Source organism: Balaenoptera borealis, assembly GCF_965194805.1.
Source record: "Balaenoptera borealis genome assembly, chromosome: 4".
Classification (NCBI taxonomy): Eukaryota; Metazoa; Chordata; class Mammalia; order Artiodactyla; family Balaenopteridae; genus Balaenoptera; species Balaenoptera borealis.
Genome location: NC_138861.1, coordinates 16,532,350 through 16,604,438, shown reverse-complemented (window position 1 = coordinate 16,604,438; position 72,089 = coordinate 16,532,350). Strand labels below are relative to the sequence as shown.

Genomic DNA, 72,089 nt, shown 5'->3' with positions numbered 1-72,089 from the left:
TCCTATTGGTTCTATTTCTCTGGAGAACCCTAATACCACTGCATATAAAAACTTTCATTCTCTCAAGTAGAAGACTTATCAGGAACTCAGGTTCCTTTTAGGTCTCTGCTTCTCCATCTCTAGCATGTGGTCCTTGTTTTTATACTTCAAGGTGGCTGCTAGATCTCCAACCATCACATCTACTTTTCAAGAAGCAGTATGGAGGGAAAACAAGGAAGAACAAAAAATAGGTGAAGGGCACATGCCAGATATCATCTAAGGAATTTTCCTTGAAATTACACACTTTTCTGTTTACATTCATTGGTCCTTAATTAGTGGCAAGGCCATGTTTAATGAATAGTAGGGAAGGTGGAAAATAGTCTTTCCATTGGGCACATAAATAAAATACAGGATGCAACTACTAAAGAAGAAGAAGAGGAGAATGGATTTTGGTATACATAACTATTAGTTTGTCACCGAATAAATTAAATTAATACTAAAGGCTACTCTGTTACCCGGGCTAAAAATTCCTCATCCCAAATTATGTCCAGTCACCTTTCTAATATACCATACTAGAGATTTTGCAAGAGAATGAAAGAAGACAATAAGAAACTGATAACAAAAGCTCAAACAAATATGAGGACAAAGTAAAAAATCTTTCCCTCAATTTTGGCCAAAGAATGCAGAAGCATTTCAAGAGAGTTTAAGAAGTGGAGTAAGTAAAGTATTTCAGTTTAGCCTCAACAGAATGCTAGTAAATTTTACAGAATTAAGAACTGTTAACCTGAACTAATAGGAGAAACCTCTAGCAAGGTTGAATTGATGAATTTTGGTACTGCACATTTAACACATCAGGGGAGGCGGATGGTGGAAGGCCCCTATGTCTACCATATCCTCTCTCAGAAAGTGGCTCTTGAGAGTTTCATGGCAGTGATAGACACAGTCACCCAATCTTACTTTTTTCTCTTCTTTCTAAGTTGATACATTCCAAAATCTTTTAATGTCCATTTTCTCTCAGCTTTGAGTCCCTAGCACTTGGTGCAGCATTCCGGGTGAGGTTTGTCTAGTAACACAGCTGTCACCATTTCCTGTGAGTCGACAATTTAGTCCTGTGCCCAGTTGCTGCTGCCACTGACTCCCTTTCTGAACTGAAGCTGCTGTTGAAGCTTTTGAAGTCTGGGTCTCCGGCGTTGGGAAGGAACAATTCCACAGTCTTGTGCTTCTGCTGACTTTGCCATTTCTCCATTTTTGATGTCCATGAAGTTTTGGGGAATACTCTATTAGAGCACGGGGAAAACCTGCAGGCCCAGTTATAATGACCAAATCACTTTGAACCACACCCAGTAGTGATCTGAGTAGTTTCCACCTGTTCCTCCAGATTTTCTCTCTTGGTCCTGAATTCAGAATGGAATTTTGGGCAGCTGACCTAATGCTATTTACCTAGACCTCTGTCTAATAACTTAAATCTAGAGACTCCCTAGGGCTCTCCAGCACATAAAGAGCTTACCCACCTTTGAGATTTAAGAAAGCGTAGTTCCTTCCTCTGTTGTTTAAGAGACCCATAACTGGACAGACTCTCTTTCCCACAGAGGTAGCTTTGCCTCACCAGTGCCTGCTCAGGAAAAGCTCTGCTTCTTAACATCTTGAAGCCTGAAGCCATCTATATCATGAAGACACAGCAGTTTTGCTGAGGCTTATGCTCTGTCTGATTCTCTCATCTTTCTCAGGCCTGTGCCTTCACTAAGGTCTCTGTGGCCTCAGTTCTACTTGCCAGGCTACCCGTGCCTGCCCACTAGCTAACCCCTAAGCATCCCTTTACAAGATCCTGTGTCTGGCTTGAAAGCATTTTGTCCAGGCAGCAGAAATTGAAATCTAACTGCACAAATGAAAAACCCAAATCAAAATACTTGTCCATAACCAAAGGCATGGCCACACCAGAAGCCTTGTTACTTTGTTTATATTTGCTTTTATTTTGCTCTCTAAAATTTTGCTTACTGTGAGTTGTTTCTTAAAGGCGGTCTGGCCTAAGAAGGAAATGATGGGTTTTGTAAGGGGGGCTAACAAGTTAAAAGTTTGAAAGAGTATCAGATGGAAGCTAAATATCATTTTTATTATTGGCAGAAGATGCAGTTTCGTAAGCAAAGTTAATGGGTTTGTGGATTGTAATCCACGATTAGGCAGACTTACCCACCAACACCTAGCAATACTGTGAAGTTTCCCCAAGGAGGAGCAGGACTGTAGGCAGCCCATTCCCAAGGGAGGAAGTCTGAACAGGATCCTTGGGTTATATTTTCCAAATTTACAAATCAAAGGAGCCTTTTGTCTTCCATAAGGGAGAATGAGTAAAGGAACGTTCTGAATGCTGAATCAGAGGTCAAGAATGCCACACTTCTTTAATTCCCTTTACTTAGAAGAACACATCAGATATAAAGATCCCTGCCCCTCGCCCAATAATTTTATTTGGCCTAATATTGAATAACCAATAAAATTATTTACTTAAAATTACAGAGAGCTAATATAAATTTTAATAAAGGACTTGATCTATTCTCTCAATCAGTATTTCTCAATGGGGACACTATTTGCATTTTGAGAGGGACAGTATTTCAATGTGCAAAACTGACCTCACACTGTGGATCGTTGAGCATCCAGGTCCTTGAGCACTAAAAGGCAGCAACACTCAGTCCAGCAGACACTAGTACAATAAAAATTGCTTCCATATGCTCTTAGATATTTTCTAAGTGGTGACATCTCCCCCGTCTGCACCTCCACCTGCTGCAGGTGATCCAGAAGAATTCTCAGAGAACACTCCCCTCTGAATTCTGAAATATGAGTAAAAATTGGATTAGCGGAGAAAAGTAGTTGTTTTCCAAGCAGAAGAAACAACGTGTTGGCTGTCCCTGAGGCCCAGAGGAGCATGGCATATCAAAGAACTCAAGGAACAGCTCTGAGCTTGGAGCTGAGACAGTGGGGAAGTGCCGGCAGAGGAGGCTGGTGATGCATGCAGGGACCCACGTCTCTATTAGGTCTTTATTAGTGTCAACCACTTGCAGTGGTTTAATAAGGGGACGGCATGATGAGATTTTTGTTTTAAAGTCAATCATTTTACTGCATGATTCTCATTCGCAGTAAATTCATTCTCAGTTAATACTCACTCTTTGCACTAACTTGAACACCTTTCTAATTCACATGACTTTTGTCTTTTGTGTATATGTATGGCTTTTGGCTTATTTGTGTGTTTTAAGGGATTTTTTTTGCAAACAGATTAAAGGTATTTTATATAAAATGAAAACAAAGCATCTTTTAATTACCCACACCTTCACTCCTCATTGATTTTCACACCATGTTATTGCATATGAGATGAAAATGAATCCAATTGTTCCATACCACACATACTGCACAAGAGCCTCATTCTCACATTACTTAGTCTTTAAAACTTCAGGAAAGAAAGCCTGACAGATCTGCTGATGAAGCTGTTCAGTTAATTAACAAACAGTAAAGTAATAAAGACATGTTTTAATTGTGCATTTCTACACTCCCACCCTGCGGACAGGTTCTTTTTATAAAAGATCTTAAGTGCTGACAAAAAGAGAAAAAAGAAATCATGAAAGACATTATTACTCCAAAAAAGTATGAAGAAATAGACTGGTCATTTCACATTCCTTCATTTAAACATTTAATGATGGAAAATCCATTTTATTTTTAAGACAAGAGATGGTGATTAACCAAGTAACAATATACACCTTTATACAATATGTATGGAAAAGTACTACTTAATGCTGCTTGTAGAATGAAGTCATTATGTTCAATGGAGGGACTACAATTTCAGTATATCTGGTATACCATAGCAAGTTCAAGGTTAATTTTTTCCCTCCATTTAACTAAATTCATTCTAATCGTCTGTAATACTCCTCTTGTAGTTTCAGATTCATCCTTTTACTCTTAAGTGATTAGATAGAATAAAGAATTTCCCAAAGGCTACAAAGCTGTTTCCAAATAAATACCTGACACAGCCTTCAGTATTCATTATATCAGTTTTTAGGAAACCAAACACATAATTTTGCAGTAAATTTAGGGTCTAAACTTAACTTAAAATATTTTAATTCTCAACATATGCTTTCTCCACAGTAATTATACAGCACGTAGAAACTTTGCAAAACATACATTTTGGAATACTCATTTTGAGATGGTTTTATAGTATAAAGGAAATATCTAAAACTGCATCACGTTAAATAGGTGTTTGAAACCAGCAGCATATGAGCTCCATGGAGAATATAAACAATTATCGTTTTATCTGAGGAATGTTTCAATGCAATTCCATATATTGCCTTCCTGAGAATGCTGAAAATATAACATATTCAACAGTTAATTCACTCAATAATATTTATTGAGAGGATGTTATATGGAAGGAGGTGTAATCAGAGAGGGATTGTAGACTGCAAAGACTTTGGATCTTCTTTTTAATAAGCTGGGGTCACTAGAAAGTTTGAGGAGAACAGTGATGAATTAAAAGTTCATTTTAAGAAGTATATTTAAAGTATTGCTTATAGTGAACCTTAAATTTAAAAGGTAAGTTAATAACAATTGGAAAAGAATTAATTATAGTACTTACAGCTTTGCGCTGAAAAATATGCTGAGAGCTATACTTTGTTACTACTTAACAAAGAGGAACTTAGAGGAAAGTAAAGTGATTTTTTAAATCTTTTTTTTCAATAACAGTAACAAACGCCATAGCCTTGACTTCGGAAAACTACATTTTAAATGGGATGGATTTTTTAAAAATAAGTTCTCCCCACATTACTTATTAATTAGAACTACCAATTTGAACACTTCCTATGTGCCAAGAATTATTCTAAGAAGAAGGACTTTTCAGTTTAGAGGGAGAATTTTTTAAAAAAACAGTTTATTCAGATGTAATGTAAAATGGCTTTAAAAGAGGTATTCATCAGAACATGTGGGAGCTTAATATTTTGAGTGGTTTTGTCATGGGAGAATCTTCTCCAAGAGTCAGGCTGATCTTGAAGAAACAACTGTATTGATCCAAATGAAGTGTGTGTGTGTGTGGGGGGGGGGGGGGGGGGGGGATTCAGAAGGGTAGGAATGGGCAGGAGAGAGAAAGTTAATGGAGGTGAGAAAGGAAAAGTGTCTTAGAGTGAGCAATATACACAAGACATGGAGGACAGTATATATAGAATGCAACATTTTACTTATGGCAGTAGAGTTTCAGGAACTGAGTGGCAGGAAAATGAGCTAGAGTTGCAAATTGTATATGAGGAGACTTCTATTATACACCAGGGAATTTAGAATCTTTTAACCTTAAAAGATTTGATGAGCCATATAGTATTAAAAACAAAATGACATGATAATATTTGCATTTTAGGGAGATCATTCTGTCTTTATTATGTCTTTGATAGGACAGCCAAGAAGGTGAAAATCAGTTAGGAGGATACTGAATCAGCCACATAAGAAACGGTATAGACTTTAATTAAGACTGCCTGGTAAAAAGGGATGGAAAATGATGGACATTGCTGAGAACTGTCAAAGAGGCAAAACTGACAAGACAATGTGCCAAAATGGATGTAGGTGATGAGGGCAGGTGATGTCAAACTGGACATCGAGATTTCCAGCTTATTCAAATAGGTGTGTGGTGGTGTCGTTAATTGAGATAGGAAATAAGAAGGGAAGAAAAAGTTTTAAACTATAAGGTCAGCAAAATTAAGGATTTGATTTTAGACAAGCTAAGTTTGACGTGCTGTGAAGCAGTTGGATTACCTAGTAGGCATCATGTCTCAGGAGAAAGATCTGAGCTGGAAATACAGATTTGACTTTTAACAGTATGGGCATGTCAATGAGTTGAACTGGAGACATAAACAAGGGCTAACAGCACGGACATTGACACTAGAGGAAAGATGAGATCACTTACTGAAAGTGTGTTCCATAAGCAAGAGAAGAAAATTTAGGCTAGAAACCTGAAATAACGGGATAGGCAATATTAAAAACGCAGGAAAGGGAAGAGGAATCTTGAAGAGAAGACAAAAAAAAAAAAAAAAGCCATGAGGGAGGAAAAAGGCAGAAGAATATGGAATATGTTGCTCTACAAACTGAAGAAGACAATGTAAATAAGAGGAGGAAAAGGATGAACACAGTCACATGCTATAGGGAGGGCAGGCAGGACAGGGTCAGTTTTTCTTAAGGGAGAATCTTGTATTTACAACTCCATCTTCTCATACAGTTTTGTTCTATCCTATAGAATGCCTAGTACATTATGTATGTATCTAAGTGCTTAGAATGACGATAAGTGTAATATAGCCTGCATTTTTTAAGGCAAATATTTTTGAACACTTTAATTAATGATATGTATTTTGTATATGGGGCATAAATACAGTAACATATTTTCTGACCTTTAAACCTGCATATATATATTTTATATAATATTATATAAAACATATGTAGGTATATACATATATATATATATATTCTGACCCTTGAACCTGGAAAAAATATCTATAGTATATCCATGATGGGCTAGGTTAGTTACATTTATCTTGATAATAGTAATAATAAGCTTTCTTATTAGACATGATTCTCTTCATTGATATACTGACTATGATTTTTTGTATTTACTTCTTATATTCATATATACATGTATTCCTTATTTCATGGTACACATACAGTAATTCTGGAAACTGAATATTCTCTGTTTACTTATTAAGTAAACATTAACTACAAATTGCCAATAGTTTGGTCAGACTTCCCTGCAGATAATCAGGAAGTTATGACTCATCAAACTCACTTATAATAATAACTTAATAATATCAAATAGAATGCCAGCTAGTACTTTCAGTGAAAACTTCATTAACATTTTTAAACTAAGTACTTGCATTATTGCTTTTTTTAAATATTTAAACTTGCAGGACTTATTCCTGTAAGTAAGTATTGTTAATAGGATTGCAAGCAACTGTTTCCCTTTTAGTCTTATTTGGTTCTCAGTATTCTTACTCTTGATTTGGGTGAAGGAGCTACAAAAGACATTTTAAGATGGGGTTGCAATAAAGGTTTGTAATTTCCGATGGTCAAAGGGACTGGTTATAAGAGCAAAACAGGCCGGGTGTAATGAAACAGGCTCTGGATAAGACCAGTGTACCAGGAACTTGTGTCTAGCTGAAGAAGGAGCAGGCAACATTTGTTTTCCCCATGCTATGTTTTAAAAATAATGTACATGAAATACATTCACTAATGGTTACCACCAAGAATAGGAATATTTCTTTGGGGTATAATTCAAATTCATACATAATGTCAAGTATTAGACATGAGGTTTTGTCTTTAATATCACCTTCCATCTTCTGTACTTAGGTTATGCTTGGTTTTCCTCATGGATTGTGGCATTTGGTATTTTAATTAAATAATGCCTTTCTTCATTCTGTTCTAACATGAGAAAAGTTTGACTATATAATTGCAGGTTTCCATTCTATTTTCATTGTTTAGATTAACACTTTATTCTAATTGGGTATCTTGCAGAAAGAATTATAGGAATAAGTTTGAAATGGTTATAATTATAGTGGCATTTAGGTTAAATAGTGGGGAACACATTTTCCAAGTTTAAAAGCACATTCAATTCTTCAAGGGTTGGATTCTTCAGAGTATTGGACTGAAATGGGTGTTGTGCTCTTTGGTTTGCTGTTGTTGCTATACTTTTGTTCAAAAATTTTAAAAGGACTAAATTAGCTGTATTCCAGAAAGAAAAAATTTTAAACATAAATTTAAAATATGCAAAGCCAATATTTGGAGTATAGGTAGCCTCTAAGACACTCACGTCTGATTTCAAAATGCCTGGTACTTATCATGAGCTCATTCCTTTAAAGGGTCCCTTGGCTACTTGGTGAAGGTTAAAGGAGAAAGTGTTTGTCTACTTTAGAAGGTCTGCTGCTGAGTCTAATTGTGAAGTAATGGGGAAAGGTCTCCTTTTTAGTTCCCAGGATGAGGTGTGGAATTGTCTACTGGGGATGTTTAAGTAATGCTAGGAGACTTGCTGTCCCATTATGCCCCTTTCCTAGAATGGAGTTAAGAATGAGAAGCTGTGTTTCATTAGAAAAGGATGAATTTAGGGATTTCTTCCCCAGAGCATTTCAAAGTTCAATGTTTAAGATTTTGCCTTGGGATTTGGCAAAGAACTGGGGTCCTTTTTCAGGCCTTCCTTTATAAAGTACAGGAAATAAGTCCTTGGATATTTCCCACTTTCTTTTTCATTCCACCCTTGTATGCCCTATATCTTCCTGCTTTTCCTAGACCTGCTCAACTCTAGGTATTGAAAAATTTCACTCACTCATACTTTTCAGACTTCAGCCCCTGTCCTTCTCAATTTTCAGAGGCAATCATACTCACGCTTAGGACATTAGAGAGTGGATAGAATTAACAATTAATCTCACAAGCCCAGGCTACTCCAAACCCAGCAAGCTGCAGAGCTTTACTACCCATCCTCCTTTCTCCCATCCTCCCAGTCATGAGGACTTGGCCAGAGGAGTGGGTTTCTTCCCATTCACTGGTTTATATTTCAGTTCTTCTGCTGGGACAAGAAGCTTTCTATGAAGCTTAGGTTTTTTGGCTACAGTTTTCACAACCTAACTCTTGTCCCAGTTTTTCTACAGGGATTATTTCCTATACCTATAGCGAATGCCTGTGGGTCTGCTCTGAACAAGAGTAGAGTTCCTGGAGTAAAAAATGTGCTGGCTGCCTGATTCTTCAGTAAGACGTACTGTTGTTAGGAGATTCCTGTCACAAAATCCTATATCCCAACTGCACAGATTGGATGCCAGGGTTAGGAACATAAGCCTGGATGATCCTTAATCCACTCTGCCTTATCAGCCATTATTTGAATTGGTAGCACCCTCACGCCTATGCCAGTGCTATAGGTGAGGTGGCCCTCTACCACTCACCCTGTGCATTCCTAGATAGTTGCCTACATGTATACCAGACTATCGGCTAAGGTTTCACTGGCTATGCCCTTGTCGCCACCCGAGGTTTTAATAAGAGGTTAGGAACTAGCTAAGAGAGCAAACTAACAGAACACGTGAATGTGGTTACTCCATCAATAGGCAGAAGTCGTACCTACTAAAAATATACATAATTTAAGATTTTGAGCTCTTAAAATAACAGTAAAATAATGCCCTCCTTCCAAATTTGTCTCCATCTTCCCTCCTTTCAGCCCGTAGAGAAGTCCTCACAATCTCCTTCCATCACAAATATGAAGACTTTTCATTTCTTCACACTTCTGCACATATTCTCACTGTTTTTCTCCTATTACTGGGTTCTACTCCATAAACATTGGACATGATAAAGTCTAGAAACTTCTCCAGAGGGTTTACCTTTTAAAAATGGGTATAGGTCCATCTAAGTCAACTTAGCTGATTACAACCCAAGCTACTACGTAAATTCTATTTTCATGTATGCTCACTTCTCATACGGCAGCACGTTTACAAATTCACTGGTGAACAGAACTGAAGAGAACACTGCTTTATATAGTAGAGAAAATATAAATAAAACAAATGTTAATAAGTTCCTTAGAAATATCTATGTGTATATCCCTATCTAAATTTATATATCACTCCATATCTATTTATATCTATCTATCCATCCATCTATCTATACACCCATACAGATAAAGATATACTTCAAAAAATTGGAGCAGCATATGTAGTTACTGCCTATTAGCAGAAATAACAGTCTTACCAGTCAGATGATCACAGCCAAACTCAGAATCCAGAGAATGGTGCAAAGTAATAAGTTACTGATTCCAGATTAGAATCCAAGTTGAATGGGTGCCTAGAAGCAATTTCTCCCGTGGTCTCCATTCCACTTTCTTTGGCAACTCCTCTGCTCTGGCCTCTGTCATAATTCCATCTTGCTGCAATCCCTTGAAATCTAAGCTAGAGTGATAAATTTATGGTTCCAAACTGATATAACATAGTGGATTCCTACATTCTTCAAATTGGAGCAAACACAAGAAAACTAATATACTGAAAACAAAACATCCCAACACAGCAAAAGAAAGTACCACCCAAAACAACAACAACAAAGCTTCTCCTCTGTTCATATTGGTCACCTGCCTCCATAAACATCACATTGACTTGAAACTTATTGTTCTAAAAGGCCTCCTTAGTGGATGGAGGGGAGAGGATGTGGAAAAAGGGTGAATGAGACAGTAGGGCAGAGGATTCTCTTATTTAATTATGCTTCTCTCTCTCATCACTCTATCTCTTTCTTTCTCTATATGTTTACATGTAAACAATACATTGGGCAAGCATGAAATACAGATTATAATAAAGTTGCATTTTATTTTTGTCTTTCACTGTCCTTTTATTTTCAGTGGTGGTAATCTTGCCCTTCCTTCTGATGACAATTTCTGTGTGTCACAGTACCTTTTTGCCCACTTACAGACCATACTATAGTCATGGTTAGTCAAGAACAGAGTATTAATTTGGAAATTATAATGTCCATTTCATGATATGAATAAAAAATTTGACCTTAGTTTACCATTCATCTTCTTCTCTCCAGGCTCTCTGTTAGCCAATATGGTGTCTCTGTGGAAATCAGGAAAAAGTACCCCTTTCTCTTAGCACACCAGAGTCCCCTGCCAGGACTTGGCCAATGCAACACTGGCTGAATTTCAGTTCCACCTCACCTACTCAGTGGATTTAGAGTACACTATGGTCAATGTTGAGGGTAAGCTCTGCATAGTCATATAATCACATAGCTCAGCCCTGCTTCCTTCCCACAGTGGGCAGGTAGAGGCACAGTGTTCATGCTATACACTCTCTTCCCAGTCACCTCTCCCCTCAACAAACTAGCAGCTGTTTCACTTAAGGTCAAAAAAATGTGAAGGAAGGACAAGAGTAAAGGGTAAAACAGTACTTACTTAGCTATGCAACTCTGCACTCTGACCACACCAATGGTTAAAAGCTGGCTCTTCTTGTGAGGGGCTTTCCAAGGGCCTGAATAGGTTTCATGCTGAGCCCCTCTCTCCTGAAGTTCCTTTAATCTTGGCAGATGTTCTGTATTCTGTGTGGTCATTTGAATGCCAGGGCATCTTAGGCCTACACTCTTTTTCTGCTGAGGTCTTCTTGCAGAAAAAGCCCTGAGAGGCAGGACACACAATGTTCTCTCAATGTTTCTTTCTTCCTGGTGGCTCACTCCTGGGCACAGAAATATAAATGCATCTTTTGCCCAGAGAAACTGTAGGACTTCAGACCACCAGATCCCAATGAAGCAGCACCCTCCTCACTTAGCCACCAAGCACTTATTTTTCTTGCCCTCTAAATTTCCCAGGCAAAAGTCAGATCCCAATCCACAGTCCACTCCAACTTTCAGAGTCAGGATTCAGGCTCCAAACCTCTGTGTCTGCCAACTTCAAGGAATACATTTCAAAGTTCTCTAAGCGTCCCTTCCTGAATTCTTCTAGCTAGACTTAGCACTAGAAGGTAGCTACACCTCCACCCCTTACCCCCAAATGTGCAAGATATAGTGGGAAATCACAGAAATGCAATCACTGTCTCCAAATAAATCTCTTTATTGATCACTTCACAAAATCATTCTTATATGATAATGATCTTTTAGATTCTCCAGGTGGATATGGGATTCAAAAGCATGAAAAACTGGCTCTGGCTAATAATGCCTTTGAAATTCTGTACAGGTTGCTCTGTCTCTTTCATTTGGTCTCTCAAATTGGTACTGCTGTCAAAAATGAGGCAGAAAATGTCCCTTTCTTACATACTTGTTAAACACACTTGGCATGTGTGTCAGTCAAGAAAGATAAAAAAATAACTCCCAAAGCTCAGTGTCTTAAAGAAACAAAGGTTTTTACACCTTGCTCTTGTTTCGTGATCTTTGGCTGGGGCTCTACTCTGCGCTGTCGTCATCTTCACTCTGTGGGCTGACAGTTCAGCCACTACCTAGAGCTTTGAGAGCTTCAGTGGCAGAGGGAACAAGGAACACGGTACTGCACACACTAGTCTTATTATCCTGCAAAAAGAAAGTGACGTGAACGCACTTGAATTGAACAGGCAGAGAAGCATAATTCTCCTACAGAGAGGACACAGGTAAGTAGTTAGTTTTATACACTATCACAGCACTTTAGCCACTCTAGTCTTGGAGGGAAACTAAAGAGGAGTTCAGTGGTCTAGTCACTGGTTGTATGACAGAATGGCAAATGGTCACATATGAAACAGGAAAGAAAACTTTACTCATCGATACGGACTAGGGGCTTATATATCTAATGGAGCAGATATTTTAAGTTCCTTTTGCAAAATTTTCCTTGCTTTTATATATTATAAATATACTTGTTTCAGTGGTTATGCTGCCTGAGTACTCAATGAGGTTAGGGAAAAACATATAGGCCAGAGGAAAAAAATAACAATTATTACACACCTACTGTGAGAAAGACATGGTCATAGTCACTTCACATAGTTAATATAGTTAATTCTTCCCAAAAATCTTGTGAAGTAGTAATTGTCATCCCTGTTTACATATGAAGAAATAGATAGAGATTAGGTGATTGCTGAAGATTGTTAAGACAGAGCCAGAATTCAAACCCAGTTCTTAATCCAAAGCCTTTGGTCCTCCCACTAGACCACCAATGGTTATTTTGCTGGGACATACTCTCTTTTTTGGTATTCTAATTGTTCCTAGAGGATTCCTTAGATTGCTCTTCCTAATCAGGATTCAGTAAATCAACTTAAATACAGCAGGGGGATTTTTGTTTTGGTGGGAGTGGTTGTTTTGTCTTTAAACATGGCCCAGTCTACTTTATTAACCAGCTAATGAGCATTTTATAATACTATTCAAAATGCTACTTATTTCCATTTGGAATATGCAGAGCCATCATATATCCTATTTTCTAAGAAAAAAATTATTGAACAGAATAGAAATTAGTAGGAAGCTGGGAAACAGAAGATTCCAGCTGACTCTACCCTCTCTCCTTCATATGCTCTCTTTGAGAATCATATGCCTAAGTGAAGAATAAAATCATGAAATTTTAGAGTCAGAAGGGACCTTGAGCTCATATGGTAAAATCCCCATGTTTGACAGGTGATATAATGAAAGGTTAAAAGTTCAAAGACCATTAGTGGTTAGGGTAGTCATCCTACAATATGGCCATGAATGATCCTCATCTCCTGGTATTTATGCCCTTGTTTAATCCCCTCTCACACTGAATCAAGGCTGAGCTGTATAGCCAGCATTAAATGGTAGATGTTACAGTGTATAATATTCAAATCTGGATCATAAAGGCATTGAAGATTTTGGCTTGATCTCTTAGATCACTTGCTCCAGGTGAATCCAAACACCATGTTGTGAGGACACTCAAGAAGCCCCATAGAAAGGATCCACTTTGTCAGCACCAATTTGCCAGCCATGTGCATGAACCCCTTTAGTAATGAATCCTCCAGTCCCAGTCAAGCCTTCAGATGAATGCCAGCCCAAATGACATCTGACCATACTTCATAAAAGACCTTGAGCCAGAGGTGCCCAAATCAACTATTTGCAAATTCCTAGCCTATATATCCCAACCTTATGAGATAGTAAATGACTGCTGTTGTTTTAAGTCATAAATTTTAGGATGATTTGTTATGCAGCAATAGATAGCTGATATAGAGACTTACTCTAGGACAGGCAGGTCTTTGGAGGGAGATATACAAGTAGATTTCTGGTCATCTCCTCAATTCCACCATGCTGGGATTTGATGTTAGACTATTGTGGGTTTTTGCATGACCAATAGCACCATCTTCACGTACTTATATCTGCTCTGTTTCATCCTCTCTCCAGAATATTTCTCATAGCATAAAATTATCCTATCACTTTTCCTACTAAAAAAAAATAACTATTTTTCCTTTTACCCAACATTCTTCTCCTGCTATCAACCCATTTCTAAGATCTGCTTTATAGGAAAACTCTTCAATAGAATTATCTATATTCATTGTATCTGTTTCCTCAGTTCCAGTTCACTCTTAAACCCACTCCACTCATTCTATTATCCATTCTTCTCTGAAAACATTTATAGATTACCAGTGACGTCCATGTTGTTAAACCTAATGGACAATTCTCAAGACATAATTTACTCAGCTTTTCTATAGCATTAGAAAGAGTAGGTGATTGACTTCCTCTTGAAATGCTTTCTGAACTAGGGTCTCCAGACATCACACATTCTTGACTTTCTTCCTACTTTATTATCTCATTTTAATTTCCTTACCCTTCCTCCTACTTCTGACTTCTAAATGTCAGAGTGCCCAGAACTCAACATTCACTCCCTTGGTGCTCTCAGACAGGCCCATGACTGCCCACTCTCAAATACAGATTTCTTATGCTCAACTTCCCCATAAGCTCCAGATCAATATATCCACTTGATAGCTGCACACAGATATCTAGTAAACCTAGCACATTTAATATGAACTAACCCAAACTCTTGATTTCTTACCCTAAGCCTGCTTGTTCTCAGCCTTTTTATTTCAGCAAATAGAGTAAGTAAATCAGGTCCTCCTCAGTCTTCCTCACTCACTTGGGTGAACATCTTTGGAGTCATAGTTTTGTTTTATTGTTCTTATATAACACCACCCCAAACCACCAGCCATTTACACTATATCTACCTATTAAATATACCATGAATAAAACCTCTTACAACTGCTATTGCCACTGCCCTAGCTAAGCCACCTTCATGTCTTCCTTGGATTACTTAATGTATTGGTTCCAACTGGTCCCTTTGCATCCTTCCTCATTCCTCTACAGTCCATATTCTGCAGAGCAGTTAAAGGGATACATAACTCTCCAATGGCTTCCCACTATAATTAAAATAAAATCCCTATCATGATCTACAAGGCTCCAAGATTTGCCTGGTTCTAACTCTAATCTCATTTCTTCCCTCACTCCTCACTCTGATTCCGTGGCTTTCCTGTATGTGAAACACACAAAACAAAATCCCAACTCTAGACTTCACACTTCATGTTCCTTCTGCTGGAAATGGTCTTCCCCATATACTCACATGCTTTACTCCCCCATTTCCATCTAATTCATCTCAAAAACATCTCTTTTTAAACAGGCCTTTCCTAAACACCCTACCTAAAAATCCATGTCTCTCATCCTCTAAACTTTATCCTGATTTGACAGTCTTCATAGCATGCATAACCTTTATATTATATTGCCCGTTTATTTTATTCTGTTTTCCTTAGCAGAATATAAACTCCACGAGGGCAGGGACTTTTTTTCTTCAACATGATGTAACCAGTGCCTAAACTAGCTCCTGACACATAATATATACTCTATAGATTATATTTTTGAATGAGTGAATTAATGCTTACATGAGTCCTCAAGAGTTCACTGCAGCAAGTAGATTTTGAATGTTCATCACTGTATCTCTAGCATGGAGTCCTTTGGCACATAATGGGTGCTCCATAAATATTTATCTAATAAGTCAGTGGAAATGTGATTATCCTAGAAACAGGCATAACCCAGAGTAAGTGGGAAGTCAATGCCTTGCCTAATGCAATGCAATTGTTCCCTCTGAACGTCGTGCCTAACTCATTAAACCCCAAAGAGTACATTTTGAGGAAGTGAATAAATGTCCTAACAAACAAATGAATGGACAGTTCGTCCTAGAAAATATTTTGACAAGAAAGAAAAGATAGTTACCAATTCCACATATAGCAGAATAGTCTAGAGGATAAGAAGTGAGAAAGATTTTATTTGGTTACTAGGAAATGATGAATATTTTCCAAAAGAATAAATTTAATAAAATGATTGGGCAGAAGCAAGCTCATATAAGATTAAATGAGTTAAAACACAGTGGTATTAAAATCAGACAAAATTTAGAGTAGGTTGTCAGAAAAGGAAGAATAAAAGGAGAATAGGTTAACGGAACAGAAGAGTCATTTAACATTCTTTTACAGTCAGGATTGATGACTCCTAAGCATATTTCCATGCAGAGATTGCAGAAAGTGACAGTGCCTGTAATTTGAAATGAATATATCTTTTCCTAACTGTTGTCATGATCCTAGGTAACAGACTGGGAATATCTAACTAAAGCAAAATCCCTTTCTAGGGAAGGTGTGATCTAAACTCATCAGAGATGTATGCCCTCTCTAACTTGTCTCTGCCTTTTGTTATGTTTATACCACAAACTAATAGGGATAATTAAGGATTACTAGTTAAAGAAGGATTTCTCAGTCTTCTTAGAATCTATAGATACTAACCAATGTAAATTTAATATATGAGAAACAATAGTTTGTGGTATGTAGTTTATGTGTCTTTTATTTTATGATCTACAGTAGTTTAGAAACATTAACTTGCTATTTCTTCTAATACCTCCTCAATATTAATCATATCTCCCATGAGATAATTTAGTTCAAGATAATTTAGTTCAAGATATTTTTCTTATGTTATTCCTTGAATTTTTGAAACTCAAGGTGACACAGAAAAGTTGTCAGAAATCAAGTTGCATATTATGCCCAAAGCATAATATTTGCCATGTGGTTAAAAGTGATTTTTTATGATTATTTTTAATTTTGGGGGGCAATGTATTTTTGAAGTCTCTAGTTCTAATGTTTTCTTAGAAATAAACGGCCAATTTAGTAAACAATAAAAACATAAGCTCTTTGTTCTCAAAGATTTATTAAACGTATAAACTTAAGTGAAATTGTATTTGAAACAATATGTGATACATATACATTATAAAATAATAGTAATAACTTGTTATAAAGTAATAGTAATAACAGCATCTAGGTCTAGAGGCTAAGCATCGAGGGAAAGTCAATATGGCCATTAGCATCTTAGTTTGTGTGTAACCCATAATTTGTATGTTTTATATTTTGATATTATGGAACTTTATTTTTGTTTAGATATTTTAAGGCAATTTAATATTTTCTGGGCATTATAAGGTAGATATACACTCTACTTATATACAGTTATTGAATAAATACTCTAAAGCTTCTATCAAATGTGGCTTCAGATTTGTCATTAATTTTCTATTACATATAATGAAATCACTGCCCTTGTAGTAATTTTCCCAGTGAGATATAGAGACAAACAAACTTTTCACCTTTATTCCATTGGAATCTTAAATAAATCTATAAATTTTTGTTAGCAAATAGCAATTAAGTCAGAGTGGTGGTCAGCTAAGTGCAAGGTAAAGCTAAATGATCAAAAAGCTCATATTAATACTGAGGTTCTAAGAGGCTGGGATTCTACCTAAAGCAAAATTTTAATAAAGTAGAAGATATATTAATTTTATTTTATAAAAAAGACTCAAATCTACTTACCTAAAATGTTCAGATAAAATTTTTTGTGTTTTTTTTTTTCTTATTAAATGTATAGGTAGATGTCTCCGATGTTCATTTGCATGCTAGCTGATATTTGATCATTTTGTGGGGATGGAATTGCTTATCCCAAACATTTCACCATTTCATGTATTCCTTAGTCAGTCAGGTAGGAACTACCACCTCATTTTACAAATGGAGCAACTGAGATGAAGTGAGTTGCCCAAAGACATATACTTGGCACGAGGCAGAGGCAAGAATCAGACCTGAACTTCTGACTATGGATCCAAAGTACTTTACTCTACCCAGCCTCCTAATTGTTTCATGATGATCCCACCACTCTAACAGTGAGATTCTGCCCAGCTGAGAGTAACAGAAAAATGCAAAATGGTAATAATGGCTTAAGACAGAAGAAAAGTCTGCTCTCAAGAGCCCTTGGCTGGAAGGGCCACTGGTTTCAGTTTCAGAAGCAGCAGCAAAATTTCCTTAATTGTTCTGCCTGTGCATGGAGACAAGTCATCTTTATTTTGCATGACTATGTGCCAGGCTAAAAGTATCTAAAGAAAGGGCACTAGGGAAGGAAATCTGCAGTCTCTGACACAAAGAAATGTGGAGATTAGATAGATAGATAGATATAGAGATACACAGTTTTTTCTTCTGTGTCAGAGACTGTGTCATATATTTTATATATTATATATTATAGGTATAGTGTTATATGTATGTATGCGTGTGTGTGTATATAGCTATATGGATAACTTGGAAGCTATCTACTTTCAGGATTTAAAATTGGACATCATTTCTTAATTTGGGTTGTAATAAAATAAGCTCTTGCATTATCCTTGACCAAGATTCAAACTATTTTTTCTTTGAAACAAATGAAAGTACCCGATTTGTTTGATAATATTTTATACAGCTTTCATTTATTTGCCTGTCTTGGAAGAATAAAGGAACAGTAATGCTACCACCTATGGTATACAGATAAGCAGCCTGCAGTGAGAAGGTTCAAAAGGACTGCCCCTCCTCTTCCTGCCCTTGCCTCCTTTGAGCTGTCGGGAGAGTCAGGCAGAACACCTGAAGCAGCTAGTTGCTCCCTAGTGGCTAAAAGAACGTGAGCCGCTGCTCTGCTTGCCCAGTGGTTCAAGATGGCCCCAAATCCTTTTAAATGCTCTCTCTCTTTTGGAGATGTTTATTGCAATTTGTTCCTTAGTCTTAAGAAGGCAAAAAGTTAATTCCAGACAGCAGGGTCCATTTTTTTAGAGCCCCACAGGAGCACGTAAGGATGAGAGATTAGCAATCGTCATACTTAAAAGACAATATGGTTTTCCAACTCCACAAAATGTTTTTCCTTCCCAGCACCAGCTACTTTTTCTTCATTTATGTTGTGGAACTTGCATGCCATTCCTGGTACAGTTTGAGCAACTTCTATGAGACAGGGATTGTACTGACTTTTTGCAACAAAAATTTTTATATTAAAAACTAGCCCTTAAAATATTACTGACTGGCAATGGGAAATGGATTAAAACAACCCAGAAGAAAATAAGTAGCAATAATATATTTTATACTAAATCACAGCCTTTGCTAGACATTTTAATAAAGGATTCATTCTATGCAGTCAGAAAATAATATGGTCAAGCAAATTTTGTACTAACTTCCATGTGCCACATGGAGGCTTTAATTAACCTGTCTTGTGAGTCACTGAGCCTTTATGAATTCCAATTATATTGCATTGTGGGAATATGACATTTACTTCTTCACACCATTTTGACTTTTTTCAATTATTACCATGAAAAAATTTATTGAGCAAATGTCACTGCAAAAGAAGCCATGGCCCAATAGTGGCCATTCCTCCAGGTGGCTGGTACTGACTGCTAAAAAATAGCAATATAAAGAAAAGGCCAGGAATTTCCTAATGTGACCTTTAACACCCCGAAATGGTATCCTGATCTTGCTAATTAAGTAACTTGAAAACACACACAGGGAACCCAAAGGAAAAAGCCAGCTTGGTCATTTGTGAAAATCCGAGAATTAATTTTTGCCTTTGAATTCTCTTAGGCAACATAGAGTTATTTTCATGCATTAAAGACCAAATCTATGCTTTCTTTATTTTGATATTCATAGCACAAAAGATGTCAAGCTTATGCTTGATCTCTCCTAGATACAATAATATATGTCACTGACCAGTAAAGTTACTGAGTCAAAGCCATCTGCACAGTTGCAGTTCCCTCAGCATCTGATAAGAGAAGGTTATTCTTTATATGTACAGAGCCTGACAATCTTTCAGTAATAGGGCAACTTTTCACCACTTTGTGGATGCTGAGTAAAGAAAAATATTACAAGTGTTTAATGAAATGTACCATGACCTTGCACTAAGATAATCTTATTTTCTTATAAGATAAAAAAGAAAAGGCAAATAGATTTTAAAGAGGTGAAATAAGGGCATGTTTTAAAGCAATGTGCAAAGTAAACATCAGGTAAAATACAAAGGCTGGAAGAATTGATTATGCCACTTGTTTGCTCTCCTGTGGAATATAAAAGAAGCAGGGGCATGCTCTACTACTTCTTGCATGTAGAAATCAAGCTTGGAAACAATATACTGACATCTCTGCCATGCAGATAATTCCAACAAGCTAATGTGCTGAAACACCTATCGTCATTTAGAAACTTTCTGGGTCTACTGATTGACAGCTATAGAGTGTATCTTCATGGTCTTCTCTTTGCAAGCCAATTTTAATAAAAGGAAATATAATTACATGGAAGACAATGAGGATCAAAGGCTAAAAAGAATATGGGGGGCTTCCCTGGTGGCGCAGTGGTTGAGAATCTGCCTGCCAATGCAGGGGACACGGGTTCGAGCCCTGGTCTGGGAAGATCCCACATGCCGCGGAGCAACTGGGCCCGTGAGCCACAACTACTGAGCCTGCGCGTCTGGAGCCCGTGCTCCGCAACAAGAGAGGCCGCGATAGTGAGAGGCCCGCGCACCACGATGAAGAGTGGCCCAGGCTCGTTGCAACTAGAGAAAGCCCTCGCACAGAAACGAAGACCCAACACAGCCAAAACAAATAAATAAATAAATAAACAAATTAAAAAAAAAAACAAAATGGGGCAAAAACAAGAAGATAAAACATCAAAAATGCTTCATCAAACATGAAAAACAGCCAGAGGATTACTCTATTACTCGTTACATGATGAAAGAAACCTATGACCACCATCATGTGGTTAGACACCTCATCAGAAATACCGACACATTGCATGCAATACTAGATGTTTAGCACATTGTTTTTGACAGTTTCCATTAATGTATTCTTATCATTACTCTGTCTTAATTATCACAACCATTCTTATCGGCCGTGATCTGAACACCATAGACTAGAAAAGCACAAGCTCACTGATATCTGACTGAATGATTAGTAATTCTCAGCACGAATATCGAAAGGGGAGTGGTTAGCAATTGCATTTTTACTGTATATGCATCATTGCTACAATTCCAAGCTCATAAGCTCTTCAGCTCCAAAAGAAAAAAATACCCCTTCAAGTATATTCTGCTTTAGACTCCAAGGAAGTTTCTTGCCTCAGCCCAGAAAAAGCACCATATCTATAAAAACTGTGTTAAAAGTTATAAATATTTACGTATTTTAAGGAAAGATCCAGGAGCATCAGAAAAGGTAAGACAGTAATAAAATTTTCTGTAAGTGTTTTATTTATTAATACATCTCTTTCAATAACTTCAAATATTACTTTTTTTTTTAAGAATCTGTAAAAGAATTTTTCCTTTTTAAACATCTTTATTGGAGTATAATTGCTTTACAATGGTGTATTAGTCTCTGCTTCACAACAAAGTGAATCAGCTATACATATACATACATCCCCATATCTCTTCCCTCTTGCATCCCCCTCCCTCCCACCCTCCCCATCCCACCCCCTTAGGTGGTCACGAAGCACCGAGCTGATCTCCCTCTGCTGTGCAGCTGCTTCCCACTACCTATTTTACATTTGGTAGTGTATATATGTCCATGCCACTCTCTCACTTTGTGCCAGCTGACCCTTCCCCCTCCCCGTATCCTCAAGTCCATTCTCTAGTAGGTCTGGGTCTATATTCCCGTCTTGCCCCTAAGTTCTTCATGACCATTTTTTTTGTTTGTTTTTTAGATTCCATATACATGTGTTAGCATACGGTATTTGTTTTCTCTTTCTGACTTACTTCACTCTGTATGACAGACTCTAGGTCCATCCACCTCACTACAAATAACTCAATTTCGTTTCTTTTTATGGCTGAGTAATATTCCATTGTATATATGTGCCACATCTTCTTTATCCATTCATCTGTTGATGGACACTTAGGTTGCTTCCATTACCTGGCTATTGTAAATAAAGCTGCAATGAATATTTTGTTACATGACTCTTTTGGAATTATAGTTTTCTCAGGATATATGCTATGCCCAGTAGTGGGATTGCTGGGTCATATGGTAGTTCAATTTTTAGTTTTATAAGGAACCTCCATACTGTTCTCCATAGTGGCTGTATCAATTTACATTCCCACCAACAGTGCAAGAGGGTTCCCTTTTCTCCACACCCTCTCCAGCATTTACAGTTTGTAGATTTTTTGATGATGACCATTCTCACTGGTTTGAGATGACATCTCATTGTAGTTTTGATTTGCATTTCTCTAATGAATAATGATGTTGAGCATTCTTTCATGTGTTTTTTTGGTAATCTGTATATCATCTTTGGAGAAATGTCTATTTAGGTCTTCTGCCCATTTTGGGATTGGGTTGTTTGTTTTTTTGATATTGAGCTGCATGAGCTGCTTGTAAATTTTGGAGAATAATCCTTTGTCAGTTGCTTCACTGGCAAATATTTTCTCCCATTCTGAGGGTTGTCTTTTTGTCTTGTTTATGGTTTCCTTTGCTGTGCAAAAGCTTTTAAGTTTCAATAGGTCCCGTTTGTTTATTTTTGTTTTTATTTCCATTTCTCTAGGAGGTGGGTCAAAAAGGATCTTGCTGTGATTTATGTCATAGAGTATTCTGCCTATGTTTTCCTCTAAGAGTTTGATAGTGTCTGGCCTTACATTTAGGTCTTTAATCCATTTTGAGTTTATTTTTGTGTATGGTGTTAGGGAGTGTCCTAATTTCATTCTTTTACATGTAGCTGTCCAGTTTTCCCAGCACCACTTATTGAAGAGGCTGTCTTTTCTCCACTGTATATTCTTGCCTCCTTTATCAAAGATAAGGTGACCATATGTGCGTGAGTTTATCCCTGGGCTTTCTATCCTGTTCCATTGATCTATATTTCTGTTTTTGTGCCAGTACCATATTGTCTTGATTATTGTACTTTTGTAGTATAGGCTGAAGTCAGGGAGCCTGATTCCTCCAGCTCCATTTTTCTTTCTCAATATTGCTTTGGCTATTGGGGGTCTTTTGTGTTTCCATACAAATTGTGAAACTTTTTGTTCTAGTTCTGTGAAAAATGTCAGTGTTAGTTTGATAGGGATTGCATTGAATCTGTAGATTGCTTTGGGTAGTAGAGTCATTTTCACAATGTGGATTCTTCCAATCCAAGAACATGGTATATCTCTCCATCTATTTGTATCATCTTTAATTTCTTTCATCAGTGTCTTATCATTTTCTGCATACAGGTCTTTTGTCTCCTTAGGTAGGTTTATTCCTAGATATTTTATTCTTTTTGTTGCAATGGTAAACGGGAGTGTTTTCTTAATTTCACTTTCAGAGTTTTCATCATTAGTGTATAGGAATGCAAGAGATTTCTGTGCATTAATTTTGTATCCTGCTACTTTATCAAATTCATTGATTAGCTCTAGTAGTTTTCTGGTAGCATCTTTAGGATTCTCTATGTATAGTATCATGTCATCTGCAAACAGTGACAGCTTTACTTCTTCTTTTCCGATTTGGATTCCTTTTATTTCTTTTTCTTCTCTGATTGCTGTGGCTAAAACCTCCAAAACTATGTTGAATAATAGTGGTGAGAGTGGGCAACCTTGTCTTCTTCCTGATCTTAGTGGAAATGGTTTCAGTTTTTCACCACTGAAGATGATGTTGGCTGTGGGTTTGTCATATGTGGCCTTTATTATGTTGAGGTAAGTTCCCTCTATGCCTACTTTCTGGGGGGTTTTTATAATAAATGGGTGCTGAATTTTGTCAAAAGCTTTCTCTGCATCTATTGAGATGATCATATGGTTTTTCTCCTTCAATTTGTTAATATGGTTTATCACATTGATTGATTTGCATATATTGAAGAATCCTAGCATTCTTGGGATAAACCCCACTTGATCATGGTGTATGATCCTTTTAATGTGCTGCTGGATTCTGTTTGCTAGTATTTTGTTGAGGATTTTTGCATCTACGTTCATCAGTGATATTGGCCTATAGTTTTTCTTTCTTTGTGACATCTTCGACTGGTTTTGGTATCAGGGTGATGGTGGCCTCGTAGAATGAGTTTGGGAGTGTTCCTCCCTCTGCTATATTTTGGAAGAGTTTCAGAAGAATAGGTGTTAGCTCTTCTCTAAATGTTTGAGAGAATTGGCCTGTGAAGCCATCTGGTCCTGGGCTTTTGTTTGTTGGAAGATTTTTAATCACAGTTTCAATTTCAGTGCTTGTGATTGGTCTGTTCATATTTCCTATTTCTTCCTGGTTCAGTCTCAGAAGGTTGTGCATTTCTAAGAATTTGTCCATTTTTCCAGGTTGTCCATTTTATTGGCATAGAGTTGCTTGTCATAATCTCTCATGATCCCATGTATTTCTGCAGTATCAGTTGTTACTTCTCAATTTTCATTTCTAATTCTATTGATTTGAGTCTTCTCCCTTCTTTTCTTGATGAGTCAGGCTAATGGTTTATCAATTTTATTTATCTTCTCAAAGAACAAGCTTTTAGTTTTATTGATCTTTGTTATCGTTTCCTTCATTTCTTTTTCATTTATTTCTGATCTGATCTTTATGATTTCTTTCCTTCTGCTAATTTTGGGGTTTTTTGTTCTTCTTTCTCTAATTGCTTTAGGTGTAACGTTAGGTTGTTTATTTGAGATGTTTCTTGTTTCTTAAGGTAGGATTGTATTGCTATAAACTTTCCTCTTAGGACGGCTTTTGCTGCATCCCATAGATTTTGGGTCGTCGTGTTTTCATTGTCATTTGTTTCTAGGTATTTTTTGATTTCCCCTTTGATTTCTTCAGTGATCTCTTGGTTATTAAGTAGTGTATTGTTCAGCCTCCATGTGTTTGTATTTTTTACAGATTTTTTCCTGTAATTGATATCTAGTCTCATAGCATTGTGGTCGGAAAAGATACTTGATACGATTTCAATTTTCTCAAATTTACCAAGGCTTGATATGTGACCCAAGATATGATCTATCCTGGAGAATGTTTCATGAGCACTTGAGAAGAATGTGTATTCTGTTGTTTTTGGATGGAACGTCCTATAAATATAAATTAAGTCCATGTTGTTTAATGTATCATTTAAAGCTGTGTTTCCTTATTTATTTTCATTTTGGATAATCTCTCCATTGGTGAAAGTGAGGTATTAAAGTCCCCTACTATGATTGTGTTACTGTCAATTTCCCCTATTATGGCTGTTAGTATTTGCCTTATGTATTGAGGTGTTCCTATGTTGGGTGCATAAATATTTACCATTGTTATATCTTCTTCTTGGATTGATCCCTTGATCATTATGTGATGTCGTTCTTTGTCTCTTGTAATAATCTTTGTTTTAAAGTTTAGTTTGTCAGATATGAGAATTGCTACTCCAGCTTTCTTTTGATTTCCATTTGCATGGAATATCTTTTTCCATCCCCTCACTTTCAGTCTGTATGTGTCCCTATGTCTGGAGTGGGCCTCTTGTAGACAGCATATATACAGGTCTTGTTTTTGTATCCATTCAGCCAGTCTATGCCTTTTGGTTGGAGCATTTAATCCAGTTACATTTAAGGTAATTATCGATATGTATGTTCCTATTACCATTTTCTTAATTGTTTGGGTTTGTTATTGTAGGTCTTTTCCTTCTCTTGTGTTTCCTGCCTAGAGAAGTTCCTTTAGCATTTTTTGTAAAGCTGGTTTGGTGGTGCTGAATTCTCTTAGCTTTTGATTTTCTGTAAAGGTTTTAATTTCTCTGTCAAATCTGAATGAGATCCTTGCTGGGTAGAGTAATCTTGGTTGTAGGTTTTTCTCCTTCATCACTTTAAATATGTCCTGCCACTCCCTTCTGGATTGCAGAGTTTCTGCTCGAAGATCAGCTGTTAACCTTTTGGGGATTTCCCTGTGTGTTGTTGTTTTTCCCTTGCTGCTTTTAATATTTTTTCTTTGTATTTAATTTTTGATAGTTTGATTAATGTGTGTCTTGGTGTGTTTCTCCTTGGATTTACCCTGTGTGGGAGTCTCTGTGCTTCCTGGACTTGATTAACTATTTCCTTTCCCATATTAGGGAAGTTTTCAACTATAATCTCTTCAAATATTTTCTCAGTCCCTTTCTTTTTCTCTTCTTCTTCTGGGACCCCTATAATTCGAATGTTGGTGTGTTTAATGTTGTCCCAGAGGTGTATGCAACTGTCATCAATTCTTTTCATTCTTTTTTCTTTACTCTGCTTTGCAGTGTTTATTTCCACCATTTTTTCTTTCAGGTCACTTAACCATTCTTCTGCTTCAGTTATTCTGCTAATGATCCCTTCTAGAGAAGTTTTAATTTCATTTACTGTGTGGTTCATCACTGTTTTTTTGCTCTTTAGTTCTTCTAGGTCCTTGTTAAACGTTTCTTGTATTTTCTCCATTCTACTTCCAAGATTTTGGATCATCTTTACTATCATTATTCTGAATTCTTTTTCATGTAGACTGCCTATTTCCTCTTCATTTGTTAGGTCTGGTGGGGTTTTTCCTTGCTCCTTCATCTGCTGTGTGTTTCTCTGTCTTCTCATTTTGCTTAACTTACTGTGTTTGGGGTCTCCTTTTCGCAGGCTGCAGATTCATAGTTCCCGTTGCTTTTGGTGTCTGCCCCCAGTGGCTAAGGTTGGTTCAGTGGGTTGTTTAGGCTTCCTGGGGAAGGGGACTAGTGCCTGTGTTCTGGTGGATGAGGCTGGATCTTGTCTTTTTGGTGGGCAGGTCCATGTCTGCTGGTGTGTTTTGGGGTGTCTGTGGCCTTATTATGATTTTGGGCAGTCTCTCTGTTAATGGGTGGGGTTGTGTTCCTGTCTTGCTAGTTGTTTGGCATAGGGTGTCCAGCATTGTAGCTTGCTCGTCGTTGAGCGGAGCTGGGTCTTGGCGTTGAGATGGAGATCTCTGGGAGATTTTCGCCATCTGATATTACGTGCACCTGGGAGGTCTCTTGTGGACCAGTGTCCTGAACTTGGCTCTCACACCTCAGAGGCACAGCCCTGACGCCTGGCTGGAGTACCAAGAGCCTGTCATCCACATGGCTCAGAATAAAAGGGAGAAAAAGAAAGAAAGAATGAAAGAAGAAGAAAAAATAAAATAAAATAAAAATTATTAAAATTAAAAATAATTATTAAAAAATTTTTTTAAAGTAATAAAAAAAAAGAAAGAAGGAAAGAAAGACGAGAGGAACCAAACCAAAAAACAAATCCACCAATGATAACAAGCGCTAAAAACTATACCTGAAAAAAAAACCAAAACAAAATGGACGGACAGAACCCTAGCACAAATGGTGAAAGCAAAGCTATACAGACAAAATCTCACACAGAAGCATACACATACACACTCACCAAAGGAGCAAAAGGGAAAGATATATATATATCGTTGCTCCAAAAGTCCACCTCCTCAATTTGGGATGATTCGTTATCTATTCAGGGATTCCACAGATGCAGGTACATCAAGTTGATTGTGGAGTTTTAATCCGCTGCTCCTGAGGCTGCTGGGAAAGATTTCCCTTTCTCTTCTTTGTTCACACAGCTCCCGGGGTTCAGCTTTGGATTTGGACCCGCCTCTGTGTGTAGGTCGCCTGAGGGCGTCTGTTCTTCGCTCAGACAGAACAGGGTTAAAGGAGCAGGTGCTTCGGGGGCTCTGGCTCACTCAGGCTGGGGGAGGGAGGGGTACAGAGTGCGGGGCGAGCCTGTGGTGGCAGAGGCCGGCGTGACGTTGCAGCAGCTTGAGGTGCGCCGTGCGTTCTCCCGGGGAAGTTGTCCCTGGATCACGGGACCCTGGCAGTGGCGGGCTGCACAGGCTCCCGGGAGGGGCGGTGTGGAGAGTGACCTGTGCTCGCACACAGGCTTCTTGGTGGCGGCGGCAGCATCCTTAGCGTTTCATGCCTGTCTCTGGGGTCTGCGCTGATGGTCGCGGCTTGCGCCTGTCTCTGGAGCTCCTTTAAGCGGCGCTCTGAATCCCCTCTCCTCACGCACCAGGAAACAAAGAGGCAAGAAAAAGTCTCTTGTCTCTTCGGCAGCTGCAGACTTTTTCCCAGACTCCCTCCCGGCTAGCTGTGGTGCACTAGCCCCCTTCAGGCTGTATTCACGCCACCAACCCCAGTCCTCTCCCTGCGATCCGACCTCCGAAGCCCGAGCCTCAGCTCCCAGCCCCCGCCCGCCCCGGCGGGAGATCAGACAAGCCTCTCGGGCTGGTGAGTGCTGGTCAGTACCGATACTCTGTGTGGGAATCTCACCGCTTTTCCCTCCGCACCCCTGTTGATGTGCTCTCCTCCGTGGCTCCGAAGCTTTCCCCCTCTGCCACCCGCAGTCTCCGCCCGCGAAGCGGCTTCCTCATGTGTGGAAACCTTTCCTCCTTCACAGCTCCCTTCCACTGGTGCAGGTCCCGTCCCTATTCTTTTGTCTCTGCCTTTTCTTTTTTTTTTTTTTGCCCTACCCAGGTACGTGGGGAGTTTCTTGCCTTTTGGGAGGTCTGAGGTCTTCTGCCAGCGTTCAGTAGGTATTCTGTAGGAGTTGTTCCACATGTAGATGTATTTCTGATGTATTTGTGGGGAGGTAGGTGCTCTCCACGTCTTAATTCTCCACCATTTGAAGCTTCTCTGGTACAAGGTGGCCATCCCGGTTTCACATCAACATGATCTCAGGCACAAACCTCCTTGTTTTTCCATTTTGTCTTTAAGTTACTTGTTAAAACAACTGGCCCGCAGTCCCCAGGACTGTTGTGGCTTCAGCTGCTGGGGCCCCTCCAGAGCCACCAGCCTCAATGAGGCTGCCCTCCCCTCGGGTTCCGGGGCAGTTCAGTGACGGAGGAGGGAAGAGACCCAGAGCCAGGAGTTCCAGCTCTGCCTCAAATATTACTTTTAATCACAGCATGGAGAGTTTGCGGGGATCTTTAATGAAACAGGAGTTGATGCATTTACTTTAAAGCTATACTACTTTCTGTAAAGAAAACAAATATAAGTAACATTGATAAAATCATCAATTTATAATTTATGTCTTACTCCCTTCTATTAATAATTTAAGGTGACCTCAAGAGATAGAGTCAGTGGTGGTATACACAATAACAAAATATATGTCAGAAGACCACAGACCCAGACTGAGAGATGGATACTTGGGAAAGGCTAATAATTTGACATGCGTTGAAAATGGTTTTCTTTAAATATTTATTAAATGTTTATTAAAAAGAAAGCCTGGGTACTTTGTGAGAAAAAGTATTAATTGCAGTGCTTACCACTCTACTGTTGTCCTTAAAATTTTGATTCAGGCCCAAATTCACATGCTTTCTGCAAGCAAAGCCAAAAACCAGCAGTGAATTGGACATATGCACTTTATTTTTTACTTATTTTAAAATACTATCTCATTTTATTTAATTTATTTTTTTGGCCACAAGGCTTGTGGGATCTTAGTTCCCTACCAGGGATCGAACCTGTGCCCCCTGCATTGGAAGCACAGAGTCTTAATCATTGGACCACCAGGGAATAGAAACATATATATGTGTGTGTGTATATATATATATATATATATATATATATATATACACATAATATGTGGGATATATATATATATATATCCCAAGTTCCTGACCCAGGGCTCCTAAAACCCTTGTAAATTCCTAAGTGGTAAGAGCACTAGGAGCATCTTTTGCTTGAATGAGATGACTCTGGGTGGGCTCTTGGATGGAGGCTGGTCACCAGAAAGGCCAAGCCATGATTAGAGGTTGGGATTTGCAGCCCTATTCCCCAAGCTTCAACTTTTCCATAGTGGGGAGAGAGGCTGGAAATGAGTTAATAATTGATCATGCCTATGTGAAGAAGCCTTCATAAAATCCCAACAGTGTGGGGTTCAAAGCATTTCCAGGTTGGTGAACACATCCACACCAGGAGGATGATGCACCCCAAGGCTACAAGAACAGAAGCTCCTGCATTTGGGCTCTCCCAGACCTCACCCTATGTATCTTTTCACCTGGCTGTTCAACTGTATCCTTTAATAAACTGGTAAACACCTTATTTCTTACAAACATATTCCACTCAACTGGCTCACCATAAGTTGAATTATTGCTACCTCATTTTTCCACCCTAGTGATGTTTTGGCACCACTGAGATTGTTCCTCTGGGAAACTGGCCTTTATTGACTTCTTCAATATGAGTCTGAGTTCCAAAATACAGGATGGCCACCCATAAAGAGAGAGCTGGTCCTCAAAAAGAATGTAGAACAAAATCTTTACTTGCGACTTTACTCTTTAGTGAATTCTTCACCCAGGTTCCATAACACTTGCATTTATTTTATAGGTAAACTTTCTTGTCCTGCCTACTATTCCCATACTTTATTTTTTACTTTGAACAACCATTAACCAGCTGCTAATATTATAGTTCCTATGGGTCTCATCCAGAAAAGCCTTCAAGAAGGCACAGGTTCTGAGGTGAGAAGAGATGACACAGAGCTGAATTTATTTGAAGACACCACCATGCCCCTCAAGACAAACACACAGTAGCAGCATGGGCCTACTGAGGCCTACTGTGGGGAAAGGAAAAGATAGAAGCATTTATTTCCCACAGAGCATCAGGTTGGGTAGCAGGGAAGGTGGTGGACCTGGAAAAATATTCAATTATCAACTTGATCTTTCATATCACCTTTAGATTGGGTGCGTTTTTTCAGGGCTGCTTTAGCCTGAATGAAAAAATAAAAATAGACTTTCACTGAGACATTCTAACAAAGCAAAATACACTCAAAGAAGAAAACTTATCAAAAAAGAGATTACGAATGATAATGGGTAAGAAGATATAGCCCAAGGAGAAACCAAAAAAAAGAAAGAAAGAAAAAGCCAATCCATAAAGGGAGGAATATTAAGGAAACATACATTTTAATGGAAAATAATTGATATCATGTTTAAAGTTAAAGGAGGACAGAATAAATGTTACTGGGCTTTTTGACCAGCAAAATGAAAAAGTTATTAAAGCAATACCTATTTTTAAAAAATCACCTACAGAAATTAAACAAAGACATTGAAATTAACCAAGTAATAGTAGAATGACTAACGTCTTACTTTGCTTTCTCCAAAAAGCAGACCCTGAGACAAGGATTCAGAACGAGTGGGTTCATTGGAAGGCTGAAGGGAACACCCACAGGAGAATATGGATGTGAAATAAGGAAGTGAAAATGCCAATGAGGGACTGCATTATCCAGCCAGCCATCACTGTGGATAACTGAAGCTTAATCCTCATAATGACATTTGGGAGCCAGTGTAGAACACATAACCTCAGACTTAATCTCTCCAAGGAGCAAGGAACGAGGGATAATTGTATATCAATTCTTGTCAGTCATTGGTTGAGGCCTGGCCCCAGTACCATTCATTACTCTGCACTTTCAGCAAGCCAACCAAGAGACAATGTTATGTAGTTGAAAGAGAAACCTCACAGCAAAGCAACGTTGCCTGACCAAGTGGCAAGGGCACGGAATATTGGTGGGACACTAAAGGCATCTGCCACAGAGGCCTTACAGGGCTTAACCAATGCAACAGAGTCTATTAAATGCTGGAATTGTATTAAATGCTGGAACTTGAATCTATAAAAAGAAAAGTTTAATTAGCTACACCCCCACCAGGGATATGTTACTACTCTAAGCCACCGAAAACGTGTTATTTATTTTTTAAATAACTTTAATATTTAATGAAATAAAAATATGTGGTTCATCAGAAAACATATAACACACGTTTCATGCCCTACAGTAAAGGAAAGGAGGTCTTCAATAGATCAAGGAGACAAGAGACTCCTCAACTTAAATTCCCCCATCACAATTGGGTAAAGAAAATGAATGTAGGGTAATTAGACACTTCCTCCTCAGCCCTTGAGCATATAAATGTATGCAAAAATGAACTGGGGGCCTAACTTCAATTGCTGGGGGATCAGAAGCCCTTAAATGCTAAAATGAATGCCTATTCCTGGAAGCCTCAATGGAAAGCCAACAGTGGGGGAATCCTCCAGAGCAGAACAGTTGCACAGGCTGTTCAGAAACAGGACGGTGTGGAGGAGAGTGATTCACACCTTCAGTGCTGCATCCGCTCTCAGCCTAAAAACAGAACTGCACCTACCACTTCTGTCCATCTGGTACCCGAAACAGGATTTAACTCATTTCAAAATGAGATGTACATACTTACATTATGAAGCAATTAGGAAAATAATCACAGAAAAACAAATTTTTTCAATATGATTACATATTTCTGAAACAGACTTTTGGAGGCTAATATATAAACATATCAAACTAAAAGATCAGATGATGTGTTCAGTGAAATTATTTAAAGGAAAATCTTGTGTTGAAAATATGATGATATCTAACATTTTGCCAAAAATATTCACTGTACTTCTTAATAATCATAACCACAAAACATGTATTCCAAGCAATCTAATGATTAGTTTATTTGGCTTTTTTGTTTGTTTATTCAAGAAGCTAAAACTTTTTTTAAAAATCCATTGTTTGGGCACTATCAGAACAGAGTTATTATCAGTGTTACTCTAAAGGCAGGAGATAAATCGAAGGGTGTTCAAAATCTACTGGTAGCCAAGGTTAGTAGCCAGTTACCACGTATATTAGGTAGCTATTACTATCTATCAAATTACGAAACAATTTAGATTACTTACAATAATAGTAATCAGTTATTATCTCTCATAATTTCTTTTGGTCAGATGGGAAGTTGGGAAAGCATGATGTCTAGGGCTTTAGCTGAAAGACTCAAAGTCCAGGGACTGGAATCATCTAAAGTTTTTTATTCACTCACAAGTCTGATAGTTGATGTTGGCTCTCAGCTGAAGACCTAGTTGGTGCTGTTAGCCAGAACACCCACATGTAGCCTCTCCATATGGTCTGGGCCTCTTCACAACATGGTAGGAAGTGTTCCAATAAAAAGAGCAAGCCAGGTGGGAGCTATGCTGCCCTTAAGATCTAGCTTTGGAAGTCATGCAGCATCATTTCTGCTGTATTCTACTGGTTGAAGAAGTTACTAAGGCCTGCCTAGGTTCAAGGGGAGGAAACGTAGACTCTGCCTCAAAGTAGAGGAGCATCCAAGCCATACTGAAAGAAGATGCAGGATGGGCTGTATATTGATGCAGCCACTTGTGGGGATGTGCAATTTGCAATATGGTCCATCAATCCTATACCAGAATGATCTTTTCCCCCATAGCCAGAATGAACCTAGCATCTATCTTTTATAATGACTGGTTATTAAACTGAATGAGTTGGGAAGCCTTTGAAGGATTTTCATTGCAGTTGATCTCTTCCAAACATTCGAGGGCAAAAGAAAGCAGAGAAATAAAACAAGTGGGAAAAGTAATTTTAATCATGCATTCTACCATATTTACCTCTTCAGATTTTTATAGCATTTCCAATAACATTTCATCTCTTTAAAATTATTGTAGAGCTCAAATAATTGAGTTGCTATGTTTCATATATGTTTTATTTAAACTGTAAAGGAAACAGCATAGCAAAAGTAGCACCAATCTTTGAGAAACAAACTTATGTTCTCTGAATTTCCAGTAATGAGTAAATTCCTTCTCCTGAGGGAATGTCCAATCACCCATACCCCTTCAGGATGATCTAAGGTCCATTATGACAAGTTGATCTTTTTTTGATCTTTTTTTTTTTCTTTGAATGACTCCCCTTCCTCCTAAAACAAGTTTTAAGGAATTTTATGGCTTAGATTCCAAACATGTTTTTGACTCTTGAGTGAGTCACTGGATCATATCTGATACAGGCCTAGAAAACTAATAAATTAATTCAGTTTATGATTCTTATCAGTTGTAAATGATGCTAAATAGGATTGTTTTATTTTTAACATTTTCATATTTAGTATTTCAAAATGATAATAAATCTCCCCAAAATATAATCAATTTAAATGAAAAATAGCTGCATACTAAAGACAATGAAATATTGAGTACTGAAAAGTGAGTTTCGGGGGAGCTTCAAGATGGCGGAAGAGTAAGATGTGGAGATCACCTTCCTCCCCACAGATACATCAGAAATACATCTACATGTGGAACAACTCCTACAAAACACCTACTGAACGCTGGCAGAAGACCTCAGACCTCCCAAAAGGCAAGAAACTCCCCACGTACCTGGGTAGGGCAAAAGAAAAAAGAAAAAACAGAGACAAAAGAATAGGGATGGGACCTGCACCAGTGGAAGGGAGCTGTGAAGGAGGAAAGGTTTCCACACACTAGGAAGCCCCTTCGCGGGCAGAGACTGTGGGTGGCAGAGGGGGGAAGCTTTGGAGCCACGGAGGAGAGCGCGTCAACAGGGGTGCGGAGGGAAAAGTGGAGAGATTCCCACACAGAGGATCCGTGCCGACCAGCACTCACCAGCCCGAGAGGCTTGTCTGATCTCCCGCTGGGGTGGGCGGGGGCTAGGAGCTGAGGTTCGGGATCCGGAGGTCAGATCCCAGGGAGAGGACTGGGGTTGGCTGCCTGAACACAGCCTGAAGGGGGCTAGTGCACCACAGCTAGCAGGGAGGGAGTCCGGGAAAAAGTCTGCACCTGCCGAAGAGGTAAGAGATTTTTTCTTCCCTCTTTGTTTCCTAGTGTGCAAGGGGAGGGGATTAAGAGCACAGCTTAAAGGAGCTCCAGAGACGGGCACGAGCTGCGGCTATCAGCACGGACACCAGAGACGGGCATGAGACGCTAAGGCTGCTGCTGCAGCCACCAGGAAGCCTGTGTGGGAGCACAGGTCACTCTCCACACCGTCCCTCCCGGGAGCCTGTGCAGCCCACCACGGCCAGGCTCCCGCGATCCAGGGACAGCTTTCCCGGGAGAACACACGGTGCGCCTCAGGCTGGTGCAACATCACGCTGGCTTCTGCCACCGCAGGCTCGCCCCACACTCCGTACCCCGCCCTCCCCCTGGCCTCAGTGAGCCAGAGCCCCCGAATCAGATGCTGCTTTAACCCCATCCTATCTGAAGGAAGAACACACGCCCTCAGGCGACCTATAGGCAGAGGCAGGTCTAAATCCAAAGCTGAACCTCAGGAGCTGTGCGAACAAAGAAGAGAAAGGGAAATCTCCCCCAGCAGCCTCAGGAGCAGCGGATTAAATCTCCACAGTCAACCTAATGTACCCTGCATGTGTGGAATACCTGAATAGACAATGAATCATCACAAATTGAGGAGGTGGACTTTGGGAGCAATGATACATATATTTTTTTCCCATTTTCTCTTTTTGTGAGTGTGTATGTGTACGATTCTGTGTGTGATTTTGTCTGTATAGCATTGCTATTATCATTTCTCCTAGGGTTCTGTCTGTCCGTTTTCTTTGTTTTATTTTTTTGTTTGTTTTTAGTATAGTTTTTAGCACTTGTTATCATTGGTGGATTTGTTTTTTGGTTTGATTGCTCTCTTCTTTATTTTTTTTTTTTAACATTAAAAATTTTTTTAATAATTATTTTTTATTTTTCTTTTAATAACTTTATTTTATTTTATTTTCTTCTTTCTTTTTTTTCTACCTTTTATTCTGAGCCATGTGGATGACAGGGTCTTGGTGCTTCAGCCAGACATCAGGGCTGTGCCACTGAGGTGGGAGAGCCAAATTCAGGACACTTGTCCACAAGAGACCTCCCAGCTCCATTTAATATCAAATGGCAAAAATGTCCCAGAGATCTCCATCTCAACTCTAAGACCCAGCTCCAATCAACGACCAGCAAGTTAGACTACTGGATAGCCTAGGCCAAACAACTAGCAAGACAGGAACACAACCCCACCCATTAGCAGAGAGGATGCCTAAAATCATAATAAGGCCACAGACATCCCAAAATAAGCCACCAGACGTTGACCTGCCCACCAGAAAGACAAGATCCAGCCTCATCCACCAGAACACAGGCACTAGTCCCCTCCACCAGGAAACCTACACAACCCACTCAACCAACCTTAGCCACTGGGGACAGACACCAAAAACAACAGGAACTACGAACTTGCAGCCTGCGAAAAGGTGACCCAAAAGACAGTTAGTTAAGCAAAATGAGAAGACAGAGAAACACATAGCAGATGAAGGAGCAAGGCAAAAACCCACCAGACCTAACAAATGAAGAGGAAATAAGCAGTCTACCTGAAAAAGAATTCAGAATAATGATAGTAAAGATGCTCCAAATTCTAGGAAATATAATAGCGAAAATACAAGAAACATTTAACAAGGACCTAGAAGAAATAAAGAGCAAACAAAGAGTTATGAACAACACAATAAATGAAATTAAGCATCCTCTAGAGGGCTTCCCTGGTGGTGCACTGGTTGAGAATCTGCCTGCCAATGCAGGGGACACGGGTTCGAGCCCTGGTCTGGGAAGATCCCACATGCCGCGGAGCAACTAGGCCCGTGAGCCACAATTACTGAGCCTGCGCATCTGAAGCCTGTGCTCCACAACGAGAGGCCGCAACAGTGAGAGGCCCGCGCACCGCGATGAAGAGTGGCCCCCATTTGCCGCAACTAGAGAAAGCCCTCGTACAGAAACGAAGACCCAACACAGCCATAATTAAATAAATAAATTTAAAAAAAATCCTCCAGAGGGGATCATTAGCAGAATAACTGAGACAGAAGAACGGATAAGTGACCTGGAAGATAAAGTAGTGGAAAGAACTACTGCAGAGTAGAACAAAGAAAAAAGAATGGGAAGAATTGAGAACAGTCTCAGTGACATCTGGGACAACATTACATGCACCAACATTCAAATTATAGGGGTCCCAGAAAAAAGAAGAGAAAAAGAAAGGGACTGAGAAAATATTTGAAGAGATTATAGTTGAAAACTCCCCTAATATGGGAAAGGAAATAGTTAATCAAGTCCAGGAAGCACAGAGACTCCCATACAGGGTAAATCCAAGGAGAAATACACCAAGACAAATATTAATCAAACTATCAAAAATTAAATACAAAGAAAAAATATTAAAAGCAGCACGGGAAAAACAACAAACAACACACAAGGGAATCCCCATAAGGTTAACAGCTGATCTTCCAGCAGAAACTCTGCAAGCCAGAAGGGAGTGGCAGGACATATTTAAAGTGATGAAGGAGAAAAACCTACAACCAAGATTACTCTACCCAGCAAGGATCTCATTCAGATTTGACAGAGAAATTAAAACCTTTACAGAAAATCAAAAGCTAAGAGAATTCAGCACCACCAAACCAGCTTTACAAAAAATGCTAAAGGAACTTCTCTAGGCAGGAAACACAAGAGAAGGAAAAGACCTACAATAACAAACCCAAACAATTAAGAAAATGGTAATAGGAACATACATATCGATAATTACCTTAAATGTAACTGGATTAAATGCTCCAACCAAAAGGCATAGACTGGCTGAATGGATACAAAAACAAGACCTGTATATATGCTGTCTACAAGAGGCCCACTCCAGACATAGGGACACATACAGACTGAAAGTGAGGGGATGGAAAAAGATATTCCACGCAAATGGAAATCAAAAGAAAGCTGGAGTAGCAATTCTCATATCTGACAAACTAAACTTTAAAACAAAGATTATTACAAGAGACAAAGAACGACATCACATAATGATCAAGGGATCAATCCAAGAAGAAGATATAACAATGGTAAATATTTATGCACCCAACATAGGAGCACCTCAATACATAAGGCAAATACTAACAGCCATAATAGGGGAAATCGACAGTAACATAGTCAGAGTAGGGGACTTTAACACCCCACTTTCACCAAAGGACAGATCATCCAAAATGAAAATAAATAAGGAAACACAAGCTGTAAATGATACATTAAACAACATGGACTTAATTTATATTTATAGGACGTTCCATCCAAAAACAACAGAATACACATTCTTCTCAAGTGCTCATGGAACATTCTCCAGGATAGATCATATCTTGGGTCACATATTAAGCCTTGGTAAATTTAAGAAAATTGAAATAGTATCAAGTATCTTTTCCGACCACAACGCTATAAGATTAGATATCAATTACAGGAAAAAAATCTGTAAAAAATACAAACACATGGAGGCTAAACAATACAATACTTTATAACCAAGAGATCACTGAAGAAATCAAAGAGGAAATCAAAAAATACCTAGAAACAAATGACAATGAAAACACGACGACCCAAAATCTATGGGATGCAGCAACAGCTGTCCTAAGAGGGAAGTTTATAGCAATACAATCCTACCTTAAGAAACAAGAAACATCTCAAATAAACAACCTAACGTTACACCTAAAGCAATTAGAGAAAGAAGAACAAAAAAACCCCAATATTAGCAGAAGGAAAGAAATCATAAAGATCAGATCAGAAATAAATGAAAAAGAAATGAAGGAAACGATAACAAAGATCAATAAAACTAAAAGCTTGTTCTTTGAGAAGATAAACAGAATTGATAAACCATTTGCCAGACTCATCAAGAAAAAAAGGGAGAAGACTCAAATCAATAGAAATAGAAATGAAAAAAGGAGAAGTAACAACTGACACTGCAGAAATATAAAGGATCATGAGAGATTATGACAAGCAACTATATGCCAATAAAATGGACTACCTGGAAGAAATGGACAAATTCTTAGAAATGCACAACCTTCCGAGAATGAACCAGGAAGAAATAGGAAATATGAACAGACCAATCACAAGCACTGAAATTGAAACTGTGATTAAAAATCTTCCAACAAACAAATGCCCAGGACCAGATGGCTTCACAGGCGAAATCTCTCAAACATTTAGAGAAGAGCTAACATCTATCCTTCTCAAACTCTTCCAAGTATACCAGAGGGAGGAACACTCCGAAACTCATTCTACGAGGCCACCATCACCCTGATACCAAAACCAGACAAAGATGTCACAAAGAAAGAAAACTATAGGCCAATATCACTGATGAACATAGATGCAAAAATCCTCAAGAAAATAATAGCAAACAGAATCCAGCAGCACATTAAAAGGATCATACATCATGATCAAGTGGGGTTTATCCCAAGAATGCAAGGATTTTTCAATATACGCAAATCAATCAATGCGATACACCACATTAACAAATTGAAGGAGAAAAACGATATGATCATCTCAATAGATGCAGAGAAAGCTTTTGACAAAATTCAACACTGATTTAAGATAAAAACCCTCCAGAAAGTAGGCATAGAGGGAACTTTGCTCAACATAATAAAGGCCATATATGACAAACCCACAGCCATCATCGTCCTCAATGGTGAAAAACTGAAACCATTTCCACTAAGATCAGGAAGAAGACAAGGTTGCCCACTCTCACCACGATTATTCAACATAGTTTTGGAAGTTTTAGCCACAGCAATCAGAGAAGAAAAAGAAATAAAAGGAATCCAAATCGGAAAAGAAGAAGTAAAGCTGTCACTATTTGCAGATGACATGATACTATACATAGAGAATCCTAAAGATGCTACGAGAAAACTACTAGAGCTAATCAATGAATCTGGTAAAGTAGCAGGATACAAAATTAACGCACAGAAATCTCTTGCATTCCTATACACTAATGATGAAAAACCTGAAAGAGAATTTAAGGAAACACTCACATTTACCACTGCAACAAAAAGAATAAAATATCTAGGAATAAACCTACCTAAGGAGACAAAAGACCTGTATGCAGAAAATTATAAGACACTGATGAAAGAAATTAAAGATGATACAAACAGATGGAGAGATATACCATGTTCTTGGATTGGAAGAATCAACATTGTGAAAATGACTCTACTACCCAAAGCAATCTACAGATTCAATGCAATTCCTTTCAAGCTATCACTGGCATTTTTTACAGAACTAGAACAAAAAATTTCACAATTTGTATGGAAACACAAAAGACCGTGAATAGCCAAAGCAACCTTGAGAAAGAAAAATGGAGCTGGAGGAATCAGGGTCCCTGACTTTAGCCTATACTACAAAGGTACAGTCATCAAGACAGTATGGTACTGGCACAAAAACAGAAATATAGATCAATGGAACAGGATAGAAAGCCCACAGATAAACCCACACACATATGGTCACCTTATCTTTGATAAAGGAGGCAAGAATATACAGTGGAGAAAAGACAGCCTCTTCAATAAGTGGTGTTGGGAAAAGTGGACAGCTACATGTAAAAGAATGAAATTAGAACACTCCCTAACACCATACACAAAAATAAACTCAAAATGGATTAAAGACCTAAATGTAAGGCCAGACACTATCAAACTCTTAGAGGAAAACATAGGCAGAACACTCTATGACATAAATCACAGCAAGATCCTTTTTGACCCACCTCCTAGAGAAATGGAAATAAAAACAAAAATAAACAAATGGGACCTAATGAAACTTAAAAAGCTTTTGCACAGCCAAGGAAACCATAAACAAGATGAAAAGACAACCCTCAGAATGGGAGAAAATATTTGCAAATGAAGCAACTGACAAAGGATTAATCTCCAAAAATATACAAGCAGCTCATGAAGCTCAATATCAAAAAAACAAACAACCCAGTCCCAAAATGGGCAGAAGACCTAAATAGACATTTCTCCAAAGAAGATATACAAACACATGAAAGAATGCTCAACATCATTAATCATTAGAGAAATGGAAATCAAAAGTACAATGAGATATCATCTCACTCCAGTCAGAAGGGCGATCATCAAAAAATCTACAAACAATAAATGCTGGAGAGGGTGTGGAGAAAAGGGAACCCTCTTGCACTGTTGGTGGGAATGTAAATTGATACAGCCACTATGGAGAACAGTACGGAGGTTCCTTAAAAAACTAACAATAGGACTAACATACGACCCAGCAATCCCACTACTGGGCATACACCCTGAGAAAACCATAATTCAAAAAGAGTCATGTACCAAAATTTTCATTGCAGCTCTAATTACAATAGCCAGGACATGGAAGCAACCTAAGTGTCCATCAACAGATGAATGGATAAAGAAGATGTGGCACATATATACAATGGAATATTACTCAGCCATAAAAAGAAATGAAATTGAGTTATTTGTAGTGAGGTGGATGGACCTAGAGTCTGTCATACAGAGTGAAGTAAGTCAGAAAGAGAAAAACAAATACTGTATGCTAACACACACATATGCAAAAAAAAAAAAAAAATAGTCCTGAAGAACCTAGGGGCAAGATGGGAATAAAGACAGAGACCTACTAGAGAATGGACTTGAGGATACGGGGAGGGGGAAGGGTAAGCTGGGACAAAGTGAGAGAGTGGCATGGACATATATACACTACCAAATGTAAAATAGATAGCTAGTGGGAAGCAGCCACATAGCACAGGGAGATTAGCTCGGTGCTTTGTGACAACCTATAGGGGTGGGGTAGGGAGACGCAAGAGGGAAGAGATATGGGGACATATGTATATGTATAACTGATTCACTTTGTTATAAAGCAGAAACTAACACACCATCATAAAGCAATTATACTCCAGTAAAGATGTTTTAAAAAAAAGTGAGTTTCTTTGAAAATATAATAGTTTTAAGCTATTGGAAACAAGGCAGTTGTTAATATTCATGTAAAAAGAAAATAGTTAACAGAACTATTAATAGGTATGAAAATGAAGAACAAGTAGTCAGCACATTCATTAAAATTACTATATCTTAATGGAATAAAATTAAACTATTTTTGTGACAGACTCAGAAACAATGTAACACACTCAGAGGAAAATGGGCTATGTAGAAAATTTTGATTCTTCTCACACCTAATCTCATTTCTGAAACTACATTCTCACTATTCCCAATTGCTTATAATTTTCCCAGGCAGATTGTCCCCAGCATCTTCATATTCTATACTTCACCCTCATTTCTTGAATCAAAATTGTTTCGGACGATTCAAATTGCTTCTTGAACCCTCATTCACCCATCCAAAGTAAAACCACCAATTATTCTTGTTAACCATGAATGTCCCAAAACCTGGATTCCTTTTCTCCTTGCATAAAATTACCAAAACTTGCTCAAACCATTTCTGTGACCCCCCAAAGGAGATTATTGAATGCTTTCTGTTTAATACTGATTTTTCTTACTTTCAGAATGAGTCTTAAAGCATGGGCCTCTGTGTTAGTCTTGATGGATGTTAGACTGATATAAGAGGCAAAAAAATACAGTGTTCACAAGTCTGGGTGGCTTACCTGGCAACTTGATGGTGATGAAGGCCTACTTATCTTCTGACTTATTGCTCTGCATCCTAAAGATGCAGCTTTGATCCTGAGGTTTAAGCAAGCTGTGATAGCTTTGGCTCCCTCCTTCATAAAGGTATTCTGGCCAGTGGCAAAAGAGAAAAAATAGAGGAGAGCACATTCTCTTTATGATCATAACTCAGAAGTTGTGCTACCATGGCCCGTAAATGGAACCCAGTCACATGACCTCTCCTTGCAGCAAAGAAAGCTGTTACGTAGTTACTCGTATGAAACTTCCATTAACATAGAGAAGGGGAGGTCTGATAAAGGGGAGCAATCAGCAGTCTCTGCCAAAACTTTAGAACCAGATGGATTTGCACTTTAATCCCAGCTCTGTAATTTATTGGCTATTAGGGCTCATGAAAGTCTAAAAGCTTCAGTATCCTTATCTGATTTATTTCAAAGAGGTATTAAGCAGATTGCATCCAAAATGAATATAAAGCATTTAGCCCTGTGTTTAGAATACAGTATGTGCTCAATAAATGAGAGCTAGTATACACAGAAAAAGCATACTAGCAAAGAGATATAAGGTTGAAGACTCTGCAGACAGGAACTATGTTTAAGAGGCTAGGTTGGAGAGATAAAGGCAGGAAAGAAGGATCTTTATTTAAGGTATAGGCAAATATGCCTAGAACATCAAGACTGAAAGTAAATCAGATGAGTGAAATATTGGGACCTAATTCAGGATTGAAATATATCGTTAATTTTTTCATTGATTTTTATTTTCTTCTAGTTGTTTGTAACCAGTCGCCAGAGGTCAACATTTTTTTTCCTCTTATACATATTGAATACAACACTCTGCATTAATCATGATTTTCTTATACTGATTGAATGCGGCAATTGCCAGCCACATTCAGCAAGTTCAGAGGAGAGACAAAACTCAGGCCATTCTCCCCCTCCCATAGCTACTAATTTCTGTTGAAAACTGACTGATCTGAGCTCTCAAAGCATGATATAGAAACACATCATACATCCAGAGTTGGTGGCAATTAGATGTTTTCCATAGAGTTCTTAGCAGTTGGCCCCAGGGAAAATTATAGGTAAAAGGGGAAGACCAAGTAATCAAGTTAACCCTTTCAAGCAGAGCAAATCTGCTTTAACATATTGGGGTCCTCCTTTATTTTTTTTTGAGTTAAAGTCTTTATTCTCCTTTTAGAAAATAATATGAAACATTTTCTGTCACAAAATTCGGGTTCTAAGTGTTACATGGATTCTATGAATAATTTCTTAGGTCTTTACTTATAAACTATTCATGCATTAGCTACAAAGGGTAGTTTCCTCTACAGAAACTTTTTCCTCTCCCACTAATTCACTCATTTCTCCCTAAATTGTGCACTTCCTCCTTTGTTACACCTACTCTTCTCAACACAATACCTGGTATATGAAAATCTCACTACATTTTGCTGAACAATTAAATCCAAAAACGAATTAATATTAAATTTCACTGACTGAACAAAACACTATCAGAGGAATCTCATTAAAGATCATGGCCTAACTAAAATGATTTAGCATTATAGAGTAGGAAGAACTCTGGGCTTGAGGTTAAAAAAATAATCTTCGTTAAATTTCTTACTTCTAAAACTCATATGAGTTCTGCCATTACAGACAAAACCCTGTCAAAACTTTAAGTAACACTAAGCTTCACTGTCTTTTTCCATAAAATGGAAATTCAACTAAGACAATGTATATAAGAACACTTTGTAAGTTGTAAATCACAAACCAAAATTAAGACATTGTTTATTACATCCAAACTGGAATCAATTTGTCCTGTGGCTGCGCAGATCTTATGCTGATGTAATGCAGTAAAGTAAGTTTTCCATTATAAAAAGCCCATGTGTATGCTTGGTGCTAGGAGAAGCATGTGATAATACTTCCACTCTAGATACAATTTTTTTAAGGTCCACACAGATTCTTATTTGTGAGAAATTGGTGCTCATACAACTAGACACATGAGTGTTGAGCCAATAAAACCAACTGAAGAATGGGAGGAATTATCTTACACTTGAAGTCATTGTTTCACATTTCTGAAGCTCCCAGTGGGTTCTAAACATGAGATGTTTGTTCCTCTCTGCCTTCCCATTATTCTTTCCCATAAGGCAATCCTTTTGATATCAGCATGGAGTATATAAAATGCTTTGGGGATAAAAGTTGGTCTCTCTTTATAGTAGATTTTTATTTATCCAATTCAGTTCTAAGCAAAAACAATAAAATCAATAGGGGCATAAAAAAGAAAAAAATTCCACTGTTAAGATCTCAATTATGTTTTGTTTAAAGAGAAACACTTTCTTTCCCAACACATTCTTGCTGTAGCCTGTTTCTCTTCATACATGTAATGCGAATCCCTGTGGCTCTGGGGTCAAACAGACATCTTGACTCTATCACATACTATTTTTGTGATCTTGAGTATGTTGGCTAAATTTCAGAACTTAAGTTTTCTCATTTGTAAAATGATGGTAATCATCCCTATGCCCTGATATCTTAGCCCCAAGAGTAAACAAAACTTTTAGCACATAAAAAACTAATCAACATAAAGTAACACTTAGAATTATGCTCTGTAATAGCTGGAACAAGAGCCAAAGTAAAAGTTACATGGCAACAAAACTGCGGCATTATGGTAAAAATCAGTAAGTCCCCCAAACATGGTTTAATTCGAACAACTTTATCAGGATGATTATACCACTGGTTAAGAATTCCCAGCCCAGAAGGCAATCAGATTGGATATTTGTGGTTCTAATATAAATGCTATTGTTCAAGATATAGCATTACTTTATACCCAGAGAAACCTTCACACAATGGGTATCAAATATCATTATTCCATTTAGTCATGCCTTAGTCTAGTTTAATTTGGGCAGAACCCTTATATTGACTCCCTCATTAAATTTCTCTTCTTTAATCCAGAGATAATATTTACCCATTCATAAATCATTTTATGACTCTTGAAAATCATGAACCATAAACATAATTATAAATATTTTTAAGCACAAATACAAAGGGATAAATATAACTGAAGTGTCTTAGATTAGCTTTCACTTTTGTAAACTCAGAAGAACTGCACAGCCCTCATACATCTCATGTTCTCTATCAACAGATAACTTGATATTTGTTATAGGCTATTATTTATTAGACCCTATAATGATTCCTAACATTTCTCAAACTTGAGTAGCTTATTGCTGTTACTTTAATTTCTACCTCTTGGTTTGTTTACTATTAATTAAGATTAAAGTTATTTTTAAAATCACTCGATCACTTCTAAGAATGTCATGTCCGGAACGCTGGAAGAAGTCATTCTGGTTTTGCATGTAATTGTACTTCAAAACAGCACTATATTCTTCTCCCAAGATTCAGAACAACTTTTTAACAACAAACTTCACCCTTTTATACCGGCACAGGACAAAATTCCTTTATAGCATGGAAATATATGTTACCTTTGAAGTTAGGATATTCTGTGCTGATGAGGATTTTACTCCTGATTATTAATCTCAAGTTTGAACCACACACATTTCTCTACGTGTTTTAGATAATAGCAGTGTCGGCCCCAATCTCAGAATTTAGCTGACATACACAATGCATGCCCTATTCCAAACATACGAGTGAATTTGGATGGACAAATCAATAACTTTGTATGTAAAATACAAAATGAAGCTCCACATATTTCCAATAAATATACACACCAAATGGTTTTTCTTGGTATCATGTTCCCTCTATTGTGGAGTGAGTGGGGTGAAATAAAATGGAGGCATAAAATGCATAAAGTAAGATTTCTTTTCCGACCTAGAGGAAAACAGACTCCCTTTGAAGAATTTACTATCATCAGCAAATTTGGTAGCAAATCCTCAAATATTTAATATTAAATCACTGTTCAAAGATAGTATAAGCAGAAGATATCCTGCTTTTAAAGGCAAAACTAAATGACAATCTCTACAGTGGGAAACAAATGATAGCGTTTGACTATTTTATTTATTAAAGAGTAGGAAATTTAGTTTGTTGGTGGAGGAATTCTCTTTGCCTACAATGACTATTAAAACCTCTTTTTGTTTATGCCATGTTAAATTTACTTCTTGAACGTAGGCCAAACAAATGTCAGGTCTTCATAAAACACATTAGTTGAAAGATCACTTGCAGGAGTAGGAAAGTAGAGATTTTTCAAGCAAGAATGGACCATGGAGCATGTTGAAAACTGCTGAAGTCGTCTTCACTCAGCTGAGTCACTGATAGCTGTCGTTAACTACCATGTGTTCATTGATTTTTCAGCCATAAGAAGAGAACAGCCATATAACCATTAAGATCAGTTGCAAACAGCTAACTCTGTTATTTTTATCAATTTTATGACTGATCAGTTCTCAAAGAAACATTACCAAAGCTTTGTTTTTTTCATATAATAACTACACTAACAACAATAACAGCAACAAAAATTAACATTTCTAAGTAAGTCCTTTTGATTTAAAATATGGTTCTTGAGGAATTAGGTAATCCACCCACCTCTCCTCTCTACTGGGTGGTTTTGAGTACAGAGAAAGAAATGTTTGTAGATTGTTCTGAACTTTGTTTCCAGCACAATGGAACAGCTTATTACTATGTTTTCCACAAAGAGTGCTTTGTGGTCTTAAAACACAATAGACACTATATTTTTGTTAGCTGAGTAGAGATCTAAAGCCAAATTGCACACAGCCACACTCAATGAGAAGAGTAAAGCCAACGAACTTTACTTTCCTCCTTCCTCTGTGATCACAATGCAATAGGCCGATTTAACCTGATTCTCCTGATCTTCCTCTTCCACCTTCTTCTCTAGAGTTGCTTTTCCTAGTCCAGGTTACTGCCCAGACTAACATCTGGGCCAATTGTATTAGAAATTCAACAACAGAAATCCTGTTTGCAAGTCACTGGAAATGTCCTGTTTTTCTTGAGATCACTGGAGATCCTGGAGTCTTGGCACAGAGGAGTGAGAGGAAAGATAGAAATGTGTGAAATCCTTTCTGGGCTTCGTGGCTGCTATTTTGCCTAAACCAAAGTTCTCTTCAGATGTTTAATACCTATTTATCCATTTAACAGCTAGATATGGCCTTCAAGTCTTCACAGAACACGAAACATACATGTTATAGTCACAAGACTATAAAAGTAGCATGTAAATTCTGTCTTCCTTAATATTAGTAAGCTTACATGGAGAACACACACAAATATATGAAATCTTATGTCAAAAATTAAGTTGAAGTGTTGATTTCACTTCATTAATAAAATAAGCTCTCACCATAAACCTTATGATTAATCATATACTTAAATGTGTGACAAAAATTATTTCATATTTTTATTATTTTTAAAGGTTATACTCCATTTATAGTTATTACAAACTAACTATAAATGGCTATATTCTCCGTGTTGTACAATATATCCTCATAGCTTGTTTTATAACTAATAGTTTGTACCTCTCACTCCCCTCCTCTTATATTGCCCCTCCCCCCCTTTCCTCTCCGTGTTGGTAACCAGTAGTTTTTAACCACATATTTTTTAAAAGAGAATAAAATATATCGCGAGTTTTCTTCTTGTTTTAGATGCTAAATTAAGAGTGAACTATCCTGAAGAGTTCTTTTAAGAATATTGATAACATAAAACAAACAGACAAATAGATAGTGAGATAACATACAGGCATAATATTGATTAGAACTAAGAATTCTAATAATGGAAAATTATCAGTCTTTGCAGGTGGCCTCTAGTCTCATTTTTCAACCTGTGGATTAATATATAAATATTAAAAGTCATAAGTATTTTATCATGGCTTTTAAGGAGAAACAAACAACATGCTACAGTAAAACGCATATGTAAGATCATTATGCTCGCAGTTTAGGGTCATTTAGAAAGTTCTAAATAGAACTAAGACTCCTCTGGTTCTCAACAAATGCTTCTAAATTCTTGTCTTCCTAGCAAGATTAAATGCCTTTAGTATGAGAGATTGAGTCCTGTGCTAATTCTAAGCTCCCACATTGCCTTGCACTGTGCTAAACCGAAGAAATGAAATCAACAGATATTTGTTAAGCACCTATTACTGCTTTTGTTAGGTCATATGAGGAATAGAATAAAACAGTATTTTGTCTGCTAGAGATTTACAATATCTCAGGGACGTTATTGATTCTTTACTTTTTTCTAAGCTGATCAGTTTACAGAAAGCCAGGGACTGACCTGTCTAAAAAGAGATAAATTGAAGCAAGCTCAAGTTTTATGTTGCCATTATCTAGCCTGGCTTAGGACATCCAAGCTGTACTTCCTGTAATTCATCAATCAGAGAATACTCTTTTGTTTCACCAAATTGCAAAATATATAACATACATTACATTATAAATATGACGGTTCTCATTCCCTAGGCCTTTAAGTGTAGAACTGTGTGTTCCTGATTTCTAAACCTTCATTATTTTTTTGATGTCACTCAAATACAGCAGTGTTGTCCTTTAACAGTAATGAAAATTATTCCTCCTGATTTGTGAAATACTGCATAATTTACATTTCTGTTCCTCCCCCTACTTCCTAAGATTCTAGACATACAGAAGAGCTATAGTATCTTAACCTGGAATCTTTCCCTCTTTAAATTTTGACAAAAATTGTTTCAATAACTTCTGAGAATTAATCTTTCCTGTGACTCTATCTAGGACGCTAGGTACCAGAGATGCAGAGTCAAATAAAATAGTATTTCTACCCTGATTTAGGATAGGCATGGCTGGAGAACAAGTTACAAGAGATTAAAGGATAAGAAATGAATCACAGAATCTAGGTCACATAACAAAAAAAAAAAAAAAAGTAAATGTAGAAGTAAGCCAATTTGGGGTCAGGAAGTCTGCTATAGAGCCTGTACTCATGGGAACACTGGGAACATCAAAATAAAAAAGGTAGAAGAGAAAAGTTTGCTATCATAGTAAAATCTTGGCATTTTTAAAATTTCAAAGGTGAAAGAATTTCAAAATATGACAACACATTAATCATGAAGATTAATATGGTACAAAGAAGAGCAAATTACTTGGAACATACAATTGACGCATAAACTTCACTGTCCAAATTCATCCAATTTCCATATACCCAGAATGCAGACAGGATATGGCTCTGCTCCAGATGTCTCTCTGTTGAGATGCTCTATAGTCCTTTAAGCCAGATTTGCTGACTTGTGACTTTGTATTTTCTTTTCTATTTCTTCCAATCACCTCTCCCAAGCCCTCATTAAGTTATGTGATCTCAATATTCTTGGAATCACTCCTGTTATCCTCTGAAGCTTACTATCTATTTTCTCAGGCTGACTGGCTTCTTCTAGGTGACTCCCACACATATATATATTAACTTGTCTTCCTACTTATAATCTTCTGCTTTGGGCTTTGATCTTTACCATATTGTTTACAATTTGTAAAAGTAATTTCCCTTTATTTTCAAATCACATGTAGGTATCCTCACAGTCCATAATTGTTGAGAAGGAAAAAGAATTGATAGAAATCATTTCCTTAAACATGGTCACGGATTGGAATATGGAGAATGATATCTCATCAACCTCTACCCTGGCATATGGTGATATACAATTGAGTCAATGCTAGAATGTTGAGATGATCACAAGGATACTCTCTTTTTTTCAGACATTCATGTACTTTGAAGAAATAAATAGCAAATAAAAGTGGATTCTGGGAAATTATCTTGGGAAGGAAGGATAAATGAATAATTTTCATAGTAAAGATTTGGATAACAGATATCCTGTAGAATAGCAAATGTAACATATTAGGGCAAGCTAGACTAACCTATGGTAACTATGATCTCTGAATATCAAGGACCTAACATTACAAAAATTAATTTCTTACTTAATGTGTACACCTTGATACAGGTTGAGCACTCTCAGATTTGTGACTCTCGCCATTACGTGTCTCTACCACCTCAAAGTCATTTGCTTTCAGTCACAATGATGAAGCCGAAAGAAGATAGTGCAGAAAAGTTCATTGCCAAGCCAGGAAATGGTATATATAACATCTATCTACATTCCACTGGCCAGAACTGTCCACACAAGAACTGGGAAACAGAAATACATGGGTTTTTTTTTTTCTTTCTGTGTTTTCAGGAAGAGAACATTTGAATTTATAAAAAATTACACTTTTGTATTTAAAATTATCAAAATTACTTTAAATGGCAAATGACAAACTTGAGAAAACATCTGCAACAATTTTGAGTGATAAAAATGAACGCCTTTAATATATGAAGAGAACTCAGAGATTCATAAAAACAAATGCTAATTCTCAAATTGAAAAATGGGTATTGCTCATAAATAAACAATCCACAGAACTGACATCACAAATAATATATGAGATTTTATTAGCAATCTAACAAAAATAGGAAAAAAAGAAGAGGCAATTTTTATTCATCTAATTTGCAATAACTTTTAAATGGTAATGCTAAATACTAATGATTATATAGTCAGATAGGCATTCTCAGACATTGTTGGTAAGAACTTTATAAACATTTTTCTATGCAACATGTGTTTATATGTTTTCATAGTGACATCCAGCAACAGCTTTATATTTTTCTCTAATGCAATAAATCTAGTTCTGAAAATCTAAGGAAATAATAATTGGAAAAAAGTTCATGTACAAACATGTAATAAAAACAAAATGAAAAAACTGGAAAACAAACAAAATCTTCTAATCCAAATCTTCAAGCTAGTACCTTTTCATGGAGTTTTTCCAGAATATTTTTTTTTCTTCTCAGAGTCCCATAGGTTCAGTTCCTTCTTCTATTCTAACTTTATCTAACATTATGGGCCCATATTTCAATGTGGGTTAACAAGATTTCCTTCATTGAAAATAACTTACATTCTAATTTATATTTTTACTAATTATCAAATTGAAGGCCTTCTTTCTATTTTGATACATTAAACCTTTTTTCAAACACTGCACACTTTTTCTGAGTGGGTTTTCTAGTCTCCTGCAGCCTCTTGAACCTGAGTTAAACGGTGGGGGGCATACAGATTTTTCAAAAAATACTGTAAAAACTTCACCAGTTCAATATCATGAAAATATTACCTTTAACTCACCTTATTTTGTAAAAACTAAAGTCACCAAACCACTTATATTAACATATTTCATTAGGTAACTGTTATCACTGCGTAATCAGGAGACAGTTAAAAGACCCTTTCCTTTAAAATGGTTATTTTTTGAGAAGGCAGAGTAATGATTTTAATAGCTATAAATATTTTTAAGGCTTAAAAACCCTTAATTCTTCCTCTTCTTCATGGAAAATGGCATTTGTTCTCTTTTTGTGAAGATAAAAATGTTAATAAGAAATGATAATGTGCACAATAATATAAAATGTAGAGACAATTTTTATTCATTATGTATAAAGGGGGAGACAGGAAATGTGAAGTCAAAGAATAAAAAGTAGCACAGGAAATGTAAGGTCAGCTGCATCAAGAGATATTTCTCACAGCACACTGCCTTTATTAAGAATTCTAGATTGATGCAACCATGGTACAATGGAAATGTTTCTTGAAGTAAATAACATTCTTACTCACTTTACAATTCAAAAATCACTAAATGACTATGAGTTCTAGCTGTGCCACAAAATGAGACTTTTATTCTTTTCTTCTCTTTTATAATAGTTCTGGTACTCACAAAGAGTCTGGATGTCCAGTTCTCAAAATGAAGAGTTCTGCATTATGTCTATAAAGCAAAGCCCCAGAAGATGCAGCCTCCTCCCATCTGTGTTCTACTATTTCCAGGGCTTCTTTCTTTTAGCTACTATTCTCTGTTTGGCTGGTATATGATGGGCACTTACAAATGTTACCTTATTGTTCAATCCATTTTATAGGTATGTAATCAGAGGCTCAGAAAGCCCATAGAATGTATTCAAAGTCATACAGGTGATACATAGGTTTCTGTGACTCAAAGTTCTATTCCTTCAGTGTGACCACAGGGAAATCATTTGCGGGATTGTTTCCACTGGCTTATTGTTGCAATGGGTTCCACTGGATTGGTGTTAGGATGAACATTTAACTGCAAATAAACCAGTCTGGTGTATTTTCCCTGGGATATGTTTTGTAAATTTTGGAAACACAAACATGTATCAGGCATCATAGAAATATCACCAGGACTGCAAATATTGGACACTGAACAAAGCAAATCTGGGAAAATTAATCCAATACAAAGAGCTATCAGTGAGGTTAAGCTGATAGAGCTTGATTCTGATATGTGTCCCATAAAATGTTTATTGAAAGAAAAACCACCTCATATATAGAAGGATTCTGACAAATGAAAATACAAAACAAAAAAATTAGGCTTAGTAGAATTGCTGTGCATCTAGAGACCCCTTTATATGCAAATAGACTAAACTTTCTGAACTAAAGTCTTTTGTAATTAAAATACCTGTTATTTAAAAATGCAGAGTACAATTTTTAGTTTACAAAACATATCCTAAAAATATGTTACTGTAAATGTTGATTAGCAAGGCACAATACTTGATATTGTCCCTCTTTTTGCCTACTAAGATTTAAACTTAAGACCCTGGAAAGGCATGAACACCGAGAATAAAATCTGTCAGCACATTGATTAGGAAATGCTCTCTCTTAATTTATAAAGCAAAACCAGGTCCTCAGATTGTAGGGTGTATAAGAATTACCTGTGAATCTTGCAAAAGCTGCAAATTCCTGGATTCCCCTTAGGGAGATTCTGGTCCAACAGAATGTCTCTGAGGCCAAGGGACCTGCAATTTAACAAATGCCCCAGGTGATTCTGATGAAAGTGGTCCTGGAACATATCTTCTAGAACTCTGCCTTATAAAACACTGACTGCTTCATGAAATATTAACTTAAGTGGATCTTTCTTCCACATTCTTGGCACCCTTGGCAGTCCTTCGATGTCATACTAATCTTTGCAGTGAAAGTTTCATGTAGTGACCAAATTTTCAATTAAACACAATTTTACTCAAATTTAAATCACATACGCCAGTTATCACAGCTGCTCAATCTGCTGGCTGAATAGTTTTTACGTTCCACTCCAGAGGTGCCTCATTTCAGTGATAAATTAAGAGATCCCTATAAAGTAGCCTACCTACCATTACTAGCTGTTGTGAAATACGAATATAATCCTCGGGTGCTGGTGTTGAAAGTGAGAGTAGAAACAGGATCATGAGGGGAAACCAATCCACTGCTTAGGCAGGCCAGCAAGAGAGTAAGTGTTCCATTATCTAATTCTCAGATTTTCAGGTAAAAGAATTCAATTTTGTCAGAATGGCTCAAATTCAGGATGGAGATGGAAAAGGATTCAATAACAACAAAACAATGATAATATCAACAATATGACTCAAAAATTAATGGTTGCTTATAGAAGGCATTTTACTAAGCACAAGATATGCATTTTGTCACTTATTTTAATTTCAAGACTAGTATATAAGGTGGGTAATAACATTACACATATTTGGCGAAAAAAGAAAACTAGGTTAACCAAATGCCTAAGAAACTAGTGAGTAAGCCAGAATGCAAATCTATGAATTTACCATGAGAGCTATAACTAGCAAAGTGATCCTAGAGTATTCTCTTTCTACTGAAAAATCTACAAGGGAAATAAAATTAATCAGAGCAAGGAGAGTTAGCTGAATGAACCTGATAGTTAATGACATCAAGCTATGATAGCCTGAGGCATCTGTGGAGAGTGCTAGGGAAACGCTGACAAATTATCCTTCTCAGAGTCTGTTTTCTTCACACTTTGGCTAACTATGCTGTCTTCAGGAATGTTAATGTCATTGATCCACCTATTTTTCTTTCATAACAATTCTATTCCCGTTATGCACTCCTGAGCCTACTTCCCAGTCACCTTGATTACGTAGACCTTTCTCAAATCTCCTCCAGGATAAACTGAGACCATTTCACCAGATGAATTACTTCACCGGATGACTAACCTACTATATTATTTATTGATTCTTATTAGCATGGTTTTTAGGGATTAATACTTCCATATTTTTAAAAGCCTCTCACTTATACCCATCTACTTATTACATAAGAAACCAGAACAAAGTAATAAGTACCTTAAGCCAAGGTGAAAAATAATTTGCAATCTTATTCAATCAATTGATAAACATTTATTGAGGGTTTACTTTATACAAGGCAATGTGCTGAGTGCTGTTTCACTTACTTCATGCTATAAACATTCTTTTCTAATACTAGAATGTGCTGAGCAGTGGAAATTGGGAGCTTGTAAAGAGTTTACTCAGTAATACATTTTTTTTAAAAACCTATCTTATAATAAAAATTTGGTTAGGACAGTAAAGACCTCTAGTAATCTCTCTGATGGTTTTTTTTCTGATTTTTTAAGATAAACTTTTAGTCTTAGATTTGTTTCATCTTTACAGAAAAGTTTCAAAGATAGTACAGAGAGATCGTATATACTCCTCGTTCAGATACCCCTATTTTAATATCTTATACTACTACAAAACATTTGTCTTAACTAAGGAGCCAATACTGGTATATAATTATCACCTCAACTCCACACTTTATTTGGAATTCACCAGTTTTTTCCTCATGTCCTTTTCTATTCCAGAACCCCATTCAGGATAGCACATGGCATTTAGTCATCATGTGTCTTCTGGTGTGTGACAGTTTGTCATATTTTCCTTGATTTTGATGACCTTGACAGTTTTGAGTCATACCGGTCAGATATTTTGAAGAATGTTCAAACTGGGGGTCTGTCTGATGGTTTTCTCATTTTTAGACTAGGGTTATAGATTTTTTAGAGGAAGACCACAGAAGTGAAGTGTCATTCTTATCACATCATATCAAGGATACATTACTTATCACTCATGACCTTTATCCGGATCACCTGGTCAAGGTAGTATTTGCCAGCTTACTCCACTGTAAAGTCATTCTTTGTTTCTCAGCTATTTTCATACTGTCCTTTTTGGTAGCAAGTCACTAAGCACAGTCCACACTGCATCAGGAAGGGGAGGTTGGGGGTGTCAATTTACATCTCCTGGAGACTGTGGGTAATAAATGTACATAAATTATTTGGAATTCTTCTGTATAGGAAATTTGTATCTTCTTCCTCATTTGGTTATTTGTTTAATCATTTGTTATATTAGTATTTAGATTTGTTTTATGGATATTCATTTTCTATTGTGGAGTATAATATAATAGCATGTTTTTTATCTTGTCCCTTGAATTATTCCTGCCTCAGCCATTCGGAGTACTTTCACATTATCTCCCACATCCTTTTAACATGCTACCAGCCTTTTGTTTTGAGTATTTCCTTACTTTCTGTAATTCCTTGATTTTGTTTCTGAGTTGCTCCCTAACCTGGAACAAGTCACTTTACCCCTTCATGCTTTGTCATAAATCTGTAAATTCTTGTTTGTTATATTAATGGAAATCGCAACATAGTAAATCTTGAGAAAAAAAAGCTGAATTCATTTCAAACTTTTGCTCAAAGAAGAAACTGCACCTGGAAATGCAACTTCTTTCTTAAAAATAAAGTGCCAAGATTATATAAAATGGAAGAAGAGAAGGGTAGAACTTAGATTAAATTTAAATGAGGTAAAACATAGTTAATCACTTATTGTGTGGGTCCTCTGATCAAAGAGGCTTGCTGATTGTGGGGTACTCAACTCAAAATTGACTTTTCTGTGGCTTCTTATGTAGATGTCATTCATATCCTTCAGGACATAATTTAATCTACCACCCTGGTGGAAACATGGATCCAGGTCTTCCGGAAAAAATGAACGCTTTATTGTCAGTTCCCCATTTGAACTTCTGCTCAGGTCTGAGAAGCTAAAGACATGGTCCTGATCTCTCCACAGTCATGTTACTTCTCAGGAAATGAGACAGTGGTTTGGTGATTTTATTCCATTTCTACTCTGACCATCTATTGTATCACGTGATGAGACAGCAGCTATGGGATAGCTTTTAAGACTCTGTATACCTAACAATTATTACTGTATTACAAATAAACATAATAGTCCATAGGAAGGGCCTGGAAATATTTTGGAATCATGACACTAGATTTCCCACATTAAACCAGAAAAATAGGTCTTATTCTTCCTCAGAATTTGTAGAGCCAGATGGTGGGATTCCAATAATATCCCCATGTCTTAAAAATCATATTGGCTCTGTCTCTATTCTTAGTGGTGGTATTAAAAAATTCTAAGAGAGCTCTCAAGAAGTAGGTACAGTACATTTCTTCCAGTATAGGACAAATTCCATTTGTGAAGCAAATATACTAATGAAGTGGCTCTAAATGCTACCTGTTCAACCTCAGTGAATTAGTGGTGATAATTTGGGGACAAGTACATCACCTACATTGTGTGGCAAGTTGAGGGCAAAAGGACTGAGTGTTCAAGAAATAATGGAACTACATTGTAAAGCAACTATACTCCAATAAAAATTAATTTAAAAAAACTGCAACTGGAAAAAATAAAAAGAAATAACAGAATTAGACTTTCTTGCATACTTGTTGAGTATATCATGTGGAAAAGAATGGAATTTTTTGTGTATTTACAATACCTACCTCAAAATTAATAGCAAGAAAATAAATGGATTTTTATTATGCATGGTGAAATATTATTACAAACAGATCTAGGTTAAATTCCTATGCCACTACTTACTAGTTGTTTGACCTTACCCGAGTAACCTTCTTGAGTTTTTCTTTTCTTGTCTGTAAAACCCTTTTAGGGTTAATATGAGGACTAAAGTGAAATAAATGTGAAATGCCTAGCCTAGTTTCTGCTGGATAGTTCAAGCTCAATAAATGGTGGTTGTTATGATAATTATCAGTCAACAAATATTCACTGACTGCCTTACTAATACTCATCTCAATATTAGGTCTAGATGAGACAAAGACAGATAGACACAAAGACATACTCTCTGGATCTGAGTCTTGTAGGAAACAGATTTCTACTCAGATGATTTAACCGTAAAGCCTCCATTGAAACAATATTTAAAGGGATAGATTTAACAGAATCAATAAAAAGTGAGCAGGCATTCAGGTGAGCCAATTCTTTAAAATAAATCTCTCTCTCTTCTGGATATGTATCCTATTGGCTCTGTTGCTCTGGAGACTCCTGACTAATAGCACCTGAATTTTCTTGGAGTTCATTTCTTAACCCCTGGAAAGCATGTGTCTTTCTAAGTAGTATCTAGGATACGTACTAGTTTCTGATGCCCAGGTCTCATTAGCATAATTCCATTAACATAGGGACTAGTATGATGTTCTTTGGATTATCAAGATCATCAAGATTCCTGCAGACTCTATTATGACAGATTTCAGGATATTGTTGCCACTGCTGGGTAAGGGCAAATGACTGTCTATTGTCTTTTTAAAATAGAATTGAGTATCTGCTAAGTCAACGTTACATACCAGGTGTAAGGAACTGAGTTGATTTTCTCCAAAAAATAATACCTTATAGTCGAGATTGTTATCACCATCTGATTAAGTTTGTGATTATCCACAGTCTTTCTCAAAATCTCATTTAGCTTCTTCATAGATCAATCATATACATTAGGAGGTGATATAATAGGAATCGCCACCTGTGTGTCTTCAAAGATTTTTTACGGTGAAACTAATCTCTAAAATCCCTCCCTGGAAACAAGATTAGTTAGTATTGGTTCACTACATTGATAAGTTTGTGAGAGGAGGCAACTCCAGGTACTTACACTTGGCTCTTCCTTCCATTATAATCATTACTTCATAGGTCAGGGAACCAGTGTGGAGATCCTGTTGCTAAATATGCATAAGGTACTAGAAAAACAATGACAGGATATCTGTGGGTCTGCTAGACCTATTTTACAAGAACCCTGAGTCAAGACTCCATTTATCTCCATACTACCACGGACTATGGTAGAGTTTTGCATGAGCATCTCCTCAGAACCATGTTTCTACCAATTCCTGGAAGATCTGGGTATTTTCTCAAATAAGCTGTCATCTTAATAAATGACCTTTCTGGTGAAGTACTGGAGGAAGAGTTACAACATACACTTGGCCAAGTTGCAAGATCTTTCTGCAAAGGAATTCAACCCTCCTCAACTGAGGGCCTCTGAGTGTATAAATAACCTTAGTTCTGGAAACAGGAGGAACTACCTTGAATTTCCACACTAGTGACTCTCATCAGGATGCTATCCACCATATCCCAGACCTAGATTATTTTTCCCCTTCTTGAAATATCAAGCAATACTGTGATGGTCAGTTTTATGAGTTAACCTGTCTAGGCTATAATATTCAGTTTTTTAATCAAATATTAATTTAGGTGTTGCTGTGAAGGTTATTTTGTAGATATGGATAATATCTGCAATGTAGCTAATGATTTACAATCCTTGAAGCGAAGGAGATTACCTTTGATAATGTGAGTGTGCCTCACCTGATTAGCTGAGGTCCTTAAGAGCAAAAACAGGTTTCCCTGAGAAGAAAACCTGCCTCAAGATGGCAGCATCATCTCCTGCCTGAGGGTCCAGCCTGCTAACCTGCCCTACAAATTTCAAATTTGCCATCCTGCAATTATGTGAGACAATTCCCTGAAACCTCTCTCCCTCTCTCTCTCTCTCTGCTTCTCTCTCTGTCTCTCTGTATATATCTCTCATTGACCAAATTCCCAACCCTAGGCTAGGTATGGGGCCCATCATCCCTAAGATCTCTGCTAGATACCTGAAAAAAAAAAAAATGGAATAAGATCTGCTAGAAAAGGTGAAGGTGAGAATGGCCTTTACAAGTAGCCCATGTAAAGAAACTATTAATAAACATATTATAAAATATATTCATTGTTAAAAACTGCTAGTCTCTCTAGTCCTATGAGAAACTATTTTTTTTAATTAAGAAAATTTTTAAGTGTAAGGAACTTTGAAAATATCCAGTGGGAAAAATTTTTTTTTGATGTTGGTGCTTTACTTTAAAAATAAATAAAGGCTGGTAAATAATACCCAAGAGACTTTCCTTCCTCAAGCTTTATTTAATTTCAAAGGTTTTATATACATATTATCTCAGATCAAAATTTGACCATTTCATAATAGTTACTAAATATGATATACTATTTATTTTTATAAAAGCAATGTTTTTTTTCTTGTCTGTTAAAGGAACAAATTAAAGTTTTAGGAATAAAAGTAAAAAGGCAAGTTTTTAAGGGATATATTTGTTAGGATTTTAGACTATTTTAAGAATACTGTAAGTTTCCTGGGAAAAAAAATTCTCTGAAATCAGCACTTTCATCAAATATGTTTGGGAAAAAAAGTTTCAGGAAAGTATTATTCTTATATAAACACAAATTCACATTATCTGTTCCTGGAATAAATTTGAAATCCCTTCATACATTGCTGCATCTCAAGTCAGTTATGCAGATAGACTTACATTCTCACATGACTAAGAACTCAAGTCGTCCTTTCTCTGTTGTGTAATAGGCAGCCTTCTTGGACATCTGATGATACTTGGCAAACACTCACCATCAGCCCTATCAACATCATTATCATCTATGTCTTTCAAGTTAATTTTTTATCTCCTATATTCAATGCTTGGCTCAGTGAAGGTACTAAATAAATATTTAGGGATAGAGAGGAAAAGGAAGGGAAGAAGAAAAGATGGAATATTTAGCAACACTTCCAGGAATGCTAACCAGCCCACATACTTGATAGGACTAAGCTGGTGTGCTCATTCTCTTCATTATTCCTCCTTCACAGGGGTCTGGTTTGGGGAAGACATATTTACAAACACCTACATATACTTAAGTGCATATTTCTTTCCCTCGTGATTTACAGTCAGTGGTTGGAACGTTTGGGTCCATGACTACAGGAAACATTCATTAATTCATCACTGATAGTTTTCACAGAGGAATGATGACATCTTTAAAAGGCAGAATTGAGCAATACTTTAAGGAGATGCTCATGTAAGATGTTTTTGTTCAAAGACATGAAAATGTGGCAGCTATTACTGAGTAACTTGGTGAAGCAGGGAGGCATTGCTTAAATGTACCCGTCAGTTCTCACAGGCCTTCTTGACCTTGTCTAATAGTTCCCTAATGAGACTACTGATAAAACTGTAGTCTGGTCTTTCGAGTGTGCCAAAGTTCCTAATAGCCTTCTCAACTCCAAAATGTGTGATTTTCTAGTTTGTCTTCTTGATTTCCTTCACTCTGGCTTCTGTCCCCTGAAATAACCCTGCCTAACTAACCTTGAGAAAAGTAATTATGTCCTCACTATTGATTAGGAAGGATCCATATTTAATTATGTGTAACACGTTCCACTATCAAACTTTCAGCTTGGTTCACCAATGCCTAGCGAGTCCCATTGCCATGTGCTATATCACCCATTTGGTTAATGAGCTTCCTTACAAGATGTTGAATTTTCCCCAGTCCCTGTATTTTATGAAGAATCTCATATCTTAAGGTCATGGTTGGATCCTTTCATGAAGCTTTCCTCGAAAAATGTTTCTTTAATGCAAACAGAATCATGATTGAGCACATTGTGCATGTTTTTGCCTCAGCCCTGAGTCATTCACATGTGCCATTAGGTAAAATCCTGAGATCACAGTGCTTAAAGTTCAAATATTAGCTGTAGTCAGAATCAGTTGCAAAGTAACTGATTCTGCTAAACCACGAATACAGTCAGTCTATTTAGAAGACAACTGCTTCTTGCACAATACCTTTTTGTATGAAAATAATAAGATGCCAAAGCTTCTAACAACTGAATTGTTGTTCAGTTTTCTTTACCTCTAGAACTTATGTCTAAATGTTGTTAGTCTTTTTTGATGAAAGCTTGCAATGAACTATCCAAAGTAGTTTAGCTATAATTAATACATTAAAAATGTTCAAATAATATAAAATGTCATGCTTTTACAGATTTTGTATGATATTAATAGTATTATATCTCTATTCTTGCCAGATAATAATTTTCCACTGATGCTCATTAAATTGCTTTCAACGCAGTAGACATTTAAGATGTCCAAAATATTCGATGGGTGGGGTAATATAAAGTAGATCATAATGTTTGTAAGCAAATGAGCTCATTTATGATATTTAAAATTCTGAGCATAAATTTTAAGTAAATTCAGGCTATTTAGATCAGCTGTTATTTACGGCTAACATAAACACAGACAAGGAATCGTTAAATTAATAGACAAAACTTTGATAAAAGATCTATGTTCTAGCAGTGTAATCATTAAAAATATCACATTATTATGCAAAAAAGCTGAATATTAAATTATTCAATTCTATCTTTGTATTAATTGAAGTTAATTGTATGATGAGATCCCTTAAAGACTACTTTATACTTACATTATTGTTACTGGATCCAGTCCTACAATGGATTGTAGTCAAATTCATTTACATTTTTCTAAGAATTCTTTATGAACCATTTGACTACAGGTTAACTGGAAAAGTTCATTCACCCTGAAGAGACGAGCCCTTCACTTAAGCTTCATTTCTATATAACATGAAGTATAAATATGACAATATTCCAAATACTCTGATCAACTTGGACAATCAAAATTTTATGTTAGAACCATCATATGGAACTGCCTACACTAATCTAATCTGACATGCATTTACCAAATATGGGTCGACCACCATGAATATAACGAAACTTGGTGCTCAAATTTAGGAAGTTTAGTTGTAGAAACCACTAGGATACCATTTAATATTGTCTTTCCCTATCAGCAAGTTTCACAAAACTTTAAAACTTCATAAAAATTATCTTTCGGGGGCTTCCCTGGTGGCGCAGTGGTTGAGAGTCTGCCTGCCAATGCAGGGGACACGGGTTCGGGCCCTGGTCTGGGAAGATCCCACGTGCCGCGGAGCAACTGGATTGCTGGGCCTGTGCGTCTGGAGCCTGTGCTCCGCAGCGGGAGAGGCCGCGATGGTGAGAGGCCCGCGCACCGCGATGAGGAGTGGCCCCCGCTTGCCGCAGCTGGGGAAAGCCCTCGCACGGAAGGGAAGACCCAACACAGCCATAAATTAATTAATTAATTAATTAATTAAAAATTTAAAAAAAAAAGATGTTTGAAATAGGAAATTGGAGCTTTAAAAAAAAAAGAAAAGAAAAAAATTATCTTTCGATCTTCAGACATCATATATTTCCTTCCCTAATTCTCCCCCATGTGTATCTATCTGTGATTTTGCCGGCTTCTGAGACTTGTAACATTCACCTTCTTATCAAAAAAATACAGAAAGCTGAAAAGGCCTTTTAAAGCTCCAAGGACTAAGAATGCTGTGCTCAGTACTTCATAGTGTTGCTGCAATTCACACTCATGGGCCACCATAGTCCTGAATTCTTGATTCTTCCACTACCATTGTGAATATTGTTTGTTCCTCAGGAATCAAAATCCCCAGTCAAAGCATCCAGCTGGCCAAGCCATATGTCCTTGCCTTGGCTGCCAGGGAGCAATGAGAGGTACAGTCTGTCCCATTTCAGCCACTGCGGTAGGAGTTAAAATCCTGCCATGCTATTTGGGACTCCCCAAAATTTTTTGGTTCTGTAGTGACAAAAAACAACAAACATCCACTATCTCCTCTTTGCTTAAAGCTCTTTTAATATCACCCATCCCTTACTTAGATTAATCCCCAATAATTTAAGTATGGCCTTCAAAGCTACAAATTCCTGGGATGTGATCATTTTCCACCCTTATTTCTTACCTTCCAGTTTTCCCTAATCTCCAATCCCGTGGTTTAGTATGATTAATTATTTGTAGTTTTACCAAATAGTCATGATTTTTAATGTCAACCTCTATGCCTAGAGTGTCTGTTCAACTCATCTCTGCCCATTTTCTTCTTTTACCTCCTGTTCTGTCACAGCAACTCCACTTTCAAGAACCCTTCAAACCCAGATCTGTTGATGACATCTCATTCTTTTGAATAGATTAAACCATTTTACCCTTCTTATTGTCTTTTTGATAATAGAAATGTTGACATTTTTCATATGTTTTCCAGTTCTTCATCTTACCATATTATAGTACAATATAACAAAATGTCAGTACAATGACAATTTCACAAAGCAGAATCATCCTTTTTTCTTTTCTCACCACCCTTATTCATAATGCCATTGTTAAGCCTTCAACATTTTACGTATAAAAGATTCACTCATTTAACAAATATTCTTTGTCTGCCTTCTACTACTATTATGCTTTTTTTGAGTCCAGTGCTTAAGAAAAAGTAAACAAGATAAAGTACTTATTTCTAAGGAGTTTATATTCCCATGTGGAAGAGAGAAAATATGTAAGCTAGTTAATACCTATATGATACAATTTAAATGTGATAATGCTGTGAATAAAATAAAGCATGGTAGGGGAGTATAGGGTAACATAGAGGAGAGATAACTGTTTAAGTAAGGTGCTCATAAAAAGGACATTCAAAGGAACTTATATATGAACAGAGACCAGAATAAAATGAAGAAGAATGATATGCTGATATCTGGGAGAAGAGCATACCAACTAGAGGAAACCATAATTCCAATCTCTGAAGAAAAACAAGCTTGATGTTAAACAGCAAGAAGTCCACCGCAGCGGAAGCAGTGGAAATAAAGTATCAATATAATTATAGAATATATTGGCAGAAGAGATAGAAGACCCTGTGAGCCGTGGTAAGGTCTTTAAATTTTATTTTGAGTAAGATAGCCATTGGAGGATTTTGAGCAGGATAGTGGCATTTTTATGTTCTTAAAGGTCACTCAGGATCACTATGAAAAATTTACTATATGAGGCAAGAATAGAGACAGGCAGATCAGGTAGGAGTCTATTGCTATTGTCTAGGCAATAGGTGATGCTGGCGGCTTGAACTAGAATGGTAGCCATGGAGTTGGTGAGAAAATGTAAGATTTAGGTTATAGTTTAAGGAAAGTTCCAGTGGAGTTGCTGATGGATCAACCATGAAATATTAAAAAAATTAAATTAAATTAAAAGAGAGAGAGAGAGAGCGATGAAGGGTGGGAGGGAGGGAGGAAGGAAGGAAGGAAGGAAGGGAGGAGATAGGATTACTAGGTATTTGGCCCGATGGAGTAGGGGTGCCATTACCCAAGATGAGTAATACTAGAGAAGGAGCAAGTTTGGATCTAGAGTGATCTCCCTTTAAAGCATAAATATTTGAAACTCCATCTAAACATCAAAGCAGAGATTTTGAGTAGATAGTTGAACATATAAGTATAAAGTAAAAGGAAAAGAAAGGGTCTGGAGATAGATATCTGAGGTCTAATTATATGAAGAATTTAAAGCTACTATTTCAAAGAGTAAATATTGAAAGACAAAAAAAAAAGAGGTCAAGATTCTGGAGGATCCAATAAAGCAGAAGTAGAAAGAGAGGGCTATGAAGCAAATGAAAATGAATACCAGGTAGTTTCTTAGGGACCAAAAACATTCAATGTTTTAGAGTGGGTATTCAATTTTTTCAAATGTTGCTGAGATGTAGGTTGAAAATTAGCAATTTGGAAAGCTAAAGTTTCTTGGTAACTTTGACAAGTGTTTAAGAACTAAAGTCTGATTAAAGCAGACTGTAAAGGGAAAGGAAGGTAAGGATTACTGTATCAGAATTTTAACAGGTTACTTTCCTTCATTTTCAAACCTCTCTCATTATTCATAGGCCATCAGCATATTCTTTATAAGTGTAAAACAGATTGTGAAATTCTGTTGCTTGAGTCCAAATACTTCTACCATCTATTCCAACAATTCTCAAATCTTAATGCTCATAAAAACAACCTAGGCGTGCCTTTTAAAACAGCCTATGTGTGCCTAGTATAATGTAAATTCCTGCCTTCTGCTGTCACTGAGTATGACTCACTTGGCATGGAACAAGACACTGTAACCTCATTTTTAACAAATACTCCAAGTGATTATACTGTACTGATTAAAGATCCTCATGTAATGATTGGACCCTTCATTATTTCTCTGCCCTTTTTCCCTGTTCTTTCCTCTGCCTAGAATTCTGATTCACCTTCATATTTCTGGAAAACTCCTACTGATTCTTCAAAACTTTGGGGTTACTCCCTCTTTTAAGCCACCCTCATATTGTCAATCATAGAGCTCAGTAAATATTTGATAAATAAATGGAATATCTACAACTAACTTTCCTTTGCTTTTTTGTTAAAGCTTCATTGGTTTATAAATTTTTGCCTGTCTCAAGGGTTCATATAATTCAGTAAACTGAATTCCATTTATATGCATCATGTCAGTAAATTTCCTCAAATGAGTGCGATTAACATTCTTCACAGAGCCGAGACAGACCCACCATCTTTAAAGAGGCTGTTTCTAAATAATTCCAAACATCTCTCCGTATATCTGAAGGAAATGTCAAATGCGTTTGCTCTGGAGTGCATTAATAATCACAGTATCTGATCAGACTTGTGTCATGAGTGAATCTCGGGACACTTCTTTGATACTGACCTATTTTAAAAATGGTTTCCCTCTAGTCTCATTGAAGAACCTAAAAGAAGTCCTCCAGCCAGAAGGTGGCTTCCTTGGGGTTTTTAAAAAGGAGGAAATTACATGACTTATATTTAGTTTTACTCTTTTGGAAGCAAGTTTTTTCCTTCCTCAGTCTCTTTTTGTTGTTATTCTTTCAGGTCAAAACTTCAAAGAAAAGGAGTGATAGATCAGCCATTCATTTACTGGAGCTGAATTTTTGCTTTCCACTAGCTTTTCTACTCTGATGCTCCTCTGATTTCTATTCTGTCTGCATCTTTTATGCCTTTAGTTCATGCATGTGAAGAAAATTATAGTGCAGTCTTTGCTCAAAAAATTATATTCCATCGTATCCCAAAATCTTAGAAAATTTAAAACACTTTTCCAAGTCTGAAAACACCTTTAGAAGCCTCCAGCACAGAACTTAATAAATATGTCGTTATTGTATTCTAAGTAATTGAAATTTCAGAAGCTAGGCTTCAGAACAGACAAGAATCAATTTCACCAGGGGTATCTCAGACTGAACATCAAGGTAATGCACAGTTCCATGTATCTACCGCCTGATTTAGACAATACTCATTAAAAAAATAACATAGTAAAGACAGGTTGGGCAGGAGGCAGTACAGTAGTGACCAAGATCTTGGGATTTGGTAGTAGATAGACCTGATCCTGTTTCTGCCACTTCTAGCTATAGACCTTTTGTTAGGTTAATAATAGTATCCTTTTTTCTTCTGTAAAATGGGAATATAATAATACGACCTATTTTGTATGTTTACATTGAGGTTATATAAGATCATTTGTATAGTTTAGCATAGTCCTTAACTCATAATAATTAACAAACATTAAATATTATTGTTATTATTATTAGAAGGTGTTTGCTGAAATTGTGTGTGACCTTGTTTGTCCCCCATCAGGACCACTGTAAAGCCAGTAGCTGCTGCCCTAGCCCTCAAGAATGTCCGCCGGGCAGCCACGAGACCCCAACATATGAGTTAAAAAGGACTGAATAAAAAAGATATTAACTTTATCATATCTTCACAGAGGCAGTAGATCACAAATTATCCAGCGCTATTTTTCTCCAAATTATGATTCAAAGGGCAATGTTATATGTTATGTATGTTATGTACGTCTATGGTATATATGATATACATTATTGAATTCTTGAGCTACTGTTGTGAATTCTACTTGACAATCTCTGATTAGGTCTCTTTGAGCTGGAAACAAGCCCACCAAGGAAGTTGTCAGGGTGTAATTATCCTCATATTTCCCTTAAGGCATCTTCATCCTAAGATATACCTGAGGATATACCTTATCCTCAGAACTAATAAAATCAAATTTATGCAGAACTCCAGGACATGAGTTAGCTCTCAAGTTTATATGTCCATGACCCAACAGTTTTTTACTATTATTAAGAATAATACATAATAGTAATCATTTTTAAAACCAAAAGTTTTGGTCTCATTGTAGAGTATGGTTTTAATGATCATAAATTAGATATGGGTTTTAACAGCTATTAATAAATAATTTTTAGTCCAGAATACATATAGTTCTATGGCATGCATACACTCTGCATATTTTATCAATAATGACAAAGTAAAGACACAGTGAGGGGTCACCAAATTTGTAAAGGACTAGAAGTGTAAATATCAACATGACCTCTGAGGTACATGTAAAAGATGAAGTTAATACATCACGCAATTAGCAAAATAATTCAGGAAATGTAGGGAAATATAAAATAAACCAAGTAACTACTACATCTTATGATCTTCTTATATTTACTTCAAATGGTAGATTTTCCCAGGTGACCAATTACTGAGCCACAACTGTGAACCAGGCACTGCTGGCACTTCACTTTACAATCTCTAATTCTTAAATATCTAGTGATCCTCATTTTAGATACATTATATATTTAGTACATGAATTCTCAGGAATGTAAGGCTCTTGATCAAAATCTAATACCTTAATGGGCAGAGCCTGAATGTGAACCCATCTCTACCTAGATCTAAAAATCCATGTTAGAAGCTTCGATAGTTTACATGTAATTGTAAGAATTAATTTACTTATGATAGGTGATTTACATTGCTGAGTTGGCCTATATTCAGTTCATAAAAAGCAGACTTTTGATCTGTATATCAAATGTTTTAGGGAAAGCTATTCGGTCCCTCTTGACTTCAGGTTTTTTCCCCACTTGTCCAATAAAGAGGTTAGACTACATTGTTTGTGGGAATGTAAACTGATACAGCCACTATGGAGAACAGTATGGAGGTTCCTTAAAAAACTAAACATAGAACTACCATATGACCCAGCAATCTCACTCCTGGGCATATACCCAGAGAAAACCATAATTCAAAAAGACACATGCCCCACAATGTTCGTTGCAGCACTATTTACAATAGCCAGGATATGGAAGCAACCTAAATGTCCATCAACAGAGGAATGGATAAAGAAGATGTGGCACATATATACAACGGAATATTACTCAGCCATAAAAAGGAATGAAATTGGGTCATTTGTAGAGACGTGGATGGACCTAGAGATGGTCATACAGAGTGAAGTAAGTCAGAAAGAGAAAAACAAATATCGTATATTAACTCATATATGTCGAATCTGAAAAAATTGGTATAGACGATCTTATTTACAAAGCAGAAATAGAGACACAGACATAGAGAACAAATGTATGGATACCAAGGGGGAAGGGGGGGTGGGATGAATTGGGAGACTGGGATTGACATATATACACTATTGATACTATGTATAAAATAGATAACTAATGAGAACCTACTATAGAGCACAGGGAACTCTACCCAATGCTCGGTGGTGACCCAAATGGGAAGGAAATCCAAAAAAGAGGGGATATACGTATATGTATACATATAGCTGCTTCACTTTGCTGTACGGTAGAAACTAACACAATATTGTACAGCAACTGTATTCCAATAAAAATTTTTTTTAAAAAAGAGGTTAAACTTAACTGAAGTTTTTTTTTTGTTGTTTGAAATTGATGTCCTCATTGATGGGTGAGCTCTTCAAATGGAAGGATTGGCATAAGAAGAGCAGTAAGGGAATATCTGTTGTTTTTATCTCACATAAGGTATTTAGGTTTGTCATCATGTCACACTCATTTCAGTTAATCTGCCATTAATTATGTTAACCCACATACATGATGAATAAAAATATTTGCACAAAAGATTTATGTTTTATTTTGAATTATTGAATAGTTCCTTCCTTTCTAAATTTAAAATTTTGAATAAAATTATATTCTTTAAAACGTTTCCTTCAACCCTCCCTGTGCTCATAAATTTCATCCTTAGAAATACTGAGTGTAAACTTAGCCTACATCTTTCTACTCCAATATAAATCATGTTTGCTTACACATTTAGTTTAAAAGCCTGGAATATGTGAAGGCAAGATGTGCATTATATTTCCTTTCAAAGACACTGACTTAAAAACTTAAGTTTAATTCAAAATTGATAGTGAATTTGGATATCCCTTTGGCTATTTGTACCATAAAGACTAGATAGTATACATTTTTATAACAGATAATCACTAATAAAGAAACTTCATGGATTAAAATGATATCAGTAAACAGCTCTATCACAACTTCAAAGACAAAAGCATGTATAAAGGACAATAATTCTGGTCTAGGGCTTCCCTGGTGGCGCAGTGGTTGAGAATCTGCCTGCCAATGCAGGGGACACGGGTTCGAGCCCTGGTCTGGGAAGATCCCACATGCCACGGAGCAACTGGGCCCATGAGCCACAACTACTGAGCCTGCGCCGTCTGGGAGCCTGTGCTCCACAACAAGAGAGGCCGCGATAGTGAGAGGCCCGCGCACCACGATGAAGAGTGGCCCCCACTTGCCGCAACTAGAGAAAGCCCTCACACAGAAACGAAGACCCAACACAGCCATAAATAAATAAATAAATAAAATTAAAAAAAAAAAATAATTCTGGTCTAGGTGTTTTTACTGTAATTTTAAGTCAACTGAAAAGGTAACAGAAGAAAAATACTATATTCATCCATTTATATGTCAAGATTCAGCTAAGAAAATAAAGTATTATAATGCAAAATAGCCATACATATACCCACAAGTTTAAAATTAATATCCAATGGTAATATGGTACCCCAGTATGAAATTAATTTCAAAATCTCCTAAATATTTATTCAATTGTCAAAATAACCAAGATTGCCATAGGTTAGCTTTTGTAGTCATATTAAAGGCATAGTTATAGAATAGAAAAAAATTGGGAGAAATTTCAATAGAAAGCAATAAGGATTTACTGATGATAAAAACATATAATGAGTATTAAAGTAAATAACAAAAACTAAAATATTTGGTACCATTATCTGTCCAGCTACTCAGATTAATTATTTTACCCCCACTGAATTCTGTATTGTTTAGAGACACAGTCATGCCTCAAAAATATTATAAAATACACAATTGTGACAGTAATTAGTAGAAAATCCTTGTTTACAATATTTGCATTTGCTTGTTTTTTTCTTCACATGACTGCAAATAAATAGCATAATTTAACTCATTCATATAATTTTTATACTGTTGAGAATGTTACCAAGTGTAAATGCTGAGTATAAAAAATATTACAAAAAAATATGTGCTAACAATATTATATATAAAATATTAATATTTGCCCACGTCCATGATAGTTTCTGGCCACAGTGTTTTTTGTACAGGTATTTCAATGGTGAAAACATTGTTTCTATCAGCTGGATGATGGTTACAAATGGTAGCATTTTCCATTTAAATATACTCTGAACTGCCAATTTTCAAATTATAAAAAGAATCTCAAGTGTCAGGCTCAATGCACTGAAGAATCGTTTTTTCCTATAAAACAGTTTAATGGCACAGAGCTAGCATGAGTCATACATATCCAGACCTTGAACTCACTGGTGCATTCAGACGCCAGAGATCAATGATTAATAAAGAGAGGGTCAGCTCTGGCCATTTTAATTGCAGGACGATGGTTTGCGATCATTTGGTGCCTTAGGCCACTGTGAAATTCTTGCTTATGCCACAAAAGAAATCAATCTTGCTTTTCTAAACTGTTCTGATAATCAGTAGTAGAGGACTAGATTTTTAATCAAATTAGAAATTATTGTTCAGTATGATGTCATGTCATACACTTGTAAATGTTTCTTTTCAAATGAATTCTTTTCAAAACTTGCACATTGGTCCATAATAAGCCACAGGAGCAATCACTGTAACTTGTTTTGTGTTTTCAAAGTAATTAAAACAATACAGAAACCATGTGGCTAATAATAATAGCTAGTTTTTATTGAGCATGTACTATGTGCCAGCACTGTTGTAGCAACTGTAACTTGTATTACTTCAGTTAATCTGCAGAACACTTTTTGAGGTAGATATGACAGATGCTCCTATCCTATAGATGAGACAGTCGAGCACAGGCTGGTTAAGTAATTTGCCTGGCTAAGAAGAGGTGGAGTCAGGATTTAAATCCAGGTCTTCTGACTTTAGAGTCACATTCCTCCACATTCCTCATGTTAGCTATGCATTAGATATGTGATCATAAGCAAATTACTTATCCTTGCTGATCCTGCCTTTCTTTTCTGTAAAAATGTGGATAATAACATCACATTAGGTTATTTTGAGGACTAATTTTTTTTCTTAATGGTATTAAGGACATTTATCAAATTTGTGAATTCTTGTTGTAATGAACAAGAGTATACTTCAGGTAGTTGTGGCCATTCAAATACAACCATAAACCATTCTATGCATTCAAATTAGATGGAAATGAAGTAGAGCCTTTACTGCCCAGGTAATAAAAAAGAGGTGAAAAGCCAAAAGGGATGGTGGACAAACAACAGCAGAGAGCAGCCTCCACTGCTAGGCTGGCAGGACTTAGGAGGCTGGCTGTGCTACCTGAGCTCAGGCTGCAGGAAAGGCAGAGAGGAGCCGGAGCCACCAAGGAGAAGCAGCTGCTGCTGAAGACACCTCCCAATACAGAGAGAGAAGGAAAGAGGCACCCTTTCCCCCAGCGTCTCAGCCTCCTCCAGTCTCTCTCTGCAAGTCAGCTGACACAGGAGACTGGAAAATGAGAACTTCAGAGGTCAGCTCTCCTCCATCGAGCTCAGAGCAAAGCAGCTAGAGTGAAGAAGGGGTCAGAGTGCAAAATGTCCAGGATAAAAATCACAGGAAAACTGTAAACCCTAACAGTTCTCATGTTTCAAGTCTAATTCTTCTGTATTTTATTTCAATTTTGCCTGAGGACACTTTCTAGACTCTCTTCCATCTCTCATCGTCTTAATTGCCACATTGCACTGTAAAGATTTGTGTGGATTCCATCTTTAAAAAGTAGGAAAGTTAAGGGACTTCCCTCATGGTCCAGTGGCTAAGACTCCGTGCTCCCAATGCAGGGGGCTGCGGTTTGATCCCTGGTGAGGGAACTAGATCTCACATTCCACAACTAAGAGTCCATATGCTGCAACTAAAGATCCTGCAAGCCACAGCGAAGATCCCACATGTCGTAAATAAGACCCGGCGCAGCCAAATAAATAAATAAATATTTTTTAAAATCTTTTTTAAAAAAAGTAGGAAAGTTATAATATATAGTAATCATATTTTAAGGATTGTTGTGATTGATATATAATGTAATAATCTTTACTTGCAAACAATCTCCATATTTAGTACTAAGGGTTTTGATGTTTTGTGTATTCTTCTTGTTTGTCCCAGTGATTTCCCACAGAAAAGTAAAAATTTGCCCCATGGTCTAAGTTAGAAATATGAAGCAAATCAGTACATAAGAGGAAATAAACTTATTCACCTCTAATCCTGGGTGAAGGTTTTGCAACCAAAGGTTCATTTATAAGGGACAGAAAGAATATAATGAACTAGATTTAAAACAGCTTTTATAGTAAATAAAAATGGTTATGTCTTATACAATCATTAGTGAACATCAAGGGCATGTTCTTGAACTCTGCTTAAAT

At 37.0% G+C, this 72,089-nt stretch overlaps 1 long non-coding RNA gene across 1 annotated transcript; it reads right to left on the bottom strand.

The window, feature by feature from the left end:
* Positions 1-42,895: 42,895 nt before the first annotated feature.
* Positions 42,896-68,894, bottom strand: LOC309627737. Its single transcript, XR_014243934.1, has 2 exons — positions 62,763-68,894; positions 42,896-61,215 (listed from the first exon to the last, which is right to left on the bottom strand). It is a non-coding gene; the product is annotated as an uncharacterized lncRNA (long non-coding RNA).
* Between the last annotated feature and the right edge of the window lie 3,195 nt (positions 68,895-72,089).